Here is a 72089-nt window from a genome sequence, read left to right as displayed (position 1 = left end):
CATGGGAATGGAGTTTGTGGAGCAAATTTGAGAAACAAGTGCACTAGTTCCCAGTCTAGCTTCCATTTTTCAGCACATAGTTTGGCGATGAGCCATTTCTAAAGGAAAGATTAAATAAAGCTCCAAAATAACTTTATGTCATAACTTAAAAAAAAAAAAAACAAACAAAATCAATCAAAACAGATAGGTCTACCTGAGAGGTCGAGGTCAAAGCTATCAAGTGATTCTTGCTTAACCAAGTTTAATTCATAGTAGATCAGATTGCCAATTGAGAAGATTGAGTCTCAAAAGGTGGTAGTTGCACTGGTCAAGGCAGAGAAAAAAAAATTGTCAGAATGAGTTATAAAAGTTGGTCCCAATTGAGTGAATATGTAAGAAACCTACTAAAAGTCTTGAACTCGGTTGGGACCAAGAAAGTGAGACCTCGATAGTCTGATGTGAGCCAGTCACCACTGACAAAAAACCATTATTTTTTCCACCCTTTTGTAGAAATGGGCATATAACGATGGAATTTCCTTTACAAGTACTAATATAATAAGAATTAGATGAATATTTTATTATTATTATTATTTAGAGTATGGAGGGGCATGAATTCCTCCATTGTAATGGGATTGGGTTCCTAACTAGAATTTTGCATGGTTTGCCCATGTAAAGACCCATTTTATTATGTTGGGAGAGAATTTTGGTATGGCTTAAACATGCCTGAACCATGCGTGAGTGATACATTTATGTTAAAAAGTGCATTTCAAAATAATTATTTTGATGATTAATAAGATGCCCATTTCCGTTTTATGTAACTAAACTATTAACTAAGAAATTATTATATTAAGTGGATATAATTATATTGTAAATAGTAGTTAGTAAATCGAACATCAGAGATCTACTCAAGAGTCAGGCATATTGAAGGCTGAAATGTGTAACCACTCAAGCAATGATGGTTTAGATGGATAACGGCAGAAGAAAAGTTCAGAAGTGGCTTGGAAGAGTAAAGGTTGTGCCCCTAAAAGATCGACCTATATAATCTCTGAACTATGATTGAAGAAATATATGTTTTAAACTCAGACTTGTTTTTCTACTAATTGAGCCATTTTCAAATCTATTTCTAACTTGAGTGTCGGAGTGGATTTGGCTCAACACCACATTGGTGTTTAGCTTTGTTCATTTTGAAGGATATCGAGCAACCCTCTCTCTCTCTTTGTATAGGAAACTTGGAATTTTTGTAAAAATATATTTTGATTTAATAAAAATAAAAAAGCTGCTTAATCGTGGACGAGGTCCCATGAGTTCCACCTGGTCCATGACTAGTGTTTTGGTAGATGACATGAATGATGACATGGAGGAAGAGTTTGACCAAATTTAAATTGTGGAAAATTGTGGACCGAGTCCATGTTTTTGTAAGGAAATCGTGGACATTTTTGTCAATACTTCCCAGCTGACCCTAAATGAGACATTTGTTTCTATTATCATATTATTTTTAGAAAAAGTTTTTACACGACCCTATTTTTGTCCTTTTAAAAAAAACTATATTATTTGTGAAATTAACCCCCTTTAAAACAAAAACTTGAAAAAAAAAATCAATTTTATACACCATCCAACCTAAATTTGAATCCTAAACTAGGATAGCTCAATAAAGTGGGTAGGGTTCGAATCTCTCCACCATGATATAATATCGTCAAAAAAAAAAAAAAAACATAAAAGAAGAAGAAATAAACCAATTCTAAATTTGAAATTAATTTCTAAGTAAATTCATATAAATCATACAAATTAAATTTAATAAACAATGATATCAAAGAAATGTTGATCTCTAACTAATTACCAAATTCCTCTAATCTAGCCAAAAAATTGAACAAATTAAAAGCATCCAAACACTACTAGTAGAAGATAGGAAAAAGAATAGTCTTGTCTAACAATAAATATGGTTAAGTCACAAAACTTTAGAAAAATATTAGCTTAACTAATTAATGGTGTTTCTTGAGCACTTATTACATGACGGTTTAAGTTACAACACTTATTTAACTCCAAAGTTTAAATGATTGAAATTAAAAGTTTAGGTCCCGTTGGATAACTATTTTATTTTTATTTTTTGCTTTTAAAAATTAAGTTTATAAACAATACTTTCACCTCCAAATTTCGTCTTTTGTTATATACTCTTCACCAATAATTCAAAACACAGCCAAATTTTGAGAACTAAAAACAGTTTTTAAAAAATTATTTTTGTTTTTGAAATTTGGTTAATAATTCAACCATTATACTTAAGAAAGATGCAAATTATTGTAAGAAATGTGGATGAAATAGGCTTAATTTTTTTTAAAAATAAAAATAAAAAATCAAATAGTTACCAAAATGGGCTCTACTTCTACCTCTAAAGTTCTTCCCTTGTTATCTATTCTTTCACATTGGTTTAAAAAACTAAGCCAAATTTTAAGAACTAAAAAAAGTAACTTTCAAAAAGTTGTATTATTAGTAACTTTTTATATATCTAATCCTTCTTTTCATTAAGATTAGGAGATTCAGCTAAAACGAGCATAGTTTAACTATCATACAAATGTGTTAATGAACCAAAAGATTGAAATCCCTTTTATCCCCATTGTACTTAACAAACAGAGGTTGAAATATTCATTCCGAAATTTGTTGTCTTAAATATGAATCCATTTTAATAGATTAAAAGTTAAAAATCTTCATTACACACCTTGTAATATATGTTAAAAACAAATAAAATATTTATCATCTTCTTCTTTTTCCTTTTAAGAAAAATTATACGCTATTGAAGGTGAATGAAGAAACATATATACAACCGAAAGAAGAATGATCAATTGCAATAATAATATTTGAAAGGATCGGATCTCATAATGGAAGCATATAAACGCTTTTGTTTGGATTTTGGGAAGATAAAATTACAGGAAATTAAAAACTAAAACATACATCAACATGCTATGATTAATTTAAAATTAAGCATACAATTGAGTTGAAGAATATATTACCTTGGAAGTACCATTCTTCATTGATGCCTCCACAGGGTCTTCCCCGTTATATCCTTGGCAAGGAGCCGATTTGTGGCAACTCGTTTTGAAAATGAAGGGAATTTTTAGTTTTCGAGAACTTGTTAACAAAAAAAACACATTTTCTATGAGGATCTTGAGAGAGAGATAGATTGGGAGTAAGGTGGGAGAATCAAAACACATCTATGCAATAATCAACTCTTAAAAAAAGACTTCTCACTCGCTTAATACGTAAAGTGGAAGAATAACTTCCCCTTCTTTTATTTAATTAAATTAAAATGACATTAATTTAATTCAATTGATAATTAATTAAAATGAAATAATATTAGTTTAATTAAATTAAACAATTAATTAATCAAATTAATTAATTGATCTTTTTTAATTAAATATCTCATATTTAATTATATGTACATTTAAATCGTATTCATATGTACATATCTCTCGTAATCTGTAATTTTAATATGAATCTTATTCATATTAATTTAATATTTGAATCATATACAAATATGTTAAATCTTCTTTTATTATATAGTTTAGGTTTGAATCTTATTCAACTTAACTTTATATTATATGTATCTAAATACATTATTTTAATTGTATCATATACAATTAACGTTATTCCCTTAAATAATTTGAACCATTCAAATTCTTTCAAAACTATTGGTCCTTCTTTACCCATTGTGAGCTAGCAGGGGACCTAATGGACCTACAAATTAGAAGTTCTAATGATTTGACATTAACTAATTAAACTCTTTAATTATATTAATGAACATTCATTAAGTGTAGATCACTCCACTAAAGATCCACAGTTGCACTCTTTGCACTGTAAGATATTTCTGTATGTATGAATTTAACCAATATAGTAAGTCGATCATTCACGAGAAGTTCATAATTACAGTTGGGTCAAATTACCATCTTATCCCTGTAATTACCTCTTACTCCTTAAATACTACTAATCCCTCTAATAAACAATATGTTTATAGTCTTACCATAAGCCAAGTTGCTCTCAGGTCAGTGTGAGAGCGGATACCCTTTATTCACGACCCAGAATTAGAACTTAAGGAACTACTCCTCTATATACCCTAAAGGTGGGGAAGGAGTGAATTCCATCTAGTGTAGTTATGTTCCCAACTCCTTAATTGGAAAAATCCCCATAATGTTAGGCTTATTGAGTTGGCGACTCAGGCCACTCTCACCCATACAAATTGAAGGACTGCCCTTATAGACAGGAGTCCATAACTCACTCACGATTGAGAATGAGTTACATGGTTATCCTATGAAATATTAATCTCTCCAATTAATGACATTAGAATAAGAGATTAAATATTCTGTGGTCTGGTCTTATATAAACTCATTGTATAGGATACCTCTACTTGCATATCTTTGCATGAACGATTAGAATCAAATCGTTTATAACCTTTAAAATATTTGGTCAGTTGCAAATATAGACATTAGACCCAAAGTATTACCAAATATAACATAATGTAAAAAAAAATTGTAAATATGACTAAATTTAAATAGTTTATCAGTGATAGATCATATTATTGGTAGGAGTTTATCATTGATAGATCATATCATTGGGAAGAGTCTATCAACGATAGAAATCTAGCAGATAGATTTGTCTATATTTGCAATTTTTTTAAATGATGTTATACACTTTGTTATTATTCCTAAAAATGCTATCAATTGGTAGATCGTTTAGGTTATAATTACTTGAAACATGATATACATGTATGTCCACTACATACTGTTTAAGTCTCATTAAACAATCTTGGATTTTTTCCTTATTAGATCACAAATTATTGCATGTTTAAAATAATCAATTATTATATGAAATGACTAATTCACTCCAAGGCTTTAGGATATAAATCTCAATATTATTATCATAAAAACTGAGGTTGAATATTAATTAAAACTGTAAGGGAAAAATATTAATTTTTACTCATCATACATTTTCGTTGAAAATTTATTAAAAAAATTTCATATTTTTTTTTATTGAATTATAAAATTTATATTGTATGGTACAAAATTGAGGAAAATGACACTAGAGCTAAATTTTTGTTTAAATTTGTGAATTTTGACACAAATGTTTATTAATTTGTGCAACACATAATTTATTGAATTAATGAGTTTACTGGGATTTTTTATGTTGCTTTTTAATTAAAATTAAAAGGTAAACTAACCTAACTTTGATTTGAACTCACATAATAAATTTTACCTTGTATCAAATTTAAAATGAAAAATAAATATAAATAAATAAATAAAAACTCAACTTTCTACATATAATGCTTCAAATTCCTCCGATAGAAGTAAAAGTAGTACAATAAATATGAAACCAGAAATCTCTTGTTCACTAATACATGGTCAAACCTCCTCCCAGACTACCCTCTTAACTTAGAAAGAGGTGTGAAGACTAGTTGTCAACCCTCTTATGACACCTACTGCCTATCCTCGGTGCTAGGGTCAGCTCCATCCTGAGGGGTACTAGACTCTAAAGCAAATCAAACATGAAGATTTCTATGAGCATCGAATTGATCGTTCCAAATTTCATTCCATTTTGAACATACATAATTACAGTGAAGAAACAAAAACGTATAGGTCATGCACAATACGAAATTACAACATGCTTAACAATGAGATCAAGGGAAAAATTAAACATACCTTTGAAGACTAATGCTTCAAACTCCCTCGATCATGAATGCTCGATCAGTCTCTAAGATAGCAACACACGAACGCTCAAACACAACGACCGCAACACAGCACGATCAACTCCAACATCACGAACCCAGCGAAGGGCCTCCATCACTTCGAACTCAGTCGAGTTGTGTGAGGACACTACCACAATGGTTACCTTCGTATTCTCGGTGTGACAATCTAGAAGTGTAGGTTCTGTGTAGACTTGGTTAGAGGAAGAAACCAGAGGAATAACAATCGTGTATACGATTGAACAAGCTGGAGATGACAGTAGTCTATCGTATAGACGAATGCTCGATTGTTTAGAAGAAGGCAATCTATCGTATAGAAAAAGCTCTATGATCGTTTAGCTATGACCAGCTGAGTGAACTATCAGATAGTAACACTCCATGATCGTTTTGTCTCTCCTTCAACTACCATTTAGTGAATCCAACTCACTTGACAGGTAACCGGGAGTTCCTTTCTAAGAATGGCAACACTACTAAATTTAGGAAAACATTTTTTCTTTTTATCTGACGGTTACAATAAAACGACCGATAACCTCCCACTCAATTGGTTATTAGAGAAAAAAAGATAATTATCCAATAATAATATATTATAAATATATATGATAACGAACTTACCATATTATATTTATAAACTATAGTTTTAATATTTTATCTCATGAAACATATAAACCATAGCTTTTTTCTATTTTATGGTACTTAATGTAAATCTCATTTACATTAAACCTCCACTTGATGTATTTCATACATCACACCATTCATATCATATATAATTGAATTTTTCATTGTCAATTTGAACATTTCAAATCAACACACCAAAAACTAATTCTCAACTTGAATCCATTGAGCTACCAAAGGGACCTTATAGACCTGTAGTTTGAAGATCCAACGGTACGTGAATAACTGACTAAACTCTTTAGTCATAGGATCTACCATCCATTAACTGCCGGGCACTCTACTAAAGACCGATAGTTGTACTCTTCTTACTACAGGTATATTTTGTGTTCATACCAACCAATCAATAGTCTGATAACTCTTCACAGATCGCTCGTAAATATAGTTGGGATAATAACCATTATGCCCCTGTAGTTACATTTAACTCCTTAAGTACCACTGATCTCTTTAATGAACATAAGCCATAGTCCTACTATGACTGAGTCCTCTATTCCAAAGAAAAGTTGTGGCCACTATGTTCAAGACTCGGAATCAGCCCTTAAGGGAGCAGTCTATCTACTTACCCCTACTTTAGGGAAGGAGTGAATTCTATCTTGTGTAACTGAGTTCCCAGCTTCTAGATCAGACAAATCCCCAAAAAGGTAGGTATGTTGAGTTGGTAATCTGGCCACTCTCACCCATACTAATCAAAAGACTGCCCTCAAATGCAGGAGTTCACAAAACACTCAAGATTGAGCTCATGTCACCTATGGTCGTTTAGGTGAAATGTAAGTCTCAAGTTTCAACGGCGTTATATAAAGAGACTAGTCATCTCGTGGTCTGGTCTTATACAAACTCTTTGTATAGGACACCCCTGTTTGCATGTCTCTACATGAATGGCCAGGATCTACCATCTGTAGTAGTTCATAACATTTGCAAACCTCTACAAAGCAGGTCGTATCCATAGAGTCACCAAGATTAGGTATCCTTTCTTAATCCTTATGCTAGAGACCTATTTAGGTTATCACTTAAGGCATGATCTATTTGTATATCTCATACACATGCTTAAGTTTACATACAATAACCATGGAGCTTTGTTTATTGGTTATGAGTAAATACCAAATAAAATAACTCTTATTTTATTCATAACATTGTATACAGTTTATAAACTACGAAACTCCAGGAGAATTAGGACACAAATCCCAATAGACTCTCACTTAGACGTTGCTTCCCATGCTACCAGTTCTTTAATAGGGTCACGATCCCCGTCTATCGTCTGCTTACTCAATTTGCAACTTCATCAAGGGATGGCTTCTATAATATTTCACAATCATTAGAGTACATCACGATATTTACATGCCCCTAATCTAATGCATGATCCTAATTTCCCTCAAAATCTTATGCTCTTATACCAACTTATCACAGCCCCTCCCAGACTACTCTCTTAACCTAGAAAGAGGTGTGAAAATAGTAGTTGTCAACCTTCTTATGATACCTACTGCCCATCTTATTCCCTGAAACCTGTTTCCTTTGCACCTGTTATACCTAACAGATAGATAACAAATAACCTTTGTTCCACATATTCTCATCCAAGACTTATAGGCATATAAACTTACTATCAATAGAACATCCACAACTTATATACAGATCCAAAACAGACATCACATGAGTTTATATTACAATAGTTCTACTTAATATTCTACCCTTCCCATTATTCTATACATGAGGGTCCTAAGATTTAAGAAAAATATGATGAACCATCTAAACTTCAAGTTCTCTGATATCTTTGAGATTGTGGCATACTGTTATTACAGCGCAAAATTATAAAAAAATGCAGAGTTGCGATGATAAAAATATACAATTTACGTCCAAAAGCATTAAGTTTAGAACACTGCGATCGCATGCATCCATCGCATTAAAACAGCTAACTTATGTATTTTTGTGCAGAAAATGCATTGATGCAAGATGAAAATGTGATCCAAAGAAATTAACGTCCGAGCGCATTATGAGATTGCATTAACGCAAGGCTATGCGATCATTTGCACTCGCAAATATCTGCTCAAGAAGGTTGCAGCATAGAGCCAGCGCATCATGGTGGGCACATTTGGGTGAAAAGCGCAATAAATCACGATGGGACAGAAAACTGATGACAGTCGATTCTGAATTAAGTTGACAAGCCGTTAACAACCTACTGTAGCAAGTACACTCAACTTTTTGGTGACAAATATTCGGCACATCAGACAGAGAATTAATGACATCTCATCAGTGCAATCATAAGAGAGAAGAAGCCTTTCACCCCGAAGCTCTATAAATAGCGAAAGCCACCTTCAATGAAGGAGTTTAGCTAATTCGACCAGTTAGTTAGTTTTTAGTGAGTTAGTCTTGTTCTTAGTTTTCTTATACTTAGAAGGCAGAAGCGAGAGAAAGGAAAAGACGTTGGAAAATCGTCCTGGTCAGCTCGAGAAAGAACCCAGGGGCGTGGAGAAACAAAGAGAGGGCCGACTCTTGCGAGAGCAAGAATATCTTTTGAGCAGAGTAGAGAAGAATAGTGTAAAAGCCTTGGGAAGAAAGAAATTGCTACCAGGCTCTGTATTCTTATTCCGCATTGTCATTCTGTACTTTGATTATTTATCTATAGAATGGAACTTGCTTATCTACATTTGTTCACTCTCTGTAAAAATATTCATGAGTAGCTAAATTTGTCGAATGGTTTGAGAAGTACTTAGCTAACATAACCTAGAATTTTCATCGCATGCGGTCATCTTGTCTTATGTTGCGTCCATCACCCCTTTAGAGCTACTCGAGAGAGAGTCTAAAGAAAGAACCTATGACTTGAGAGAGCTAGGTTAGAATTTAGACTCGAGAGAGCAAGATTAGATCTGCATAAGCAAGAGATAGAGACTTAGAGATAAACTTTGTTTGTCAATATGCATCGCATGCGGCCTAGAGATAGGTTATGGTATTATGCGGTCGTCTTTTATGTGTGTATGTCCATTGTCATCGCATAGACAAGAATAGAGGCTTATGTGTATGTCCTATAGACATCATCGTATATATCACATGCGTTCTAAAACTAGAAGCCGTAGCATTTGCGTTGAGAGATGATTTGCTATTGTATGTGTGTAGCATGATTGCATAACAAGAACGCAATCCTAGGAAGTGTTAGCTGAACCCCTTCTCAACCTGTTCCCTTGCATATTCATTGCATTTTCCGTATTATTAACTCTTTTCTTAACTCCGCCGCGTACATTTTATACTCTACACAACAAACCAACCAACTCTTTGATTTATTATTACCACAAAGTGATCTATAAATTACCACCACATATTGTTTTCCTTAGTCCCTAAGTTCGACCTTGGGCTTACCAGGAAATTCAATAGGATTTATACTTGGGTCTTCCTGAGAAAACTTGTTTGCATAACGCATTTTCCATCACCGCAACCCCTACCATTATTTCATCGCATAAAATAACGCATCATTGAGTATTGAGGGTTTTTTTTTTATTAACATTCAAAAGATGCTTTTAGCTAAAATCCGGGTATTTAAAATTCCACGCATTCCATTGAACAGATAACATAGAAATAACATAATCATGAAAAATTGTTAAACATTAAGGAATGCCACATCAATGCACAGTGTCCATGCTTTGAAATAGATAAACATGCTTAGAAAATATTGGCACAAAGTTTACTTAAAAATTCATGTGTTGCTTCACATAAAACTTAAGTCTTTGAAAAGAAAAGGACCTTGTAATCGACAATCATATTTTTCTATGTTAAAGCATGCGTTAGAAATCACTTATATAAACATGTAATAAAACATAAAAACATGCTACACTTTGACTAATCATGCATTAAAAACCATCATTGGAAACATACTTATAAGCATATGTTATGGAAAGTATGTTAAGGAAAATCCTTATAAAAACTTAGTCACTCACTGTCTTGTTTTATCCCTGAGGGTTATAGGCTTCTCCTACTTCCGTTTGGCCTGTGTCATAGGTGAATACCCTTGGTTACCTTACGAGCTTATCTCTAGCAATAAGACTTAACAATTCTTTTAGAATCCTTAGTATAAGCTTACCAATGCCTGGGTTTCCTACCAATGCATAACCCAACACTTAGCCTCTTAGGGTGCACGCACACAACACTTAGGTGTTAGGTGCTATATCATGCGTCCAACCAGGCAATGGAACCCTTCTTCCACACAGCCTTAATGCGTTTCTCCGCGTGCAGCCTTGTAATGTTCGCTTGGAACCTCACGCATTCCCCTGCCTTGTCAAGTTGCTTGCTTGTTCACCAGTTGCAGCTGCCTGCTTGTCCATCCATATTATTTTCTAGATTTAATTTTCCAGTCTTATAACTCATCATTCAGACATTAACTTACAGAACTTCCTTTTAAGAACTTATTTTTAATCCTCTTAACTTTCTTACCTTTGAGCTTTCAATTCCACTCAGTGAGCTCAAAATCCTACAAACTCTTCAGCTTGCTAGGGTGAACTATAAACTTAGAACACTCTTCAAATTCTTCAATATTTCAGCATAAATTTGTGGGAAATTCTTCTTCACAGCCTCAGATCTCATTTTTCACCGATGGAACTTCACTTTGGCTACTGATATAGCCTTGGCACGAGAGAATTTGACAAAATTGATTCCTTCTTCTTCAGCTCATATTTATACTAAGCTCTGCATGACTAAGAGGCTTAATCTGGTGACACCTAGTCCACTAACAGTTGTTTAAGGCTTCTAATGACGACACTTCGCCCACTAACCAAGTGATTAATCTAACTCCTCTTCTTTACTTCAACACATATTGCTTGCGTTCCATACCAACCCTTACTCGGCGCATGCATGCTCAACAAACCTCTCTCAATGCCTTGTCTTAGGTGCTCAATAACACGTCTGTCTGCCTAACTTAGCTCTAAATAACCTCTATAAACCAATGCACCTTTGATGGTAAGCTGCTCGCCAAGGCCAACGCCTGCAAGAAGCCCCACACCTAACCACCATCCTCTAATCCTTGTGGCCAATGCGCACCTCGCAGCTCCACGCCTAGTGCCTTGCCTTACCGCTCCATCAACACCTACTCTTACACGCTTAGTCGCACGCATGCTACCTCCTTTATGATGGTGTTGACATTCAACATGCGGAAGCAATTAGGATTTTAAACACTCTAATTCCATCAATTTTAGCAATCTAGCAAGCATGGGCATAATAAAGAAAATAGGGTTTCAATAATTATACCTTTAAAGAACTATTCTTTCCTTCAATCCTAGCTTGAATATCCTCTCCAACAAGATATAGACTACTAATTGATCTTTCCAACTATTTTCTAGACCCTTAGATTAGAAGGTGGAATCCAAAATGAGCTTCAATTTAAGGGAAATTGGAGGATTTTTTTGGTTTTTAGGCAATTGTTAGATAAAACCACTTTTCTCTTCGATTTTTCATATGCCTGAAAATCATTTTAGTCTAGAAAGAATTTGATTTTGATCAAATTCGGCATGCCATCCACTTGCCTCATGGCTTGACACCTAAAATCATTATAAGATAGTGGAATTGTGAGTGATCAAGGTGGGAAAAACCCACTTTGTATAATAAATTGATTGAAAATCAATTTTCAAATTTGAAATCCAAATTTCAAATTAATTGATTTTTCAATTCAATTATTTCAATTTAATTTTCAAAAATTAAATTAAAAAAAATAATTTATTATTTGAATTTACATAAAATTCAAATTTTCAATCTTAAATAAAATTAATTCAAACAGTTAATTTTAAATAAAATTTCTTTAAACAATTAATTAAAATTTTTAATTAATTTAATATCAAATATTAAATTAATTAAACATTAATTCCTCAATCACGAATCTCTATTCATGTAATTAATATTTAAATAAAATTTATATATTATCCAATTCTCCAATATCATATATAATTACTGATTTCCTTAACTCGAATTTGAACGTTTCAAATTCTCTCATCATGCTATTCTAAGGTTTAGTTCGTTTGTGAGCTAGTAGGGGGACTTAATAGACCTATAGATCATGGGCTCCAACGATCCAAGATTAATTGGCTAAACCCTTTAAACCAAATCAATCCACATTCGTTAACTACCGTGTCACTCCACTAAAGACCAGTAATTGCACTCCCCTCACTATAGATATATTTATATCCACTTGATTTAACCATAATCAATAAGTCGATCCTTCATAGGTTGTTCGTCATAACAATTGGCTCAAAAGTTATTTTACCCATGAGATTACATCTTGCTCCTTAAATCCCACTGATCCTCTAATCAATAATTTGCTTATGATCCAATCACCAAACCAAGTCCTTCTGGGGCCAATGAGAGGGTGGGGTCCCTTGTTCAAGACCCGAAATCAGTACTTAAAGAAATAACCTCTCTACTATCCCTAGAAGTGGGTAGGAGTGAATTTCATATTGCACTCTATATGCCCAGCTATCTACCCGGTCTTACCCCTGAAATGGAATTCTTATTGAACCGACGTAGTTGGGCCATCCTGCACCCATGCAAATTCAAGGATAATTCCGAATAAACAAAAGTTCATAGAGCTTAGGATTAAGGTTAAGTTACTTAGATCATCACTTTGAAATAGTAAGTTTTAAAAAGTAAATAGAGTTATAAAGTCATAGTGATTTATTTCTCGATCTGGTCCTATACAAACTCTTTATATAGGATGTCTCCACTTGCATGTCTCCACATGAATGATTCAAGATCACATCGTTTGTACTAAGTACAAAGTGGTTCGTATCTGATAGTGTTTCTAGAATGAGGTACACAACCTTATCCGTATACTATAGACCATTTTGGCTATCTAAACGAACTTGATCCATTCTTATGTCTCCACATAATGTCCAAGTACTCATGTAATAACGCTGAGAATGTCTTTGTAAAGAATCAACCAAATTGTCTTCTGAGGCTATCTGCAAGGCGATTATGTCTCCTCGGTGTACTATCTCTCTGATGAGATGGTACTTGCACTCGATATGCTTTCCGCACTTATGGCTTATTGGTTCTTTGGAATTTACAACTACTCCATTGTTATCGCAATAGAGGGTGACGAATAATGCATATTTGGAACCACTTCCAAGTCAATTAAGAACTTTTGAAGCCATACAGCCTTCTTTGTTGCTTCACATGCAGCTACATACTCTGCATTCATGGTGGAGTCAAAAATACAACTTTGCTTTACACTTCTCCATACTATAGCTCCTCTATTCAGAGTGAATATTGATCCCAAAATTGATTTCTTAGAATCTACATCGGTCTAAAAATTAGAATCATTGTATCCAGAAAGTATCAGATCCTTAGTACCATACACGAGCATATAGTCCCTCGTTCTCCGAAGATACTTGAGGATTTTCTTAACCACAGTCAACGATCATTTCCAGGATTAGAATAATATATGATGATTATTCCAACTACATAGCATATGTCAGGGTGTATACACAACATGACATACATCAAACTTCCAACTGTTGATGCATAGGGAATTCATTTCATAACCCAACTTCTTGAGGTGTCTTAGGACATTGTTCCTTAGACAAACAAATTCCATGCCTGAAAGGTAACATACCACTCTTGGAATTTTGCATTTTATACCTAGACAACATTTTGTCTATATAAGATGCTTGAGATAATGCTAGCGTTTTGTTCATGCGATTTCAAACTATTTGGATCCTAAGAACAGACTTGAATTGCAATGCCAGTCATCTCTTAACGCCAGCTAGGAATTCTACTTCATTTCCAATGAGTAGAATATCATCAACATATAAAACTAGAAAAGCTACAGTCTTGTTGACAATCTTCTTGTAAACACAAAGTTCGTCAACATTCTGATCAAAGTTATAAAATTTGATCGCAGTGTCAAATCTCATATTCCAGGATCAAGATGCTTATTTCAACCTTTAAATGGATCTTTTAAGCTTGCAAACTTTTTGCCCTTAACCCTGCTCTATAAACCCCATTGGTTGAGACATATACATACTCTCTTCAAGATAGCCATTCAAAAAGGTTGTCTTGACATCCATTTTTCATATTTCATAATCATAAAAAGCAACAATGGATAAGAGTATTCTAATAGACTTGATAATGGAAACTAGAGAGAGGGTTTCTTCATAGCCTACCCCCTCTCTTTGAGTAAACCCTTTTGCCACGAGTCTAGTTTTATAGGTTTGTAACTTACCAGCTTGGTCTCGTTTTCTCTTGTAGATCCATTTGCAACCAATAGGTTTACCCTTGTGGTTGATCTATAAGTTCTCAAACTGAATTGAAGTACATAGACTCCACTTCGAGGTCCATGGCTTTTATCCATTGGTCTCTATCCACATCTTCCATTACATGTTTAAATGTTAATGGAACTACTAAGCCATCATCAGGTATGACGATCTAAGTTTCTATCAAATCCATGTAACGGTTAGGTTGTTGAACAACCCTCCCACTAAATTGAGGCATTCTCAATATTTGAAAGACAAACTTGGTCAACAACCTTTGTTGACTTGTCTGTAGCTGCTGTTGACATTTCATTTAATACTAGCTTACTGAGGTTGATGATTCTTTATGGATCTTCCTCTAAGAATGTTGCATTTGTCGATACAAATAATTTATCTTCATAAGGATCATAGAATAAACCACCTTTGTCTCTTAGGCGTATCCTATAAATAGGCATACTTTTGAACGGCGTTCCAGTTTCTTTGGGTTTTGTACCAACACATGTTGAACACCCCTAAATCTTGAAATGACGTAAACTACCGTTACGCCCTCTCTATAACTCGTAAGGTGTTTCTGAAATATTTTTTTAGGGAACCATGTTCAAAATATACACAACAGTTTCTACTGCATGTCCCAAAAAGGAATTAGGTAACTGAGCATAACTCATCATCAAACGAACCATGTCTAATAGGGTTTTATTTCTCATTTCCACTACCTCATTCTTTTGAGGTGTACCGGGTGCTGTGAGTTTCGACTGAATACCATGTTCTATTAAATAGGCCTGGAATTTTAAGTCCATATACTCACTACCTCGATCTGATTGAAGTGATTTAATTTTTTTACCTAATTGGTTTTCAACCTCTGCCTAATATTCCTTGAACTTTTCAAGTATTTGGAACTTGTGAAACATTAGGTAAATGTAGCCATATCTAGAATAATCATTGATAAAGTTAATGAGATATTCATAATCTCCTCGAGCTTTAACATTCATTGGACCACAGAGGTCATTTTACCCTCAAGACAGGACTCACATGGTGGAAGAGTGTTGTCTTCTAACTGATTTTGGCGTTCACTCTTACGTGCCAAAGATAGACATTAGAAGAAATTTTTCGTTTCTTATTTTGACTTTCAGCTAGTTTAAACATCTCTATATTTAGAATAGATTTTACCTTTAGTGAGGCCAATGCCCTTAAACATCTCACCAAGTCCCTTGTCTTAGACTCCTCAATGCATGACATGGCTTGTCTACTCCATGAGCCTTCCAAAATTCTACTAAGTCTTAAAACTTCTCAAATCTATCTAAGAGCCTCAGGTTTCAATACTTAGAAAATTCTTCTACTTCTAAGCATAACTCCTTCATTATTGGAACCCCAACATTTAGAAAAATCTTTGTCTTAGCCTACTCCACGCCTAGTTGCCCTTTACATACATTATCCCAATTTTTTCTCTAAGTATTGGATTCTATCAAGAACTATCCGAGAGCCTCCATACTCAATACTTAGAATATTTCTCTCTCTTATACTTCCACACACACTAGCAATATTCATACGAATAAAGCTACCATGTTAACAACCTAATATATTAAACATCAAATAAATCTCAAGCATAAGTACTTAGGGGAACAACTGGAGGTATATAAAGTGTGAGAGACTATCAAAGAAAGAGAGAGTGGTAAATGTGGGTAGTGTTCCATGTTTATAATAATTCCCACATATGGGAGTTATTCTTAATTTTATTATTATTTAATTTAACAAATTAAATTAAATAAATAATAATTAATAATTGATTAAATCCAATTTAATTAATAATTTCATTTAAATCATATTTAAATGAATATCTCTCACATAACGTATAGTTTTAATTCAATTAATTAATTAATTAATTAATTCTCCAATAATTAATTATCAAATTAAATATCACATATTTAATTTAACCTACATTTGAATCATATTCAATTGTATTTCTCTCATAACCTATAGTTTTAATATGCATCTAATATGCATTAAATTTTAACCTATAGTTTTAACATGAATCCAATTCATATTAAATTAATATTTAGACTCCTTCAAATATTTAATTCTCTTACAAATTAGTTTTGAATCATATCCAAAATTATATTTATATTATAAAATTTAATTAAAAAATAAACTTTATATTATAATGTATCACTATACCTTATATTATTTCCCTAACTGAATTTGAGCATTTCAAATTTCATTCAAGACATAATTACCTCAATATCCTTTACGAGCTAGGAAAAGGACCTAATGGACCCACAGATCAGAAGCTCCAATGATATAAGATAAATTGGCTAAACTCATTAACCACATTAATCAATATTCGTTAACTCTGACTACACTCCACTAAAGACTCGTAGTTGCACTCTTCTCATTGTAGATATATTTATGTGTCAACGGATATAAACCAATAACAGCAAGCTAGTCCTAACACCAACTGGGTTAAATTACTGTTTTACCCTAGGATACCTCTATATCCTTAAATACCAGTAATCCTTTAATTAACAACCTGTTTATTGTCAAACCACTAAATAGAAACCCTCTTAGGCCAGTGAGAGGGTAGAGCCCTTTGTTCAAGTCCCAGATATGCCATTTAAGGGAACACTCATCTACCTACCCTAAAGTCGGGAAGGAATGAAATCCGTCTTGTGTTATTATGTTCACAACTCCTCGCTTAATCTTGTCCCCAAAATGGTAGGCTTATTGAGTCGGTGAACTGATCACTCTCACTCATACAAATCAAAAGAAAATCCCTCGTGAACATGAGTCCATAATATACTCAAGATTACAGTTTGATGCTACGTCATAATATAGCTCCCCCGTTCAGGGTGAACACTGATCCTGTAAACCCTAAACCCTATTTTTCTATGTATGTATGTTTAAGTTAATGTATTAATGTTTGGTCAATTATATTGTATGTATGTTGTTTGTAAAATGGGGAAGGAGTCTTGAAGGAAAAATTATTCTAAGTGTAGGAAGGAATTATGAGGCGTGGAGATGGTCTTGACATGCCATGCGTTCAAGGCTACAAAGGGAAAAAATGGCTAAGTGTGAAGCTTGTGTTGAGGAATATGAAGAGCTTAATGAAGGTTAAGGCATGCAGGAATTCGAGCAGCCAAACTTCTGAGGAAGCTGAAGAGGGTCGCTAAGGCAAGAGTTAGGCGGGCTACAAGGTGTTACTTATGCATTGGCTTAAGGGGCGCTGAAAGAGTGTCATAGAGGCTTTAGGAGATGATGGTATGTAGTGAGTGTCAACGCAAGTGCTTAAGTTGTAAGGGCAGAAGGCAAAGGCTAGAGATGCGTTGGCCGAGGGAGAGATCTATGCGATGAAAGCCAAGCCTATGAAATGGTTTTTAAACCTATGCATCGATGTGACATACAAGAGTTCATCTTAATTACCAAGCTTAGTGGGCCAGGTGTCATGTTTAGATTCCTCAAGTATGATTAGCAGTTGAGTTGTCACCGTATTAAGCCATCTTCCTATGCTTGCTTTAGTATAAAAGGGGAAGTCAAGTATGAGAGCTTGGTCTGACATTTTCACTCGTGCTAAGGGAGGAAAGTTGCTACCAATATGAAGGTGATCAGTGCTGAGGATGAATTGAGGCTGCTAAGAGGAAGTTCTCACAAATTTGAGCTGAAAGTTTGAAGATTTCTGTAAGTGTTCCAAGCTTTCGGATTTCTTGGGTAGGCGAAGAAGTTTGATAAATTTTGGGCATGTCGAGAGGAATCGGAAGCTCAAATTTTAAGGTAAGGAAGTTAAGATGTTTATGAACAAGTTCTTAGAAGAAAAATCTATGAAATAACATCTAAAATTTAAGTTATTAAAGCCAGGAGTTGAATCTAGAAATTTGATATTTGAATAAGCAGGTAGTTGCATCTGAGGGATAAGCACGTGACTGACAAGTGAGGCTGTGCACGATTGAGCGCAAGCATTGGCTGAAGAGTGTTCGTGCAAGTTGAAAGCAAGGTTGTGAGGGAAGGAAGATACTGGTCGGGCGCGCTAAGAAGAGTGTTAACTAGCGCTTAACACATAGGCATCGTGGGCATGTACTAGAGCCTAAGTAAGCATTGTGAGTGTATTGCCACTCACAAGATGAGCACATGATAATTGTCTTTATATTTTGTTCCGATGAAGTATTCTATGTCATAAAATATTCTATGCGATGAAGTTTTGTATGCGATGGAATTCGTGAGGGTTGTCTAAGGGTGATGTTAAACTTAAGAATGTAAGTTAAACTCAAGAGGGAACTAATAGTTTTAACAAAGGATATTTACTGATGTTACAGAGCAAATGCTAATAGGAGAAGACTATCACCCTTTGACGAAGTAGGCTAACACAGTGAGTGACAAATTTTATGAATGTTTTCTCTTTTGTGCTTTCAACGCATGATCCACTATTGAGCGAGTTTTCAAGATGTTTTCTTAACGATATACCACGCATGAGCTTTTAGCTTTGCGATGAGTTTTCTAAGTAAAGGATGAATTTTTTTAAGTATTATTTCAACACATGCCCTAGTACGAAGGTCAATGAGTAGACGCGTAGTTCAAATTTGACTTGAACATTTAAGTTTATAAAGCATGCATTGATTAGCATTCCTAAACGTATGACAGCCTTTCATGATGAATGCATTTAAGACTTGTTTTATGAGAATGCTTGTTGTTTCAAAGATTGAGTTTTCTTTTTAAAAGACGAGTTATGATGTTATAATGAGAAAACCCGATACTGAAGGTATGAAGGTATCTAGGACCCCTGATACCAAAGGTATGATGACATTTAAGATATTACCATGTGCATGTAGGTACATTGAAGGAACTCGTTTGCAAAGAGATCCATGAGCAGAAGCGGATCACCTAAATACTATTTAGATTGAAAACAAACATTTACAGCAAACATGTAGATTATGCATCTTCATAAAAATTACAACATGTTTTAAATTAGAAAAAGAGTTCAGAGATTATACCTTTGAAGAACACTTCTTCACATAAATCCCTCGAACTTTCACGAACTCCTCGAACAACAATAAAAACAAACCAAAAGTGAAATACACTACCACTTGGTATCCTCGATATTCTCAAGGTGAGAACCCAGAAGTGGTGGGCTCTGACTATTTTGGTTAAGAAGGAGTTTGAGAGTTTGGGGGAAGAAGATGATTGAAGAAGAAGACTATCGTATAGCAAAGTTCTTCAATCATGTAGATTTAAAGCTGTATCGTATAGGCTCTTGAAATCATGTAGATCTTAAGTTGTGTTAAAGGAAAAATTGAACTAATTTCTTCTTATTCCTTTTTCCATAAAAATCCACTTAACCACCCATTAAGAAGGTTAGAGAGAAAAAGAGATTAATTATCCAAAATAATTAATAATATAAATAAATATGATACCCAACTATCATATTATATTTATAACATATAGTTTTAATATTGCATCATATACAATATAAACTATAGTTCTTTTTCTCTATTTTCATGGAATTTAATAGAAATCATATTTTTATTAACAACTATGAATCTCATTCATAGAAAATATATTTGAATCACATTCAAATATTTATTCCTCCAATTAAACTATAATGTATCAAATACGTTATGTCAATTATATCATATATAATTGAATCAATTTAATTATATCAATTAATCATATATCCTCTTATTAATTTGAACAATTCAAATTAACCCAAAAACTGATTCTCAATTAAATCCTTTTGAGCTACTAAGGGGACCTTATGGACCTGTAGCTTGAAGCTCCAACGGTACGTGAATAATTAATTAAACTCTTTAATTACATTATCCACCATCCGTTAAATGTCAGGCACTCCACCGAAGACTGATAGCTGCACTCTTCGCACTACAGATATATTTCTGTGTCCATTGGATATAACCAATCAATAGTACGATGACCCTTCATAAACTGTTTGTAAGTACAACTAGTCCAAATTATCGTTTTGTCCCTATAGTTACCTCTAACTCCCAGCTCCCCAATCAGACGAATCCCTAAAATGGTAAGCTTATTGAGTCGACGATCTGGCCACTCTCACCCCTATAAATTAAAGGACCGCCCTCATAGGCAGGAGAGTTCACAACTCACTCAGAATTAAGGTTATGTTACCTATGGTCATCTTAGTGAAATGAAAGTCTCTATTATGAATGGTGTTATATAATGAGATTAAACATTTCGTGGTCCGGTCTTATACAAACTCTTTTGTATAGAATATCCCCACTCACATGTCTAATACATGAATGATCAGGATCAGATCATTTGTAGCACTTTACAACAATTTTAACACTTACAAAGCGAGTCATACTCGTAGTGTCGCCAGGATAAGGTACCCATCCTTATCCATATACTAGATATCATTTAGGTTATCATTTAATAATATATGATATTTTATTCACTTCTATTTATGAAATATATGATATTTTAGTTGCATTAACAACAAACCAATAAACTAAGATCCATGGTTATCATTGTAACTTAAACATGTATGTGGAGACATACAAGTGGATCGTGTTTAAGTGATAACCTAAATGGTCTGTAATATATGGAGAAGGCTAGATACCTTATCCTGGTGACACTACAAGTATGGCCCACTTTATAAGTGTTAAAAATGTTGTAAAGTGCTATAAATGATCTGATCCTGATCATTCATGTATTATACATGCAAGTGGGGATATTCTATATAAAGAAGTTTGTATACTACTGGACCACGAAATATTTAGTCTTGTTATATAATGTTGTTCATAATTGAGACTTTCATTTCACTAGGATGACCATAGGTAACAAGACCTTAATCCTGAACGAGTTATGAAAACTTTCCTATGAGGGCGGTCCTTTGACTTGCATGGGTTAGAGTGGCCAGATCGTCGACTTAACAAGCTTATCATTTTGGGGATTCGTCTAATTGGGGAGCTGGAAACTTAACTACACAAGATGGAATTCACTCCTTCCGCGAAGCAGGGATTAGTAGATAAATTGCTCCTTTAAGAGCTAATTCCGAGACTTGAACAATGTGGCACAACACCTTCTCTTGACCCGAGAGGGGTTAAGTCATAGTGGGACTATGATATATTATTCATTAAAGGGATCAATGGTACAAAATGTTGTAATTATACACATTGTTTGATCCATAAAATAAATATTATTCCATTCAGGCATTTACTCGTATCCAATAAACAAAGCTCCATGGTTATCTTATGTGAACTTAAGCATGTATATCTGATATACAAGTAGATCATGCCTTAAGTGATAACCTAAATAGGCATGTAGTATAAGGATTAAGGTGGGATACTTGATCCTTGTGACACTATGGATACGTTTCGCTTTATAGAGGTTTGCAAGTGTTGTAAACTACTATAGATGGTAGATCCTGACCATTAATGTGGAAACGTGTGAATGAGGGTGTCCTATACAAAGAGTTTGTGTAAGACCAGACCACGAGATACTAGACTCTATATATAACGTCATTAATACTAGAGACTTACATCTCACCTAAACATCCATAGGTGACACGACCTCAATCCTGAGTGTTTTGAGAACTCCTGCATTTGAGGGTGGTTCTTTGATTAGTATGGGCGAAAGTGGCCAGATTGCCAACTCAACATGCCTAACTTTTTAGGAACATGTCTCATCTGGGAGCTGGGAACTCATTACACGAGATGAAATTCACTTCTTTTCAGATGAAGGGATAAATAGAGAGATTGTTCCCTTAAGGGCTGATTCTAGGGCTTGAACATAGTGGCCACAGCTTCTCTTTGAAAGAGAGAACTCAATCATAGTAGGACTATAACTATGTTCATTAAAGGGATCAGTGGTACTTAAGAAATTAGATGTATCTACAGGGGCATAATGGTTATTGGACGAGCTGTGCTTACAAGCGATTTGTGAAGGGTTATCGCACTACTGATTGGTTAAGATGGACAAATAATATATCTGTGGTAAGGAGAGTTCAGCTGTTAGTCTTTAGTGGAGTACCTGGTAGTTAACAGATGGTGGATCTCGTGACTAAAGAGTTTAGTCAGCTATTCACGTACCGTTGGAGCTTCAAGCTACAGGTTCATAAGGTCCCCTTGGTAGCTCAATGGATTCAGTTGAGGATCAATTCTTGGTATTGATTTGAAATGTTCAAATTGACAAGAGGTAATTTGATATATATGACATAATCGATTTGATGTATTAGATATATCTAGTGGAGGATTAATGTAAATGAGATTTACATTAATTATCATGGAAAAGAAAAAGAGCTATGGTTTATATGTTTCATGAGATGAAATATTAAAACTATAGGTTATAAATATAGTATGATAAATTGGTTATCATTTATATTTATAATAATATTAATTATTGGATATTTAAATCTTTTTCTCTAATAACCAATTGAGTGGGAGGTTATTGGTGGTTTCATGATAACCGTGAGATAAAAGGAAAATTGTTTTCCTAATTTTAGTAAGGTTAAAGTTTGCAAAATTGAATTTGAGATTTTCTCTCTCGGAAAGTCATCTCATGGAAGTTGTCAAGTAAATAGGATTTACTAAGAAATAACTTGGAGCGAGCTAAACGATCGTGTAGTGTTTGTAGGCTCAGACACGGAGCTAAGCGATGAGCTAAATGAACGTTTAGCTTTCGCTAAACGATCGCTTAGTTTTTGCTAAACAATTGGGTATCGACCTATACGATAGGTTCAGTCTTCTTCCACTTGCTCAATCATTTGCAGATTGTTGTTTACTCCATATTCTGCCTAAAACCAAGTCCACACAGAGCCCACCCTTTGGATTCTCCCACCGGGAATACCAAGGTAGTCTTCTTGGTGGTGTCATACTCAATTCGACACCGTCGAGGTTCTGTGGAGTTGTTCATGTTGTTGGGTTGTTCGTTACCGAGGCAATCACTGAGTTCAGTGTGTGGTATTCGTGCTGTGTAGCGATCATGTTAGACGAGCATTCAAGGTTGCTGTGTTCAAATGTTCATGATCAAGGAGCTTGGCGATGAATCTACAAATGTGTGTAGAGTTTCTTCTTAATCATTTGTATTATCATGCTATAATTTATGTAATGAATTCATAACTCTTTGTTTGTGTTTATGACTGTAATGTGTAAAGTTCATATATGATTGTAATTTGGAATGATCTTTTTGCTGCTCATGGAAATCCTCGTGCACAATTATCTTCAATTGGTATCAGAGCCAGGTTGTTCTAATATTCCAAATTACAAGTTTGTTTTGAACTTCATTTTACAGTTTCGGTGGATTTCTGCATTTGTGGTTAATTATTAAGTGCATTTTTGGATGGAATTGATGAATGTTTCGGGTTTAATTGCCTTTAGTTAAAGCTTTCTTCAATTACAAAGTGTTAATTTGTAAGAACCCCTTTGTTTTTGGGCATAATTAACTTGCAATCGAGTCTGTAATTCAAAGAGTTTGAGTTAGTCGAGTCATTCGTGATGAAGTTTCGAATTCCATCCAGAAATGAGATGCGGTTCATAGAGATGTGGTTCTCAACAAAGAAGAAGACCAAGCATTGGTCGTATTGTGTAGCCTAAGGTAAACGATCGTTTGGATTTATCTAAGTGATTGTGTTGATTTTTCTATACAATTGTGTAGTATTTACTAAACGATTGTTTAGCTAATACCAAGCGATGGGGTAAATCATTTACTCTATCACGTAGCGTTGGTTGCTCGATCGCATAGGCGTTGGAGGTAGACGATCATAGTGGGAGCATGTGATGCTCATCGTTTAGTAAAAGGCACGCACTAGATGATCGTGCAGTTAGCAAGCCTCATCGCTTAGTTACTACATACACGATCGCGCGTATACGATACAGAGGCACTAGCTAAGTGATCGTTTAAGCGATGGTGCTTTGTCGAATCATAGTTGTTTAGATGATCGCGGAAGGCATGCGTTGTGTGGAGCGCACTAAGTGATCTCATACCTCGGGCTTCATTGCTTAGTAAAAGGTACACGATCGTGTAGTATTTGCTAAACGATCGTTTAGCTATGGGAGCGTTGGTAAGCGATAGAATGAAGAGTTTGCTTTATCGTGTAGACGATCACGGGGAGTTTAGTACACGATGGTTGGAGACGCGTTGCTTCGCCCCAACGGTTCAAGATGTCGTTCGCCTGTTTGAACTGGAGACTCCTTTTCTTTGTAATAGTTAGCTTCAATTTTGCGATTTTTAAGGAAATTTTACCCGGTTCATCAACATTTATTTTTTATACATGTGATGTATAGTGCTTATATGGCAAAGTATTTGACATATAGTTTAAAACCCACCTTAGGTTGTGCAATTATTCATGCATCATGTAATATATATGTTATAATCGAGCATGAAGAAATTACTTGAAAGCATGTGCATGCATCATGAAATATAAGAGTTATATTTTGCATACAGCGAGCATTATTATGCATCATCCTTTTATTACATATGTTATAGTCTAAGGGTGAATGGAAGCATGTTTTGCTTGTTTCATTGCTGTTTTGTATAAGTGTGATATAAAAGAAGTAGCAATGAATGGACAATACATTAAGCATGACACTTAGGTTGTTTATAATCGTTATGAATGCCTTGCATGTGTTAGCTTAGCATTGTGGTTATGGTTTCCGTTTATAAGTGTTATAAAGGAAATTAGACCTAAAATCAATAAGAAAGAGTTGCATGTGAACTTAGGGTGAACTCAAGATTTTTAAAAGAGTTTTAAAATTGGATTTAGATAGACCTAAGTTCAAGTGGTTCTAAAGAGTTTAGTAACCTAGATTAATCTTTTCAAATCGGTTTAATAGGATTAAATTGGTTGGCATGAAATATTAAATTTGTTTTAAATCTATCTATAAGAGACCTTCTGTCTAAGGCGGGTTCTGGCTAGTCTAGGATTCTTAAGTTGACGGAAACGTAAGATCCCTACCTGAGAACCTACCTAGAAAGGTGAATTAGATAGATTTTCAACAAGCATGCGACAATTTGATCAAAGACTCCGTTAAAGAGTTTAATGGATGATGATAAAAACTTGTTTAACTATCAAAGGTAAAAGTTACTATTGGGAAAACCTAAAAGTCACTTAGTTAAAATCCTTAGCCGTGTTTTTTCTAAGTAAGCTAAACCCTAGGTTATAAAATACTCAGTGGGAGGAAGAGATGTATCTAATATATCTGTGATTCCACTCACGTTTCTCCCTGTATGTTCACACCGTGAGATTCATGCTTGGCCTCGTGGTGCCCTGGGAGCATCCCCTTCGGATGGTGTTTGCATGAGTTAATATCAAGGTGAATGGAGAGAGTGTTTATAGTAAATAGGTGAAGGGTGTGTGTCAACACATCCTATGGTCTCTATCATTGGTTCACACCATGAGATCATTTTGTACTCTCTCGTGGCACCCTAGGGGCGTCCCCTATCGGATGGGTTTTGTGCAGTTGGTCAAGATCAAAGTGAACTCCAGAAATGGAAAGGGTCATTTTAGGTTTTGCCCTAATCGAATTTTTTCCCTTCGGATTGGCTTTTTGGGGCAGATCTCTAGGACCTAAAATGGCGGGTCACACTTGCGGGAGATTTTCAAATAAGTTAATGATCTCTTGGTCAAATCAATGATGGCTAGTCATTATAAGAGCAGGGGTTGTTCTGGTATTAATGGCTGGTTGAGAACTTCTCAATTCAGAGGAGGGATATTTGACCTCCCTTCGGCGACTTTTGTCCTAAACCTTTGATGCGTCATTGCGAAACTAGATGTTACATGGGGTTCATATAAGTTTTGCTAAAATCTTGGTAGATGTTATTTTCTTTTACAACGGGTATTTGCTTAAAACCTAACGTAGGTCAATGTGTTTTTCTTTTCAACAACTCGTTAGTATTTCCGTTTAGTGCTTTTAATATGACTGACTACATACAATGGAAAGAATCGTGTGAAACGTATTTCGTGGCAAACGACCTCGTATTTGTCATGGTTTAGGATGTCCTTAAGTCCTGACCCTTGATGCACCACGAAGTGTTTGCAGTGCATATGAGGTGTGGATGAAGGCTAATTCGTTGTCTCAACTTCACATTTATCTGAAATACCTGAGGTTTTGGCCAAAAGGGTTGAGATGACGAAACTAGTAGTGTCAGCTATTCTGACACTGATCCCACTACTCTTTCAAAGAGGAGGAAAGGCAGTGAATCTGATATATTGGTCTTGGAGACGTGTTTAGTAGAGAATGATGATTCTGCTTGGATCCTTGATTCGAGTGCTACCAATCATGTCAGTTCCTCTTACCAAGGATTCAGTTCGTGTCAAACATTACCACAGGGAGAGATGACTCTACGAGTCGGTACTGGTGAGGTTGTTTCCACTGTTGCTGTAGACAGGCTGAAGTTATTTGTTGACAAGAAACATTATCTATTACTGGATAATGTTTTTGTAGTTCCTCATATTAAGAGGAACTTAATCTCGGTTTCTTGTCTCATTGAACAAGGGTATATCGTCTCCTTTTCTGAGAATAAAGTGTTTATTTTCAAGAATGGAATGGAGATTGGTTATGGTTCAATGGAAAATAAATTATATGTACTAAGGTCGTTAGTCATAAAAGCCTTGTTTAACACTGAAATGTTTAGTATAGCAACAACAACTAAAAGAACAAAGGTTTCTCCTAAGGAAAACGCCCATCTTTGGCATCTAAGGTTAGGTCACATCAACCTTAATAGGAATGAGAAGTTGTTGAAAAGTGAACTTCTAAAGAGTTTAGAAGAAAACTCCTTGCCGATATGTGAATCATGCCTCGAAGGCAAGATGACCAAATGACCTTTTACTGGAAAAGGTTACAGAGCCAAGGAAGCCTTGGAGCTTGTACATTCAGACCTCTGTGGTCCGATGAATGTAGAGCTCGGGGTGGGTATAAATATTTCATCTCTTTAATAGATGATTATTCAAGGTACGGGTATCTCTACCTAATGCAACATAAGTCTGTAGCCGTTGACAAGTTCAAGGTGTATAATGTTGAAGTTGAAAACTTGTTAGGTAAGAAGATAAAAACACTACGATCAGATCGTGATGGAGAGTATACGAACCTCCAGTTCTAGAACTATATGATAGAACATGGGATTGCATCCCAACTCTCGGCCCCTGGTACACCTCAGTAGAATGGTGTATCAGAAAGGAGAAACAGAACCTTATTGGACATGGTTCGATCTATGATGAGTTATATTCATCTTCCATACTCATTTTGGGGTTTTACAGTGGAGACTGCATGTTATATCTTAAAAAAAGTTCCCTCAAAAAGTTTTTCTGAAACACCTTTTGAATTGTGGAGAGGCCATAAACGTAGTTTCACCACTTCAGGATTTGGAGCTATCTGGCTCATGTGCTAGTGACTAACCTAAAGAAGTTGGAACCACATTCAAAGGTTTGCCTCTTTCTAGGCTACCCCAAGGAAACGAGAGGTAGATACTTCTATGATCCGAGTGAGAATAAAGTGTTTGTTTCTAAAAATGCTATCTTCTTGGAAGAAGACCACATGAGGGATCATAAGCCACGAAATAAGCTCGTTTTGTGTGAGATCTCTAGTGAGACTGAGACTGCTAAGGGTTCATCAAGATTTGTTGAACAGGCCAACAGATCAACAAGAGTTGTTGAGGTCGGAACATCTAGTCAACCAGCTCAAGAGTTGAGACTGCCTCGACGTAGTGGGAGGGTGATGAACCCACCGGATTGCTACATAGGTTTAACTAAAGCCCAAAGCATCATTTCAAATGATGGGGTCGAGGATCCGTTGTCTTTTAAGATAGTAATGGAGGATGTTGACAAAGATGAATGGGTTAAATCCATAAACTAAGAAATGGAGTCTATGTACTTCAATCACGTCTGGGAGCTTGTTGATCCACCTGATGGGGTAAGACCTATTGGGTGTAAGTGGATCTATAAGCGAAAGAGAGGTGTAGATGGAAAGGTGAAAACCTTTAAGACTAGACTCGTGGCAAAGGGTTATACCCAGGTTGAGGGAGTTGACTATGAGGAAACTTTCTCACCTGTTGTCATGCTCAAGTCTATCTGGATTCTCCTGTCAATAGCCACATTTTATGATTATGAAATATGACAAATGGACATCAAGACTGTCTTTCTTAATGGTAACCTTGAGGAGACCATCTATATCACTCAACCAGAGGGGTTCATAGTTCCAGATCAAGAGCATACAGTTTGCAAGCTTAATAGGTCCATTTATGGGCTGAAACAAGCATCTAGATCTTGGAACATCAGATTTGACACTACTGTCAAGTCGTTTGGTTTTGATCAGAATGTTGATGAGCCTTGTGTATACAAGAAGATCATCAACAGCTCAGTAGCTTTCCTGGTACTATATATGGATGATATCCTACTCATTGGGCATGATGTAGCGTATCTGACTGCATTAAGAAATGGCTAGCTGACCAGTTCCAAATGAAAGATTTGGGTGAGGCACAGTATGTTCTAGGGATCCAGATCATTCGGGATCATAAGAACAAACAGTTAACCCTATCTCAGGCATCGTACATCGATCAAATGTTGATCAGGTACAAGATGCCAGATTCCAAAAGGAGTTTATTACCCTTCAGGCATGGAATCGTTTTGTTTAAGAATCAATGTCCTAAGACACCTCAAGAAGTTTAGAAGATGAGACATATTCCCTAAGCTTTAGCTGTAGGAAGCTTAATGTATGCAATGTTGTGCACCAAACCCGACATTTGCTATGTAGTAGGGGTTGTCAGTCGGTATAATTTCAATCAATGATTTGATCACTGGACGGCGGCCAAGACGATCATCAAGTGTCTTTGGAGAACAAGGGACTACATGCTTATGCATGGAGATAAGGATCATCAAATGTAGTCTAGCGAAGCATCAAACAATGATGCATCATGGACTCCACTATGGAAGCTGAATATGTAGCCGCTTGTGAAGCAGCTAAGAAGGATGTTTGGCTGAGGAAATTCCTTTCAGATTTAGAAGTCGTTCCAATTACGGATTTGTCTATCACTCTTTATTGTGATAACAGCGGGGCTATGGCAAATTCGAAGAAGCCACGGAGTACTCGTCAGGGTAAGCACATCGAATGAAAATACCACTTGATCAAGGAGATCGTGCATCGAGGTGATGTGCTAGTCACAAAGATCACATCAGAGCACAACGCTGCTGATCCCTCTACAAAGGCCCTTATGGCTAAAATGTTTGAGGGTCACCTAGAGAGTCTGGGTTTGAGGGACATGCAGCATCTTGTTAAGGGTAAATGATAGATGATACTGGGGTATAGCCTAGTTTAATGTATATTGTACATGTTTTTTATTGTATTGTACATTAGTCTCTCGAGTCATTAAGACAAGTGGGAGATTGGTTAGATTGGTGCCCTAATTCTCTCGGAGTCTCGTTGTGTGTAATGATACACATTTTTTGATGAATAAAATAAATGTTATTTCATTTTAGCATTTACTCATATCCAATTAACGAAGTTTCATGGTTATCTTATGTGAACTTAAGCATGTATATGTGATATACAAGTGAATCATGCCTTAAGCGATAAACTAAATAGGTCAATAATATAAGGATTAAGGCGGGATACCTAATCCTGGTGACACTACGGATACAGCTCACTTTGTAGAGGTTTACAAGTGTTTTAAACTATTACAAATGGTAGATCCTGACCATTCATGTCGAGACATGCGAGTGGGGGTGTCCTATACAAAGAGTTTATATAAGACCAGACCACAAGATGACTAGACTCTTTATATAACGCCGTTGATACTAGAGACTTACATATCACCTAAATGACCATAGGTGACACGACCTCAATCCTGAGTGTTTTGGGAATTCCTGCCTTTGAGGGTGGTCCTTTGATTAGTATGTGTGAGAGTGGCTAGCTTGCCAACTCAACATGCCTACCTTTTTGGGGACTTGTCTGATCTGGGAGCAGGGAACTCATTACACAATATGGAATTCACTTCTTTCCCAAAGAATGGATAAGTAGAGAGATTGCTCCCTTAAGGGCTAATTCTGGGGCTTGAACATAGTGGCCACAACTTTCCTTTGGAAGAGAGGACTCAGTCATAGTAGGACTATGACTTATGTTTATTAGAGGGATCAGTGGTACTTAAGGAGTTAGATGTAACTATAGGGGCATAACATTTATTGGCCGAGCTGTACTTACGAGCGATTTTTGAAGGGTTGTCGCACTACTGATTGGTTAAGATGGACACATAATATATCTGTGGTAAGGATAGTTCAGCTACCGGTCTTTAGTGGAGTGTCTGGTAGTTAACGGATGGTGGATCCCGTGACTAAAGAGTTTAGTCAATTATTCACGTATTATTGGAGCTTCGAGCTACAGGTCTATAAGGTCCCTTGGTAGCTCAATGGATTCAGTTGAAGATCAGTTTTTGGTGTTGATTTGAAATGTTCAAATTGAAAAGAAGTAATTCGATTATATATGATATAATCCATTTCATGTATGAGATACATCTAGTGGAGGATTAATATAAATGAGATTTATATTAAGTACCATGGAATAGAAAAAGAGTTATGGTTTATATGTTTCATGAGATGAAATATTAAAACTATAGGTTATAAATATAGTATGATAAGTTGGTTATCATTTATGTTTATAATAATATTAATTATTGGATAATTAAATCTTTTTCTCTAATAACCAATTGAGTCGGAGGTTATTGGTGGTTTCATGGTAACTGTGAGATAAAAGGAAAATTATTTTCCTAATTTTAGTAAGGTTAAGGTTTGCAAAATTGAATTTTAGATTTTCTCTCTCGGAATATAGTCTCACGAAAGTTGTTAAGTAAATAGGATCTACTAAGCGACAAGTTGGAGCGAGCTAATCAATTGTGTAGTGTTTGTAGTCGACAAACACGCAGCTATGCGATAAGCTAAATAATCGCTTAGCTTTTGCTAGATGATCGCTTAGTTTTTGCTAAACGATTGGGCATCGACCTATACAATAGGTTCAGTCTTCTACCACTTACTCAATCGTTTACACGATATTTGTTTCCACCTTCTTTTGCCTCAAACCAAGTCCACACAGAGCCAACCCTCTGAATTCTCACACCGAGAATACCAAGGTAGCCTTCTTGTTGGTGTCATACTTAACTCGACACCATCGAGGTTCTATGGAGGTTGTTCGTGCTATTGGGGTATTCGTGACCGAGGCGATCATTGAGTTCGAGTGCGCGGTGTTCGTGCTGTGTAGTGGTCGTGTTGGACAAGCATTCGAGGTTACTGTGTTCGAGCGTTCGTGATTAAGGAGCTTGACGATGAGTCTACAAATGTGTGTAGAGTTTCTTCTTGATCATTTGTATTATCATGCTGTAATTTCTATAATGAATGCATAACTGTATGTTTGTGTTTATGGCTATAATATGTAAAGTTCCTATATGATTGTAATTTAGAATGATCTTTCCGCTGCTCAAGGAAATCCTCGTGAACGATTTCCTTCACTTAAGAAGTAGATGTAACTATAGCGGCAAAATGGTAATCTGGCCCAGCTGTACTTACGAGCAATTTGTGAAGGGTCATTGTGCTGTTGATTGGTTATATCCAATGCCTACTGAAATATATCTGTAGTGCGAAGAGTGCAGTTGTCAGTCTTTAGTGGAGTATCTGACAGTTAATAGATGGTGGATAATGTGATTAAGAGTTTAATCAGTTATTCACATACCGTTGGAGCTTCAAGCTACAGGTCCATAAGGTCCCTTTGGTAGCTCAATGAATTTAAGTTGAGAATTAGTTTTTTGGTTAAATTGAAATATTTAAATTAATAAGAGGGAATTTGATGATATATGATATAATTAAATTAATTCAATTATATATGATATAATTGATATAATGTATTTGATACATTATTGCTTAATTGGAGGAACAAATACTTGAATATGATTCAAATATATTTTTTATGAATAAGTTTCATAGTTATTAAATTTAATATAAATATGATTTATATTAAATGCCATAAAATAGAGAAAAAGAACCATGACTTATATATTGTATATGATGCAATATTAAAACTATAGGTTATAAATATAATATGATAAGTTAGTTATCATATTTATTTATAATTATTAATTATTTGATAATTAAATTCTTTTTTCTCCATAACCACCCTTAGTGGGGAGTTATTCGGTTATGTGGCAAAAGTGGGATAAATCAAATTGGTTTTAATTATTCTAGAAAACTAGTGAAATTCATTATCGAGTAACTACACAATTGGAGTTGAGAGACTATGCGATAGTCTCATTTTCTCTAAACGACAGAGTGTCTTTTCTATACGATAGTTTTGTGCCTACTCGATCGTTTTCCTCCTCAAACTCTAAACTTCCCCTCTAACCAAAATTAGCCAGAGTTCACCACTTCTGAATTCTCACACGGAGAATACCAAGGTCACCATGTGGTAGTGTCTTGTTTGGTTCGAGGATCGAGTTGCTGCTTACTTCTTGTTCGAGGAGTGTTCGAGTTATTCGATGCACTCGTGAACGCGTAAGATCGAAGGATTACTTAAAGAAGGGTTCTTCAAAGGTATAGTCTCTTGATCCTTTGTTTTTATTTCAAAGCATGCTGTAATTAAAGATTTATGCATAATCTATTTTGTATGACTGTAAATGTATTCATTCAATCACAATGGGATTTGGATGATCTGCTTCTGTTCATACAAGGTTTGCAATGAGATTTATATTGAGATTACAATCACAATGAGATTTAGGGCACCAACCCCAATACATTACTGTCGGCACTGATTATATTGAGATTACTCTATATCAGCTAAGGATTGACATTGAGGGATCATAAATTAATTAATAAATAAAACTTAATTTATTTAATATCAAATATTAAATTAATTTTAACACATATTCATCTTTATTTACTTAAATCATATTTAAATATATAAATTCTCCAATACCATTTAATTCTAAAATTAAACATAATTTTATCTCATATAATTACTAATTCCCTTAATTCTAATTTGAATTTTTAAAATTAACTTATCACGCTATTCTAGAGCTAGTCCGTTACGAGCTAGTACGGGAACTTCGCGTACCTACAGATCATGGGCTTTAATGATCCGAGATTAATTGGCTAAACTCATTAGACCAGATTAATCTCCATTCGTTAACTAATGGGCCATTCTACTAAAGTCCATAGTTGCACTCCCTTCCCTATAGATATATTATGTCCACATGATTTAACCATAATCAGCAAGTCGACCCTTCACAGGTTGTTCGTAATAACGGCTGGGTCAAATATCTGTTATACCCACGACATTACGTCTTATTCCTCAAGTCCCTACTGATTCTCTAATGAACAACTGGTTTGTAATCCAATCACCAAACCAAACTCTCTCAGCCCAGTGAAAGGGTGGGGCCCCTTGTTCAAGACTTGGATTCAGTACTTAAGAGAACAACCTTTCTCCTATCCCTAAATCGGGTAGGTGTGAACTCCATATTGCACCCTATGTCTCCAGCTATCTATCCGGTCTTACCCCTAAAATGGGAATCTTATTGAGTTGGCGTTGTTGAGCTAACCCTTAACTATGCAAATCTAAGGGTAATCCTGAATAAACAGAAGTTCGTAGTTAGCTCAAGATTAAGATCGAGTTACCTAGGTCATCTAGGTGAAATAGTCAGTCTTAAACAGTAAACAACGTTATAAAGTAGGAGTGACTTATTTCTTGGTCCGGATCTTATGCGAACTCATTGCATAGGACGCCCCCACTTCTCATGTCATAACATGTACGAATTAGGATCACATCGTATGTAGCACTTCACAACTTTTTGTAACAACTACAGAGTAGACCGCATCTAATGGTGTTACCAAAATAAGGTACTCAACCTCATTCATGTACCATAGATCATTTTGATTATTTACTCAAACTAGATCCACTCTTATGTCTTCACATAAAGTTCAAATACTCATACAATAGTCATGGGTCTTAGTTTATTGGATTTAGACTTTCATACAATTTCTTTGATCAATAACAAGTATATTGATAATAGAAAATGTTTATAATTTTACAAACTGCGAGTTTTTAGGACATAAAACCCAACAGTTTTAATGATGCTCAATAAGTATGTTTTTAAGTAGTCACTTACTGAGCTAGTAGCTTACTCTTTCCAATGCTTTCTTTTTCCCAGGTAGCAGTCAACATCCCAGAGGATAGTTGTTCTCTGAGTCTACCACTCAATATTCAAGGGTTGAAGTGAAGTTAACTTAGGTTGTTAAAGTTTGTCCTTGAGTACATACTAAGGACCTAAACTAGTTTTGAGATGGGATAAGATAATCTGTAGTTGAACATGTTAATGGTAGTATGTATAAGTTTGGCATCTGTTAAATATGCTTTGGCTAATCTATTATGAGGAATTAAATTTTATAATTGTTTATAAGCTATCTTTACAACTTCTCCTAGGATGGGAAGGGTTTCTAGGAGGCGGTGTGACTGAAGGGATCGAATCCCGCAGCGGAAGCATTTTTGTGAGAACGCCTTGCTTCTCGCAATTCGATTTTACATTAAACAAAATCATTATAGAAAACAAAATATAAGTTAGCATGCATTACGGAAAAGATTAGAACGATTCTTATCTATGTAGATTCCCAAGTCCCGGGAACAATCCATTCTTAGTTCCAATGAATGGATCTCCAATGATCTTGATAACGAACAATTTCTTGAACAATCTCGAATACTACCACTAGAGTAACCTCGTTATTCTCTAGGATTCCAATAGAAGGATAGGTGATATTCAATTATTAAGAGAGGGAGAGGAGAAAAGGGGTTTTGGAGAGTAGAGAGGATTTTATTTATGGTTTAAAGAAAATTCTGCACGATAACACTATGGTATTGTGTATTATGTTATATGTGTTTCAATGTTTTCCAAAGGGCCATAAGGAGGTCTTTATATAGAGAAGGGTCAAGCCATTTTCCTAATATTTTCATTTTTATAATTAATTAAATAAAATTTATTTAATTAATTAGTCCATTTAATTAAATAACACTTATTTAATTAATTAGCCCATTTGATTAAATGACACTTATTTAATCAGAAAGCCCAATTAAATAACACCTATTTAATTTTAATTTGCACAATAATTAAATAACTATTTATACATTAAACCAAATTTAATGTATATATTTAATTATCATATACATCCCATGTATATGTTCAAAACCTCTCTATTAATTAATTCTTTGTGAATCTAATTCAGTTGAATTAATTAATTTGAATCTTATTCAAATATTACTTTCCAATTTAATTATAAATCATATCCATAATTAATTATATATTCACCACATTAATATATAATTTCCTTAAATTAATTTGAACAAATCAAATTATCCCTCTTAAGTATCCTCAAATGAGCTAAACGAGGGGATCTGGTGGACCTATAGATCAAAAGCTCCAACGATATGACATTAATTAGCTAGACTCTTTAACCAAATTAACCAATATTCATTAACTGTAGGTACACTCCACTAAAGACCCACAGTTGCATTCTTCTCACCACAGATATATTTTTGTGTCCATGGTTATAGACCTATACCAACAAGTTAGTCTTTCACGAGTGTACATAACTCCAATTGGGAAACACTACCGTTTTACCCTTGTATTAACTCTGAATCCTTTAGTACAAATGCTCTTTTAATGAACAACCTGTTTATGGTCCAACCAATAAATAGAAACCTCTATTCAGTTAATGAAAGGGTTTGACCCTTTGTTCAAGTCCCAGAGACACCACTTAAGGGAACACTCATCTACTTACCCTTAAGGTGGGAAGAAGAAAATTCCATCTTGTATTATTTTGTTCCCAGCTCCCCACTCAGTCTTGTCTCCAAAATGGTAGGCATATTGGGTCGACGAACTATCCACCCTCACCCATGAAAATCAAAGGACAATCCCTTGTGAACAGGAGTTCATAACATACTCAGAATTAAGACTAAGTCGCATAGGTCATTCTATTGAAATAGGAACCTAACTAGTCAACGGTGTTACATTTAGTGGTTACTATTTCGCGGTCCAACCTTATGCAAACTCATTGCATTAAATACCCCCACTCATATGTCACATACACAAATGCTTTGGATCATTACATTTGTATCAAATACAAAATGGGTCGTATTCACAGTGTTACCAAGATAAGGTACCCAGCCTTATCCCTATACTATAGACCTTTTAGGCTGTATTTGAACATTGATCCCTATATGTCTCCACATAAAGTTCAAGACTCATAAGACAATCTTGGATGTTAGTTTATTAAATTTAGGGTTATGAAGACAAAATAGATAACAATAGAAGTAATAACATTTATTGAATTAACATCCATAACTCTTTATTGGTGACAGTCAATTAATAGCATTTAATATCTACGAGTTTTAAGGCATAAAACCTGATAAACTCCCACTTGAACTAAAACTCTAGTCAGTGGGTTGTACACAATATAAAAGGTGGATAATGCTAAATACAATAAACTAAGGCATCCATATACCCATTACACATCTCCCACTTGCCCTAGATTATACAATGTACATGTCTCGTATACCTAGACTCTTTAGATGACCCTCAAACACTTTAGCGAGAGAGCTTTCGTAAATATATCAGCAATTACTACTGCCCCACTATTGTCACAGTATAATTTGATGGGCAAGTCCATATTTGGAACCAATTCCAAATCGTTTAAGAACTTGTTTAGCCAAACTACTTCCTTTTTTGCTTCACAAGCAGCTACATACTTAGCTTCCACAATGGAATCTGCAATACATCCTTGCTTAATGCTACTATAGATCCTCGTTTCAAGGTGAAAACTAATCCTGACGTGGATTTTCTAGAATCTTGGAAATCAGAGTCGATGTATCCTGTAAGGATCAAATCTTTAGCTCCATACACCATCTTGTAGTCCTTCATTCTCTTAAGATACTTAAGGATGTTCTTAACCGCTATCCAATGGTCTAACTCAAGATTGGACTGGTACCTACAAAATTCCCACTACATAATAAATGTCTGGCCTAATGTAGAGCATAGGATACATTAAGCTGCCCATAGTTAAGGCATAGAGAATACGTCTCATATTCTCAACTTCTTAAGGTATCTTAGGACACTGTTCATTAGACAAGTGAACCCCGTGCCTGAAAGCTGATAAACCATTCTTAGAGTTCTGCATCAAATATCAAGTCAACATTTTGTCGATATAAGTTGCTTGAGACAGAGCTAGCATTCTATTCTTGTGATCCCTCATGATTTACATCCCAAGTACATATTGTGCCACTCCTAAATCTTTAATTTAGAATTAGGTTGTCAGCCATTTCTTAATGTTAGTAAGGTATCCTACATCATTTCAAATGAGTAGAATATCAGCCACATAAAGTATTAAAAAAACTACTTTATCGTCGATGACTTTCTTAATAAAAACCAAAAGATTTAATCGTTTTATCAAATCAAATGTTGCAAGATCTTGATATTTGTTTCAACCTATAAATGGATCGATTCAGCTTGCAATCTTTTTGCTCCTATCCTTCGGCTATTCTCAAATCAAATGTTCTAAGATCTATATGAAGATATGAAGAGGGTTTGGAGGGTTTCGAATTTTGTAGAATTCATGAAGAAGTTCTGAATGCTCAATATCATTATTCAGCCCAGCACTTTAATTTATAAAGCTTTTATCATGCAAATTCAAATCTTGCATGAAGGCCAACTTCTTCTTCCTGGATTAAGTGGTATTGGATGAGAAAGGTGCTTTGCACCATAGTGGATGTTTCCAACTTTTGGAAAAATCCACTTTGAATTTTCAAGTTTGTTTTTGTTTTCAAAATGATTTCTAAATCCAATTTCCAAATAAACCAATATATTTGTTTTTATTAGTTCTATTAAAAAAAATTAATTCAATTAATTACTTTTTAAATAAAACTAATTAATTGAACCTTTTAATTAATTATTTTAATTTAATATCTAATATTAAATTAATAAAATACCAATTTCGCTATAATGAATTTAGTTTCATATTATTAATATTTAAATAATAATTTAAACATTAATTGATTCTCCAATTTCGTTTAATTTCAATAAAATTAAACATTTCAATTGTATCGAATACAATTAATAGAAACTCAAATTGAATTTGAACATTTCAAAATTAAAGCCCTAATTTCAAATCTCATCAAGATTACTCAATTTACTAACCCAAAATACAAGCTAGTAGAGGGACCTTATGGACCTACAGATCATGAGCTCCAACGATTTGTAATTAATTGGTTAAACTCTCTAAACCCAATTAATCACTATTCGTTAACTACCAAGAAATTCTACTATAGTTCGATAGTTGCACTCTCCTCATTGTAGATATATTTGTGTACATTTTAATTGTAATCGGTAAGTCAATCCTTCACAGGTCATACGTATTTACAGTTGGGTCAAAGATTACCGTTTTACCCCTATAAGTACATCTTTTTATTTAAGTTCTCACTAATCCTCCATTGAACAATTAATTTATAGTCCAACTTATAAATCATAACCCTCTCAATTATGACAGGGCGGGGCCCTGTTGTTCAAGACAAGGCATCAGCGCTTAAGAAAACAACCCATCTACTAACCCTAAATTGGGCAGAAGTGAATTCCATATTGCAAAGCTATGTCCCCAACTATCTATCTGGTCTTATCCCCAAAATGGGCGGCTTATTGAGTAATGTTGTTGGACTACTCTCACCAATTCAGATCAAAGAATAATCCTGAATAAACAGGAGTTCATAGCCGGCTCAAGATTAAGATCGAGTTACCCTAGGTCATTGAGTTTGAGATAGTCAGTTTTAACAGTAAACGGTTGTTATAATTAAAAGTGACTATTTTGAGGTCCGGTATTATACAAACTCATTGTACAGGATGCCTCCACTCACATGTCTCCACATGAATGATTTTTGCATCACATCATTTGTATCAGTATACAAAATGGGCCACATCCAATAGTGTCACCAGGATGAGGTGCCCAATCTTATATTATGATGCATGAGCATGCTAATTAAGTCATGCATCTATAAAATATAATCCTTTATATTTAATTATGATGCATTTACATGTTTATCCTAAAGTGAATATTTTTTAATCTATATGGCATACAATATGTAATATGAATTCAAAACATTAATTTAAAACATCCATTTTAAACAACAGAAATTGGAACGATTTTGGCAGCCTAACGCAAAATTAATTAATTAAATTAATACAACTATTATATTATTTAATTAATTAATAAATAAAATTACAATAGGAAAATTAGGGTAAAGCAACAGCCAAAGACATCCCACATGCACCGCCTATGCCTCGTCCAAACTCGGAGTGTGGCAACGCTACGACTGCTGCGCTTCACCACTATCTTTCAGTGTCGCAACGCTGCGATAGCAGCGTTGTGATGCTGATCGGCAAAACACTCCTATTCTACATGTTTTTCAGCTCCAAACTTACCTTGAACACCTTCATTTCTTCATCTCTTCAGCAATCATTGCTCCATTGATCGACACAAATTTACAGACTCGAAGCAAGAATTAAATTTCCCAAAGAATACAATAGACTCTTATAATTTAATCAAATTAAAATGTAAACTTGCCAAAATCGAAAACGTTCAATTTTTCAAAACAACATTAAAACATTCATAATGCAGTATATGAAAACCCACCTCTAAAGATTTGGTTTTGGAAAATACAAAGAACAAAGATGTATGGAATTGGCTCGGATACCAATTGAAGGGATCGAATCTCGCAACAGAAGCATTTTGTGAGAATGCTATGCTTCCTACAATTTGATTTTACATTAAACAAAACCAAATATATAAACATGTAAATTAGCATGAATTAGGGAAAATATTAGAACGATTCTTACCTTTGTAGATTCCCAAGTGCCACGAACAATCCTCTCCTAGATCTAATGAACGGATCTCCAACAATCTTGATCACGAACAATCTCAAACACTACCATGAGAGTTACCTCGTTGTTCTCTGGGATTCCAATGGAGGGATAGGTGGTATCCAATTATTGGGGAGGGAATGAGAAAAGGGGTTTTGGAGAGTAGAGAGGATCTTCTTTATGACTTAGAGAAAATTCTGCACAATAACACTATGTGTTGTGTATTGTGTTCTATGTGTTTCAGTGTATTCCCAAAGGACCACAAGGAGATCTTTATATAGAGATGGGTCAAGCCATTTTTCTAATATTTTCTTTTTTATAATTTATTAAATAACACTTATTTAATTAATTAACACATTTAATTATATAACATTAATTTAATTAATTAGCCCAATTAAATAACACTTATTTAATTTTAATTTGCACAATAATTAAATAACTACTTATACATTAAATCCAATTTAATGTATATATTTAATTATCATATACATCCTATATATATGTACACCTCTCTATTAATTAATACTTTATGAATTTAATTCACTTGAATTAATTAATTTGAATCTTATTCAAATATTACTTTCCAATTTAATTATAGATCATATCCATAATTAATTATACATTAACCACATTAATATATAGTTTCCTCAAATTAATTTGAACAATTTAAATTATCCCTCTTAAGTATCCTCTAGTGAGCTAACGATGGGATCTGGTGGACCTATAGATCAGAAGTTCTAATGATATGAGATTAATTGGCTAAACTATTTAACCAAATTAACCAATATTCGTTAATTGTAGATACACTTCACTAAAGACCCACAACTGCACTCTTCTCACTACAGATATATTTTTGTGTCCATGAATATGGACCTATACCAGCTAGTTAGTCCTTCACGACCGTTCATAACTCCAATTGGGTAAAATTACTGTTTTACCCTTGGGTTTCCTCTGACTCCTTCAATACCAGTGCTCTTCCAATGAACAACCTGTTTATGGTTCAACCAATAAATAGAAACCTCTATCGAGGAATTAAAAGGTAGGGCTCTTTGTTCAAGTCCCAGAGACACCACATAAGGGAACACTCATCTACTTACCCTTAAGGCGGGAATGAGCAAATTCGATCTTGTATTATTTTGTTCCCAACTCCCCACTTAGTCTTGTCCCCAAAATGGTAGGCATATTGGATTGGCAAACCGACCAACCTTACCCATGCAAATCAAAGGACAATCCCTTGTGAACAGAAGTTCATAATATATTTAGGATTAAGACTAAGTCGCCTAGGTCATCCTATTGAAATAAGAACCTAACTAGTAAATGGTGTTACATTTAGTGGTTACTATTTTGCGGTCCAGTCTTATGCAAACTCATTGCATAGAATACCGGACTCACGTGTCACATACACTAATGCTTTGTATCATTACGTTTGTATCAAATACAAAGTGGGTCGTATTCACAGTGTTACCAAGATAAGGTACCCAGCCTTTTCCCTATACTGTAGCCCATTTAGGTTGTATCATGAACATTGATACTAGGATAATATGACGTTTGATAGTGCTATAGACCTAGCAAATTTTGAGGTTTGGCTTAGTTTGATGGAGAAATTTTTTAATACGATGAAATGTTCTGATGATCGAATGGTCGATTTAGTTGTGCTTTTGCTTCAGAAAGGAATTGAGAAATGGAGGAAAGTCCTAGATTTCAGGCGAAGTAAATCTCAAGCTATTACCCTTGAGGAGTTTAGGAAAGTTTTTGAGGAAAAGTATTACCCTAGTTCATTCAGAGTGGCGAAGAAAGATGAGTTCTTGAAGTTGGTTCAAGGATTGATGATTGCCACTGAGTATAAGTAGAGATTTACTGAGTTATTTTGGTATGCCCTTACAATTAGTTCTAAAGAAAAGGATTGATATAGGAGATTTTAGAATGGTTTGAGGAAAGAAATTCGTGGGCCCATGACTTCCATGGCTAACTGGATAGACTTCTCTGTTGGGATTGGTGTTCTAATTCTTCCGGAGTCTCGTTGTTTTGTAAAGATGCACATTGTTTAATGAATAAAATAAGTGTTATTTAATTCTAGCATTTACTCATATCCAATAAACAAAGCTCCTTGGTTATATTATGTGAATTTAAGCATGTATATGTGATATACAAGTGGATCATGCTTTAAGTGATAACCTAAATAGGTCTATAGTATAAGGATTAAGGTGGGATACCCGATCCTGGTGACACTACGGATACGACCCACTTTATAGACGTTTGCAAGTATTGTAAACTACTACAGATGGTCGATCCTGACCATTCATGTCGAGACGTGCGAGCAGGGGTGTCCTATACAAAGAATTTATATACGACTTGGACCACGAGATGACCAGACTCTGTATATAACGCTGTTGATACTAAAGACTTGCATCTCACCTAAACAACCAAAAGTGACAAAACCTCAATCCTAAGTGTTTTGGGAACTCTTGCTTTTGAGGTCGGTCCTTTTTTTAGTATGAGTGAAAGTGGCCAGATTGCCAACTCAACATGCCTACCTTTTTGAGGGCTTATCTGATCTGGGAGCAGCGAACTCATTACACAATATGGAATTCACTCCTTTCCCAAAGAATGGATAAGTCAAGAGATTGCTCCCTTAAGGGCTAATTCCAGAGCTTGAACATAGTGGCCACAACTTCTCTTTGGAAGAGAAGACTTAGTCATAGTAAGACTATAACTCATGTTCATTAGAGGGATCAGTGGTACTTAAGGAGACAAATGTAACTATAGAGGCATAACGGTTATTGGCCCAACTGTACTTATGAACGATCTGTGAAGGGTTGTCGCACTGCTGATTAGTTAAGATGGGCATATAATATATCTGTGGTAAGAAGAGTTCAGCTGTCGGCCTTTAGTGGAGTGCCTGACAGTTAACGGATGGTGGATTCCATGACTAAAGAATTTAGTCAGTTACTCACGTACTGTTGGAGCTTCGAGCTACAGGTCCATAAGGTCCCTTTGGTAGCTCAATCGATTCAGTTGAGGATCAGTTTTTGGTGTTGATTTGAAATGTTCAAATTGACAAGAGGTTTTTTTTATTATATATGATATAATCGGTATGATGTATGAGCATCTAGTGGAGAATTGATGTAAATGGGATTTACATTAAGTACCATGGCTCAGAAACTATAGGTTATAAAACTATAGTTTATATGTTTCATAAGATGAAATATTAAAACTATAGGTTATAAATATAGTATGATAAGTTTGTAACCATTTATATTTATAATAATATTAATTATTGGATAATTAATTCTTTTTCTTTAATAACCAATTGAGTGGGTGGTTATTGGTGATTCATGGTAACCGTGACTTAAAAGGAAAATTGTTTTCCTAATTTTAGTAAGTTTTGAAAAATTTTACAAACGTTGAAAATTTGTTTTGAGTTTTCTCTCAGCAAAAAGAAACTCACGACGCTTATCAAGTAAATATGGATTTACTAAACAATAGCGTGTTTTAGTAAATGATTCTGCAGTGTTTGTAGGCGACAGACACAGAGCTAAACGATGAACTAAACGATCGCATAGCTTTTGCTAGACGGTTTCTTAGCTTTAGCTAGACAATTGGGCATCGACCTATACGATAGGTCTTCGCCATCTCCCACTTGCCCAATTGTATATACGGTCGGTGTTTCCTCCTTCATCTGCCTCATTCTAAGTCCTAACAGAGCCCACCCTCTGGATTCTCACACCGACAATACCAAGGTAGCCTTCTTGGTGGTATCATACTCAACTCGACACCGTCGAGGTTTTGTGGAGGCCGTTCGTGTTCTTGAGGAGTTCGTGACCAAGGCAATCATTGAGGACAAACACAATCATAGAGGTTGCTGTGTTCGAGCGTTCGTGAGCAAGAAGCATGGAGACGAGTCTATAAATGTTCACAGAGTTTTCTCTTTGTTCACTTGTAGTTGTTCATGCTGTAATTTCTATATTGATTGTATAACCGCATATTTCAGTATGATTGTAATTTGTAATGTTCATTCATGATTGTAATTTGGAATGATCTATTTTTCGTTGCTCATGGAAATCTCGAGTTCGATTTCCTTCAATTGGTATCAGAGTTGAGAGAAGTTTGGTCAATGAGGAGCAGTTATAGAGAGGAAAAGAGAAGCAACATTTTGGTGGGCAATCGACCACAAGAGATCAGAGAGTTGGGAGTCAACAAAGGTCGAGCAGGAAGAGATCAAGGCAGCTAGTTGTTCCAATTGAAGGATCTAGGTCAGGTCGTGCTAGTGAGTCTGTGGCCAATATGGTCAAGAAACCCACATGTTGGAGTTATAGTAAGAATCACCTGGGGTTGTGTTACAATGGAAGGAACGTCTATTACCAATGTGGTTAGACAGGTCATTTCAAGAGGGAATGTCCTCAGTTAGTACAGAAGACCCAGGCTGAGTAGAAAAAGACTCATAAGGTAGATCAACCTAGAGTAGTTGGGGCTAGAGGTGAGGGTTCTAGTAGAGCAAAACAAAATGGTGTAGCAGGGCAACCTTTACAGCAAGGTAGAGTTTATGCTATAAACCATCAAGAGGCCGAGTAGTCACCAGATGTTGTGATCGGTATGGTAACTCTTAATCGTCAATCTGGTTATATATTCATAGATCTTGGTACTACCCAATCATTTATATCTACTATGTCTACATTGCATATCGATAGGATGCTAGAGCACATGCCTGTTGAGTTGTTTATTTCTACTCCTGTTGGAGACATATTGGTAATGAAATTTTTTTATAGGGAATGTGAAGTAGTAATTAGGGGACAGAGCATGTTGATTGATCTGATTCCTCTAGAGTTGCTTGAGTTTGATGCTATATTAGGCATTGATTTCCTGCGTAAATATTATGACTCTATTGATTGCTATAAGAATGAGGTATTATTTAGAAGACCTAGGGAGATGCAGATAGTTTTCACTGGAAACAGGAGTGTTCTAATGGCTTGATTTCAGCAGTCAAGGCTAGGAAGCTTATGAGTAAAGGTTGTACAACCTATTTGGCTCATATTACTGTTTCACAGGACAAGAGGCTAAGACTTGAAGACATTCCAGTGGTTCAAGAGTTTACTGATGTATTTCCTAATGAGCTGGTAGGTCAGCCACTTGATAGAGAGGTTGAGTTTATGATTGATTTGATACCAAGTATAGCTCGTATTTCTCTAGAGCCATACAGGATGGCACCGACTGAGTTAAAAGAGTTGAAGGTGAAGTTACAAGAATTAATAAACAAGGGTTATGTTAGGCTCAGCGTGTCCTTGAGGAGTGCCAATTTTATTTGTAAAGAAGAAGGATGATACTCTCAGGTTATGCATCGACTATAAGCAGTTGAATAAGGTAACAATACGAAATAAGTATTCATCACCACATGTTGATGACCTTTTGATCAACTGAAGGAAGCAACGATGTTCTCTAAGATAGACTTGAGATCAGGTTATCACCAGTTGAAGATTAGAGAAGCGAATGTTCGTAAAACTACCTTCAGAACCAAATATGGGCACTATGAGTTCTTGGTCATGTCGTTTGGCCTGACGATTGCTCCTACAGTGTTTATGGATCTCATGAATAGGATATTTCATCCTTACTTGGATCAATTTATGATCGTTTTTATTGATAAGGAAAAGCATGAAAAGCACTTGAGGATTGTGCTACAGATACTATGCCAAAAAAAAGTTATATGCCAAGTTTAGAAAATGTGATTTCTAGATGGATCAGGTGGTGTTCTTAGGCCACATAGTATCTGCTGCAGGGATCAGTGTGGATCGTCAGAAAATAAAAGCAATAGTAGGATGGCAGCAACCTACCACAACGCAAGGTAATTGTCTTTTTTATTTATAAGAATTTACCTTAAATAATTTATTAATTACCAAATTAAATAACACATATTTAATTTAACCTAAATTTGAAACATATTCGATTGTATTTCTCTCATAACCTATAGTTTTAATGTGCATCTTGTTGGGTTTTATGTCCTAAAATTCGTGGTATGTAAATAAAGGAACTTATTCTGAAAGTTCAATAAGGTGTTATTGAATAGACGTTTTGCTTAATAGAAATCCAATAAACCTGAAAGTCCCTTGACTATTGGATTAGTACTTGAACTTTATGTGGGGACATAAAGGTGGATCAGGTTCGAGTAAATAGTCAAAATGATCTATAGTAAATGAATAAGGTTGGGTACCTTATTCTGGTAACACTATTGGATGCAGCATGCTTTGTAGTTGTTACAAGGAGTTGTAAAGTGCGATAAATGAAGTGATCCTAATTCGTTCATGTTAGGATATGAGGAGTGGGGGTGCCCTTGTGCAAAAAGGTTTGTAGAAGATCAGACCACGAAATTAGTCACTCTTACTTTCTAACGTTGTTTACTGTTTAAGGCTGACTATTTCAAATTGATGACCTAGGTAACTTGACCTTAATCCTGAGCTAACTATGAACTCCTATTTATTTGGAATTACTCTTAGATTTTCATATGTGAGGGTTGGCTCAACAACGTCGGCTCAATAAGGTTCCCATTTCAGGGGTAAGACTGGATAGATAGCTGGGGACATAGGGTGCAAGACGAAATTCAATCCTACCCACTTTTAGGGATAGTAGAGAGGTTGTTCCCTTAAGTGTTGATTTTGAGTCTTGAACAAGAGGCCCCGCCGTCTCATTGGCCTGAGAGGGACTCGGTTTTGTTGATTGGATCACAAAACAATGGTTCATTAGGGGATCAGTGGGGACTTAAGGAACAAGAGGTAATTTAGGGGGTAAAACAGAGATTCGACCCAGCTATTATTACGAACAACCTGGAAGGGTTGACTTACTAATCATGGTTATATCGAGTGGATATAATATATCTACAGTGAAGGGAGTTCAACTATGGGCTTTAGTCGAGTGACCCATTAGTTAACGAATGGGGGTTAGATCGGTCTAATGAGTTTAGCCGATTAATCTCGGATCGTTAGAGACCATGATATGGATTAGCTCTAGAGTAGCGTGATAAGTTAATTTGAAACATTCAAATTAGAATCAAATGAAATTGGAGAATATATATATTTAAATATGATCTAAATATATGAAGATGAATTAGTGTAAAATTAATTTAATATTGGATATTAAATTAATTAAATTGTTTAAATTGTTTAAATAATTATTTATTAATTTTATTACAAATTTAATTTATGAAATTAATTTGTAAATTAATAAATTTTGATATTAGAAATAAAATATCTTTTTAAAATCAATTTTGGATTTTGGATATAGAAAATTACACAAAAAAGGAAAAATGGTTTTTCATCTTCATCATCAACTTGCTCTCAATGAAATCCACTTCTTCAACCTTCAATAACTCCAAGCATGAGCTGCATCCCATGCAGCATCGCTTTGCATGATAGTCTGCAATATATTGAAGAGACTGGAGTGAAATTGAGATGATGCAATCGAAAGAATTTTAGCTAAAAATTCACGAGAAGAAGGTGTTATTCATTTGGGTTGTTATAGTGAGCTTTCTCCAAGTTCCCTTTGATTCTAGCTTATTTTGAGTCCCACAAATCAATCTAGAGCACCAAGAGAATAGTATGGATTCTTGTGATGGTCTGCATAAATATTTGGAGGAATTAGCAGCTAGAAATCAAGATTTCAACGGTTCTCCAAAGGTATATCTTGAAACCCATTAAATTTTATTTAAGCATGTTTTCTTTTCTGTCAAAATTAATGAATTAGAGTGCTTATGGATCCTGTTCGCTTCTGTTGCGTGCTGTTACCAGTCCAACAATTGGTATCAGAACATTATATAAGCATTCAATTCAGTTTAATTTTGGTTTGGAAGGTATTTTATATGAAAATATGAAACTGCTATACTGATTTGGTTTTCTGAGTTTTGGCCATTAATTTCTCTTTGATTTCTCATTTAAATTTATCTGCTATTGTTTGATGAGTTTTTATGTCTTCCTAAGAGTCTATAATTTATTTGGAGTCATTAAAGTTGAAATTAAGTTGTAATTCGAAGAAACAAGCAAAGAGGCCGAGTTGCATATTCAAAAAGTCAACCTCTGTATATATATCGCCGTTGAGCTTCAGTAGCTAAACGATTGTTTAACTTCATGACTATTACATGAGAATTTGAACTTTATGTAGAGACATAAAAGTGGATCACGTTTGAGTAAATAGTCAAAATGATCTATAGTATTTGAATAAGGTTGGCTGCCTTATTCTGGTAACACTATTCTATACGGCCCACTCTGTAGTTGTTACAAGGAGTTGTAAAGTGCGGCGATGTGATCCTAATTCGTATATGTTATGACATTAGGACTGAGGGCCTCCTACGTAATGGGTTTGTACAAGATCATACCACAAAATTAGTCAGTCTTACTTGATAACGTTATTTACTATTTAAGACTGACTATTTCAAAGCGATGACGTAGGTAACTTGATCTTAATCCTGAGCTAACTATTAACTCCTGTTTATTCGGGATTATCCTTATATTTGCATAGGTGAGGGTTGGCTTAATAGCGCCCTCAATAAACCTCTATTTCAAAGGTAAGACCGACTAGATAGCTAGGGACATTAGGTGTAAGATGGAATTCACTCCTACCCATGTTTAGGGATAGTCGAGAGGTTCTTCCCTTAAGTTCTGACTACAGGTCTTGAACAAGCGATCCCACCCTCTCATTGGCCCAAGAGGGACTCAGTTTGTTGATCGGATCACAAACCAATTGTTCATTAGAGAATTAGTGGAACTTAAAGAACAAGAGGTAATCTCGAGAGTAAAACAGGCATTTAAGTCAACCGTTATTACGAACAACCTGTGAAAGATTAACTTACTAATCATGGTTATATCAAGTGGACATAATATATCTATAGTGAGGGGAGTGTAACTATGGGCTTTAGTGGAGTGACCCATTAGTTAACAAATGGGAGTTAATGCGGTGTAAAGAGTTTAACCAATTAATCTCGGATCGTTGAAGCCCATGATCTGTAGGTCCACGAGGTCCCCCTACTAGCTCGTAAATGGTTTAGCCTTAGCGTAGCGTGATAACTTAATTTGAAATGTTCAAATTAGAATTAAGGGAATTAGTAATTATATGTGATATAATTACACGCTTAATTTTGGAACGAAACGAATTTGGAGAATCAATTAATATTTAAATATGATTTAAATATTAAATTCATGAATAGGGATTCATGATGGTGAAATTTGTGTAAAATTTATTTAATGTTCCGTATTAAATTAATTAAGAATTAATTAAAATTTTTAATTAAGTATTTGTTATTTATTTTATTAGAAAATTAATTTATGAAATTAATATTATAAAATTAATAAATTTTTCATATTTTAAAAATAAAATTGATTTTGAAAATCAATTTATAAAAAACAAAATTGAAAAAGATGGAAAACACAAAATGACAGAACTCCACTATCACCTTGAAGTAGCTCACTCAAATTCCACTTGATTCTTGATTCAATCTTCCAAGCATGAGGTGCTCTTCATTGCATGATTGTCCAGCAATAAATAAGAAAGATTAAGCTAAGAATCGAGCATGCAAATTGTATGAACTTGCTGAAGTTTTGTTGAAAACTTGTGAGGATGAAAAAGGTGTTTTTCAAGGTGCAGTGAGCTTCTTCTCCAAATTCCCTTCATTCAAGCTTATTTTGAGTCCCACAACTGCTAAGGCTCCAAGAGAATAGAAGGGAAGACCTTGTTGTGGTACATAAGAAGATTTGAAGAAGATTTGCAGCTAAATTCGAGTTTCAAATGGTTCTACAAAGGTATGTGATAACTGGTAGAAATATAAGTTATTAAAGCTCAAATTGTTAAAACAATGGGAGAAAGCGATGGTAAAATAGGCAATATTATGTTTGAAAGCGCCAAAATAAAAGGAATTGTGATCGCTAATGCTCATCGCATAAAAGCATTTAATTTTCCTATTCTGTGTAAGTACAATGCGATGGCGCATATGAAATTGCAATACAAGGTCATAATGCGACAGCGCGCTTGAGTTTGCGATCGTAAGAAGTTTCTCAAAAGCGATTTCATAAAAATCTCACATAAAGGCAAAAACATAATAAATCATGATAGGACATAAAGCTAATAATGGTCAATTTCGAAATAAAGTTGACAGCTGTTAAAAAAACCATATTGTTGCAAATACATTGAACTTCCGGTGACTTTCAGACGGCGCAACAGAGTATGGAAATTAATGTTTCCCATCTTTGCAATCATTAGTAAGAAGAGCTACTTCACCTTGAAATCTATAAATACCCAATGCTACCAGAGAGAGAGGGGATGACATATAGAAAGCGGGGAGGCAAGGCGAAGCCGAGGGAAGGGAATCCTTGGAAAGAAATCAATTTTCAGAGAGGTCGAGAGACTGTCGAAAAATAATACGAAGGAGAGATGTCCAACCCTTGCGAGAGCAAGAGTCCACAAATTGAAACGGAGTTAAAGTGATAAAGAGCAGTGTAAAAGGCCACGGAAAGCAAGACATTGCTTACCTGACTTGTTATTTCTCAATCCATTTGTTGTTTTCTACTCAACACTTTATTTGCAAAAATGGAAACTTCATTTCGATTTATGTTTAGTCTCTCTATACCATGCATGAGTAACTAAATTTGTGAATGGGTTGAGAAGTACTTAGCTAGCATGACTTAAGCTATGCATTTTATGCGATCATCTTGTCTTATGTGTGTGTCATTCATCATTTGGAAGTACTTGAGAGAATAGTCTAAAGGTAGCATCTAGGCTTGAGAGAGTCGGATTAGATTGCATAAGCAAGAGTAGAGAATTAGAAATAAGTTCTATCTATTGCTTTCCATACACATCACATGCGTCCTAGAAATAGGAAATGTAGCATTACGCATTGAGAAATGTAGTACTAATATTTGTGTATAGCATGATCGCATGACTTGTACACAATCTTGAGAATATATTAGCTAAATCTCTTCTCAACCCCTTCATCACATACTTGTTATAACACTACGCTTTCAACACTCCCGTGTTCAACTCCATTGCATAGGAAAGTCTAAATCAAAACACCCTCTACTTCTTTAACACCACCGCAATAGAATCAGAGAGTCTGTCGTATATCTATTTAGTAGTCTCTGTGTTCGACCCTGGACTTACCAGGAACCTAAGAAGGTTTATACTTCGGCTTTGTTAGGAAAACTTGTATGATCATCACATCCACACATCATCGCATGGTAAACCAACGCATCAAGTTTTTGGCACCGTTGCCAGGGACTACGGTATAGATTGTACTAACATTAAACCTCTTTGATCTTTGTGGCTTTCGACCTTTGTTGCATTTCATTCCATCTATAAAGGTAGAAGCAAGCGTCGCATGAGCGAAGGACACACTTCTGAGCTCAAATACGACCTATAGACCGAAAGAACCTTTCGTAAAAGACAGAAAAATAGACGTAAATGACAAGGAAGAGTTCACAGAATGGTTGAACAACCTGAGGAATGAGTAGCAAATGAAAACAACATAATGGAAAATCCTATCCACTGGCAAATAATCACAATAGACCCATCCAAGACTATGCGTCACCAAATTTGTATGATTTCTCCTCAGGAATCATGAGACCAGCATTGGATGAATCAAGGATCGAGATGAAGCCAGTAATGTTCCAAATGATACAAACAATAGGACAATTTGGAGGACAACGTGGTGATTATCCGCACGCCCATCTACAAAGCTTCATTGGAATTTGTAACACTTCTGTGTTCCTTAATATTTCCCCATAAGAGGTTCGACTCACGTTATTTCCATTTTTACTATGCGATAAAGCAAGAAAATGGGCTTACTCTCTCGAACCAGGAGAGATAACTTCATGAGAGCAAGTTGTGGAAAAGTTTATGAAGAAATATTTCCCTCCCACAGAGAATGTCAGAAGGAGGAAATTGACCAACAATTTTGAACAAGAAGAAGATGAATCGCTCAGTGACGCATGGACAAGATTCAAAATACTAGTACGTGAATGCCCACACAATGGATTGTCGAATTGTCTCCAAATGGAGATTTTCTATCATGGACTCAATTCTGCATCATAGACAGTTGCCAATGCGGTAGCAGCAGAAGGTCTGCTTGACAAAACATATGATGAAGCAAAGAACATTCTTGATCGCATCTCGAAAAACCACAAAGATTGGCAAGAAAGCGATCAAAGAACAAAACCCAGAGAAAGTAATGCAAGTAATGGTGTCATCGCATCATTGCAAAATTAGATGAATGCAATGATAAATTTGTTGCAAGGCATCGTAATAAACAATTCAGGAACTCGAAGTGGGCAAGTCAATGCGATAGAGCAAACAAGCACCAGCTGTGTTGCATGTGAAGAATCGCATTCTGTTGAGGAATGTCCACGAAATCCTCAATCGATCTACTTTGACAAAAACAATACTTTTTCAAATACTTACAACCTGGGGTGGCGAAATCACCCTAATTTTTCTTGGAAAAACAACCAACAATAAGGCAGTCAGCCTATGGCTCAGAGAGAGGGACCACCAGGATTTTTCCAAAGAACTAACGGACAACAGCAACAGCAAGCTAGCAGCTCTCAAACACTACCATCATCATCCTTGGAAAACTTGTTAAAGCAATACATCGAAAAGAATGTAACAGTCCTTCAAAACCAAGCTATATCCATCCGCAATTTGGAAATTCAAATAGGAAAAATTACGGGAGAGCTAAAAACCAGACCCTAAGGGACATTGCCTAGCTATATTGAGCTTCCACACAATCCAAGGAGTACAGGGAAAGAACATTGCCAAGCAGTCACCCTAAGAAGTGGAAAGGTGGCGATAGAAGTTAGGAAGGAGCCTAGCGAGACCGAGTCAAAGAAGCAACCTTCGTTGCCGCAAATTGAGTCAAAGAAGTTCAAGACTACGGAACCTGAAGATGTGATCACCTCTAAGCCTCTAGACCATGGAACAGTGAAAGTACAGCTACCTTCATTTCCTCAAAGACTGAAAAAGAAACAAAACGATGAAGGTCAATATCATTACTTCCTGGAAATATTGAAACAACTACACATCAATATTTCATTTATAGAAGCGATAGGGCAGATGCCGGTATATGCCAAGTTTTTTAAGGACATTGTTTCGAAGAAGAGAAGCATGGGAAAATTCACCACAGTGGAATTAACACAAGAATCAAATACTATAATCCCACCAAAGATGCACAAGCATTTTTACATTACCCTGCTCAATAGGAGGGATCTACATTGGTCAAGCATTATGCGATCTTGGGGCAAGCATAAACTTAATGCCCCTTTCAATCTTCAAACAATTGAATGTAGGATAGCTAACACCCACAACGATGACTCTCTAACTTGTAGATAGATCCCTGGTACACCTTGAAGGAAAATTAAAGGATGTCTTGGGAACAATACACAAATTCATTCTGCATGCAGATTTCATTATCCTAGATTATGAGGCGGACAAAGATGTTCCAATCATATTGGGACGACCATTCTTGTCTACTGGTCGTGCTCAAATAGATGTGCTCAAGGGAGAAATCACAATGAGCATCAATGGAAAGAAGCTCAGGTTTAATATAATCAAGGCAATGAAGTTTCCAAAAGAGGAAGGCTTATCAGATTCCGACGATGAACACACTTGCATTGAAGATTGAGAGTCCGAAGAAGAAAATGAAGAAAAAGAGGATGTGACAGCATCCTTAACCTGCCATGCAATGACAGAGACAGTGAACAATGAAGAAATGTTGAATTTGGATGAAGAAAGAAAAGCACAGAAGCCCTCCCTAGAGAAACCACCTACACTAGAACTAAAAACTCTACCAACCCACTTGAAGTACATTTTCCTTGGCCAGAATGAAATCTTACCAGTCATCATATCCTCTGTGTTACCTAAAGAAAAAGAAACTGCGCTGTCAGTATTCTAAAGAAATATATTAGAGCAATCGGATGGACGCTCGCAGACATTAGAGGTATTAGCCCGACGTATTGCATGCATCAAATTTGGATTGAAGAAAACCAGAAAGGCTCGATAGAACCTCAACGCAGATTGAACCCTGTGATGAAAGAGGTTGATAAAAAAGAAATCATCAAATGGTTAGATGTCGGTATTATATACCCTATCACAGGTTGCATGTGGGTCAGCCCTGTGGAATGTGTTTCCAAGAAGGGTGGGATGACAGTAGTCCCTAACGCAAACAATGAGTTGATCCCCATGAGGACTGTCACAGATTAGCAGTACTGTATGAATTACAAGAAACTCAATGCTGCGACAAAGAAAGATCATTTCCCCTTACCTTTCATTGATCAAATGCTCGACCGACTAGCAGGAAATGACTATTTTTGTTTCTTTGATGGGTACGCAAGCTATAACCAAATTATGATCGCACCAGAGGATCAAGAAAAGACCACGTTCACATGTCCATATGGAACGTTCGCCTTTCATCGCATGCCTTTTGGACTATGCAATGCGCCCACTATGTTTCAAAGGTGTATGATGGCAATCTTCTCCGAGTACCTTGAAGACTCAGTTGAACTCTTTATGGACAATTTTTCAGTCTATGGGCAAACATATGAAATCTATCTGAAGAACTTGGAGAAAATACTGAAAAGATGTGAAGAAACTAATCTGGTGCTGAACTGGGAAAAGTGTCATTTCATGGTTAAAGAAGGAATTGTGCTTGGGCACAAGGTTTCAAAGAATGGGCTAGTGGTGGAAAAAGCAAAAATTGAAGCTATAAAAAAACTTCCACCTCCAGCAAATGTGAAAGCTTTGAGGAGCTTCTTAGGACACACAAGGTTTTACAGAATATTTGTGAAGGACTTCTCCAAAATAGCTCGACCGTTGAATGCATTGTTGGAAGCTGATAGTCCTTTTGACTTTGATCCACACTACCTCATGGCATTCAAAACACTAAAGGACGCCTTGACTACGATGCCAATTCTGATCGCACCCGATTGGGCAAAGCAATCCGATGTGATGTGCGATGCCAGCGGATATGCGATGAGGGCAGTCTTAGGACAAAAAGTAAAGACAATGTTACACCCTATCGCATATGCTAGCAGAACATTGAACTCCACGCAGATGAATTACACAACCACCGAGAAGGAACTTTTAGCGGTAATTTTTGCAATTAAAAATTCACACCTTACTTGTTGGGATCAAAACTTGTAGTCCACACAGATCACTCAGCGATAAGATATTTAAAGACTAAAAACTATGCGAAGCCTAGACTAATCCGATGGGTTCTTTTACTCCAAGAATTTAATATGGAAACAATCGACCGAAAGGGAACAGAGAACTAGGTCGCTGACCATTTGTCGAGGTTAGAGAATCCTGAAGTGGATCGAATCCAGTCGGAGGTGAATGCCCTATTTTCTAATGAGCAGTTGCTTAAAATTGAAGAACTACTCTGGTATCAGATATTGTCAACTTCTTGGTCTGCAAACAATTTCCTGAAAACTACACATCCCATCAAAAGAAGCGGCTCATTCATGAATGCAAATTTTACTATTGGGACGGGCCAAATCTCTACAAAAAGGGACCAGACCAGATATTGAGACTCTGTGTTCCAGAGACAACTTTCCAGTGCATACTTTTTCAATGTCATGAATCACCCTATGGAGGGCATTTTGGGGGACAACACATAGTGGCAAAAGTTTTGCAATGTGGGTATTATTGGCTCACTCTATTTAAGGACGCACAAGAATATTCCGTGAAATGCGATAAGTGCCAATGCACTAAAAGCATTTCAGAAGAAAAAAAAAATGTGATGCCAATGAACATCATATTAGATGTGGAACTATTCGACATCTGGGATCTAGATTTCATGGGACCATTTCCATCATCAAATGGTCATAAAAACATTCTATTAGCCATTAACTATGTTTCCAAATGGATTGAAGTTGTTTTATGCGCTTAAATGATGCGGCAACAATCTCTAAGTTCTTACAGAGAAACATCTTCACTCGTTTTGGCACTCCATGTGCCATGATAAGTGATGAAGGGACCCATTTTGTGAATCACGTTGTTAGCAAACTATTGATCAAATATAATGTCCACCATAAGAGTGCCACCACATATCACCCCCAAACAAATGGACAAGCAGAGGTTTCTAACAGGGAAATCAAGTCAATCATAGAGAAGGTGGTGAATCCATCGCAGAAGGATCGGGCCATGAAACTTGACGATGCCTTGTAGGCATATAGAACTACATATAAGACACCCATAGGTATGTGATTGTATGCGTTGGTGTTTGGAAAGGCTTTTCATCTGTCATTGGAACTAGAGTATAAGGCGATGTGGGCAGTTAAGAAGCTTAACTTTGATCATAAGGCTGTAGGGGAAGAAAGAAAACTTCAGCTACTAGAGTTGGACGAATAGAGATTACAGGCATATGAGAATTCCAAAATTTACAAAGAACGCACGAAGTGATGGCACGATAAGCGTCTTTGTGAGAAAAATCCCCAGGTAGGTCAGAAAATATTACTGCTCAATTCTAGGCTGCGACTTTTTCCTGGAAAATTGAAATCGCGTTGGTCCAGGCCATTCATAATTAAGGAAGTATTCCCGCATGGAGCGGTAGAATTGACAGACGAAGATGGGTCCAACAGATTTAAGGTAAATGGACAAAGTGTAAAGATGATCATGGAGGAGATTCCCAACGTGAGAAAACGTCCATTGACTTGAGTAAACCAGAATAAAGAAGAAACACTCAGTTCCTGCGATTATAAGCGACACACATTCATCAGTGACGAAGTATATCCTTTTTTAGTATCCTTTTTGTTTTTCTTTCAAGAATCTATGTTAATTTTTGCATGGTTACTACTCTTTATGATTGCCAACTCTTTCTTTCATACTTTTAATCTTCTTGATATTCATCACACTAATCATAGTAAACAATTGAGATGGAGCAATGCAATGACCTCAAAATACGTGAACGGTTCAATCAGCCTATCACAATCAAAGAATCAGCCCATCATAGGAAAGGACGCGATCAAAATGATGTGCGCGAAAAATTAAATTTGGTGTTTGTGCCCTTGCCTTATCTTATTTCAATTTTTGCACTTCTCATTTTCAAATTAATATTGCTGAATTCTACTATCGCATCCTCTTTCGTTTGACTCAATCCTGAATTTCTTATTGCTTTATTTGGTCATCGCATTCACCCCTTGCCCATTATGACTTCAATGATGAAATTTATGCTTCTTTTCTTACCGCATGCACTAAAGTCAAACTAATTTCCGGACAATCAATTCACGAAACATTTCTAAAATTTAGTGGTCTACCAGCTTTCCTTCAAAACTATTTTTACGAAATTTTCTGAGTCCATCGCATGAATTATTTCGTCCTTCAGCAATGTCTTTCAGTAATGTTATTTTCAACCTTGTTATTTTTAAAACTTCATTTCGATTTTTAAAAAAATATATTTAAAAATATATATTTAAAAAAAATTAAAAAAACGTTGAGATCGGATCCTGCTCGTAGTTGGATGTCCTCATGACACCTGTGGGGGCAAGCGAAGGTAGGAATCGTGATCAACACAAAAGCCAAGTGATCGCAACTTCGCTGCCAAATAAAGAGATGGGCATGAGTTTTGACTAAAAAAGGCATCTTGCTCGTAGTTGGATGTCCGCATAACACCCGTGGAGGCAAGTAGAAACAAAGGTTGGGCACTCAGATTAGCGCAAGATCACAAAACGAATATCTAAATCAAGCGAGGGTCAAATCACTTGAACACCTCGGTTTGATATAGTTTGAAATAAATCATGCGATGTCCTGGAAATGGGTAAATATTCTTTTGAAGATTAAGCTCGCGGTCCCTAAAGATTGGAAATATTTTTAGGAAGAGATTAGGATAGAAATTAAGAAGGCATTGGTTCAGCAATTTGAATAGAGCACCTTGAAAAGCCTAGGCAAGGTGAAGGCGATTGAAAACTTTAAGAAATCTTTAGTTTATGCTTGAGGTCAAGCATTGTTTTAAATTTGAAGGTGTGATAACTAGTAGAAATACAAGTTATTAAAGCTCAAATTATTAAAAATGGGAGAAAGCGATGGTAAAATAGGAAATATTATGTTTGAAAGCGCCAAACTAAAAGAAATTGCGATCGCTAATGCTCATCGCATAAAAGTAGTTAATTTTCCTATTCTGTGCAGGTATAATGCGATGGCGCATAAGAAATTTCGATCCAAGGGCACAATGCGACAGCGCGCTTGAGTTTGCGATCGTAAGAAGTTTCTCAAAAGCGATCGCATAAAGACCTCACATAAAGGCGACAACATAATAAATCATGATGGGACGTAAAGTTGATAACGATCAATTTCGAAAAAAAGTTGACAGTCGTTAAAAAAAAACCATACTGTTGCAAGTACATTGAACTTCCGGTGACTTTTAGATGACACAACAGAGTAGGGAAATTAATGCTACCCATCTTTGCAAATATTAGTAAGAAGAGCTGCTTCAACTTGAAATCTATAAATACCCAATGCTACCAGAGAGAGAAGGGATTACATAGAGAAAGCGAAAAGGTGAGGCGAAGCTGAAGGAAGGGAATCCTTGGAAAGAAATCGATTTTCGGAAAGGTGGAGAGACTGTCGGAAAACAATACGAAGGAGAGACGTCCAACCCTTGCTCGAGCAAGAGTCCAGAAATCGGAACAGAGTTGAAGTGATAAAAAACAGTGTAAAAGGCCATGGAAAGCAAGACATCACTTACCTGGCTTGTTATTTCTCAATCCATTTGTTGTTTTGTACTCACCACTTTATTTGCAAAAATGGAAACTTCATTTCGATTTATGTTCAGTCTCTCTATACCATGCATGAGTAACTAAATTTGTGAATGGGTTGAGAAATACTTAGCTAGCATGACTTAAGCTATGAATTTTATGCGATCATCTTGTCTTATATGTGCGTCATTCATCATTTGGAAGTACTTGAAAGAGTAGTCTAAAGGTAGCATCTAGGCTTGAGAGAGTCAGATTAGATCGCATAAGCAAGAGTGGAGACTTAGAAATAAGTTCTATCTGCTGCTTTCCATACACATCGCATGCGTCCTATAAATAGGAAATGTGGCATTATGCATTGAGAAATGTAGTACTAATATTTGAATATAGCATGATCGCATGACTTGTACACAATCTTGAGAAATGTTAGATAAATCTCTTCTCAACCCTTCATCGCATACTTGTTATAACACTATGCTTTCATCACTCCGTGTTCAACTCCATCGCATAGGAAAGTCTAAATCAAAACACATCTACTTCTCTATCACCACCGTAATAGAATCAGAGAGTCCGTCGCACATCTATTTAATAGTCCCTGTGTTTGACCCTGGACTTACTAAGAACCTAAGAAGGCTTATACTTAGGCTTTGTTAGGAAACTTGTATGATCATCGCATGATAAACCAATGCATCAAAATGACTTAAAACTCTTTTATTATTGTATGAGAATTCTTTATTTATAGCCAAAATTAATAAATTAGAATGCTTATTGAACCTTGTTTCTTCCACTGTATGCTGATATAATCCTACAAAAATGAAGATGACAGGGATGCTTGTTTACAAACCAAATGTATGTAGATGCATTAGGTTTCTGTTTTTCTGATCTTATTATTCAACATTTCTCAATGCGAATGTCACATATGCTTCTATTTCTAGGGTGCATGTGTTGGTTACAAAAATAAGTGAAACACAAGTATTTTTATCTCTAAATCTATTATGCATCCTGACCCAATGCGTTTCTAGTTATCCTATTCTCTCAAATAGTTTTAGCTGAGTTGTAACTTCAACTAGTTTATCAAAATTATTAAAGCTTCATAAATTAAGCACGCAACAAGTCATAAACACGTCTATCACACAATAGAATGTAAGCAAAGGCAAAAGTGATGGATCGAATTCACGATTTAATAAATAACGAAACTGTCTTTACAATGAGTTGTCTGCCATTGGCTAGTTCAGTCATCTGCTAGTCTAGCTGCTTTTCAGATGCCGACAGTCAGATACCCATACTTGCAAGTGGTGATTTGACGGGAAAAGAACAAACCAATGTATCTTATCTGCATTGGCCAACTTTGGACGCATGTCTTTGCGTTAGCTTAGCCTGCGACACTTAGCAAATTTTCTTGAAATCCTGCAATAAGATGTGTTAGTGAAGCAGTTTTATCAAAAAGTATGCTTTTGTAATGGCTAGTGGTGTTTGAGAAATTCCATATGTTTTCCTTTAAGACAAATGTGCTTTCATCATTAAGAATCTTAATTGTTCTAACTTTTGAGAGACAATAACTTGTATTTCTACAAGTTATCACACCCCCAAATTTTGAACAATGCTCGTCCTCGAGTATTCCTAAAATAATTCCTTATCATATTTCCATCATCTTAATGTGTTGGCTTCATCTCGCATCATGCTAACTTATAAGTATTCTAAGGTTGGCATTTGAAAAATTATAGGTTGGTTTCTTTTCTAAAAAAAAAATATATATCTTATCTCGAATGCAACAAGCATTTTGTTAGAAACTTCTTTTGTTTCCCAAAACATTCTCATCTTTTAAACTAGTAATGCATTAGATGCTACTCTTGTAAAGGAAAATATTTGTTTAGGACCACTCATGCGTTGATTCAGGTGACCCACCTTCGTTTTGGCTTGCCCTACACGGGTGTCATGCGAGCATCCAACTACAAGTGAGTGCCCTTCCAACTGAACTCATATCTAAGCATTTATGCGTTCAAAGATGATTGTGTTTTTCTGAAGCTTAGATAATGGAGTTGGGATGCGTTGGTCTTGGATACTTAACTTCATTATGGCTTGCCCTCACGAGTGCACGTGTATTATGTCATGTAGGGACTAGTTGAGTGCGTTTGGCTTACTGCTTATGTAAAGTTTATAGGTTGTATTAATGAAGAGTAATGTAGAACTTTGTTAATGATTGTCATTTGTCCTATGTTGATGGTTGAGTATATATATGCATTTCAAGGTTCTAAGTCAGGTTAAGCAGGTTAGTAGGGAGTAAGTACCAGCAAGAGGGATGGTAACTGTTGCGGTCACATCTCCTTGCAGGTTTGATGAGTAATTTAGGAAGGGGTGTCATAGAACTAATGTACTTATTGAAGATACTTTTGCATATAATGTTGCTCTTAATATTATATCTATCACACCCCCTCCGAGAATACCCTCTTAATTTAGAAGAGAATGTGACGGCAGTAATTACCAACCCTTTTCTTGCACCCACTACCAGACAAGCCTCCTTAACCTGTTAGTCTTACTCTCCGGCACTAAAAGTTGCTCCCAAGCCAATAAGGGGTCTTTCGAGGTGACAACGAAAATATGAGATGGATAATCCATTTCTAAGACTTTAAGGGACTTGTAAAACATAAAAAGTTTCAACCTAGGTTTATTTTACATAGTTCTCATTAGAAAAAATTATAAAAGGCTCAAAAATGTGAAAATCACTCATTTTTAGTATTTGCTACAAGATCGCACACCAGTTTGCTACACGATCACTGCAGAGAGTTCATTGAAGGGTGGTTAGAGTTTTCTCTTATAAAGTGCTGACAGAGGAGTTTGCTTATTATGTCCAATAATAACTTCTTTATTTATTTATTTTTTATGGGAACGCATCAACTCGGACCTCTCCTACCCCCAAATTTTGGAGATTAGCAAGGTCCCCATTGCTAAAAGAGAATTATAAAAATGCTTTCAGATTTTCAAGAGAAGGTTTGAGTTGAGGCTTCAATGCGTTGAAGATAGAACATATGCTTGATTTTTTTTTAAAAAAAAAAAGTTTCAGACTTGATTTTTCTAACGCCTAACTCTAGACATGTAGATTTTACATTAATAATATCATCGAGGTATCAATTTAGAGCATAAGATAAGAAGACAATCAAAGAATCAAGAAAGAAAAACACAGGACAAATGCAAGGATGAAGATGAAAATGTTTCATTCAATACTTAAAGGAAAAGGCATAGAATCACACATATAAAACTAACTCTTACAAAAGATTAATTAAATTCATAAGACACAACCAACACCCCCAAATTCCTATTGAGTTAGTGCATTATCCCTATGTTCAGGTGCAGGGTTTTCATCCATGAAACGTAAGGGATTAACCAGGTGGGCAGGCAGAGGGGGTAAGGCGAACATCCCCATTAGGACTTGGTTTAAAGTTGAACTGGTCCTGAATTCTCTGCATTTGTTGGTGTATATAATCTCTTAATACAACATTCTGGCGCTACAAAGTTTTCATCTGCATTTGGAGTGCCTCTATGGACACGGCCAGTGGTCTGATTTTGTTGGGGTTGATGCCCTAAATCTCGTAGGGTCCTATAGTTTGTAAACACATGTATGAACAAACATTTATGATGTAATAATATGAGATATTTTCTTCACTATTGTCTATGAAATATGAGATATTTCAGTTGCATTAACCACAAACCAATTAACTAAGATCCCTGGTTATCGTTGTAACTTAAGCATGTATGTGGAGATATACAAGTGGTTCCTACCTTAAGTGATTACCTAAATGGTATGTAGTATATGGATAAAAAAGAGAAACCCTATCTTGGTGACACAACGAATAGGAACCATTTTGTAGATGTTATAAGTGTTGTAAAGTACTAAAGATGGTCTGATTCTAATCATTCATGTGAAGACATGCGAGCGGGGGTATCCTATACAAATAAGTTTGTATAAGATCGGACCATGAAATGTTTAGTCTCGTTATGTAATGTTGTTCATGACAGAGACTTTCATTTCACTAGGATGACCGTAGGTAACATGACCTTAATCCTGAGTGAGTTGGGAACTTTTACCTATGAGGGCGGTCCTTTGATTTGCACGGGTGTGAGTGGCTAGATCGTCGATTCAAACCTACCACTTTGGGGATTCGTCTGATTGAAGAGCTGGGAACTCAACTACACAAAACGGAATTCACAACTTCCTCGAAGCAAGGGTAAGTAAATATATTGCTCTCTTAAGGGCTAACTCCGGGGCTTGAACAATGTGGTGTCACACTTTCTCATGGCCCAAGAAGTGTTCACTCATAGTAGGACTATGATGTATTGTTCATTAGAGGATTCAATGGTACTTAAGGAGTTAGATGTAACTATAGGGGCAAAATGGTAAATTGGCCTAGCTATACTTACGAGCGATCCGTGAAAGGTTATCATACGGTTAATTGGTTATATTCAATAGACACAGAAATATATTTGTAGTGCGAAAAGTGTAGCTATCGGTCTTTAGTGGAGTGTCTGGCAGTCAACGGATAGTGAATATCGTGATTAAAGAGTTTAGTCAGTTATTCACATACTATTGGAGCTTCAAGCTATAGGTCCACAAGGTCCCCTTGGTAGCTTAATGGATTTAAGTTGAGAATCTGTTTTTGGGTTAATTTGAAGTGTTCAGATTAACAAGAGGAAATTTGATTATATATGATATAATTAAATTGGTTCAATTATATATGATATAATTGATTTGATGTATTAGATACATTAATTGGAGGAATTAATATAAATATGATTTATATTAAATAAACGAGAAAATAACTATAGTTTAAATATTACATATGATGTGATATTAAAACTATAGGTTATAAATATAATATGATAAATTAGTTATTATATTTATTTATAATAAAAAAATAATTATATGATAATTGTGATTGGTTTCTCCTTTAACCGTGCGTGAAGTGGTAGGTTATTTTCAGTTTTAATAACTAAAGAATAAAAAGTGAAAATTATTTTCATTTTTTAATGATTTGCAAAACGCACATCACAATCGATCGAGTCAAAATAGAGAGCTATACGATAGCAATTTTGAGAGAGTAAATGACGAACGAGTTTACTAGACGATTGCTTCTCATTACTAAATGATCGAGTACACAGTGTCTATACAATAGACTAAACCTTTCTACCATTTATTCGATCGTACACTTCCTTCTTCCCTCTACCAAATCCACACAGAGCATATACCTCTTGGATTCTCACGCCAAGAATACCATGGTAATCGAGTGGTAGTGTCGAATGGTGCTATTCGAGGGTCGAGGATCAACTCGATTGGGTTCGAGGACCTGACAGTTTGAGAATTCATTGGTTGTTCATTGCATTTATGCTCGTGATCAAGTTTGCAGGGATGCCTGATTAGTGTAGATCGAGGGAATACGATAAGAACAGTTCTTCAAAAGTATGTCACTCGATCCTAGTTATTTTTAAAAATGAAAAGCATGGTGTAATTTACTCGATAATGCATAACTGTTCTTGTATGTTTGTAAATGTTTTATTCTTTCACAATGGGTTTGGAACGATCTTGTTTCCACTCAATGATTCTCTTGAATAAGAGTTCCTTCAGATTTGATCTTGAATGAACTCTTTTAGCTCATCCATGTTGGTATGTGCTCAAAGTGAGGCATGGGTCTTATGCGTTTCCCAAATATGATCTTTTGAATGCTTTGCATTGTTTGTTCCTAACCCAGTTGGTTCATAAATAGTGGATGGAGGAATGAAGGAGGGCAAAGTTAGGGATCCTAAGGGAGAAGGGCAGGGGTTATAGGTCTCACCAACTTGATCTTCATTCATATCAGTTTGATTTATTGGATCAAGTAGTTCATTGACTTGTGAGGGCAAAGTCGTGGCATGGATAGGAAGATTCAAGTTGAGGTAAGCTTCTTCATGTTCCAATGTCAGCTTCGGTTAGGATTCTTACTCAATCATGGAAGCATCATCGCTATGTTCAACTTCTTGGACACCTCTTCTTTTTATAGCGTGTTTAGAGGATCGAGGTCCTTCTGTCATAGTTTTAGGAGGTAAAGCAGGTTGGTTAGGTGAGCCACGGAGAAAATGCCTAATCAACTTAATGTCCATGTCACCATCGACCTTTTCGTAGTCATCCTCCATAGGGATGCCTATATGTTCACTAAGCGCGCAAATAAGCCACGGGAAGTATAGGTGGACGCGTGGCTTCCCCTTGACAGCCTTGATTGGTTCCACTATTATTTTCCATTATCAAGGGGAATGCGCTGCATGATACAATTGCTGGCCAAGACGCGTTCTCTGAAAACCATCTCATCATGCATTGTAGGCATGATACGGTTCTTTATCAGATATAACAATAGGTTCGCGTCTAGTATAAGATTTCTGGGAGCTAGCATCATAACACCCATTCTTGAGATTTTCCATGTGCTTCTAGGCTTGGCCACTGTTCTTAACACATCCTCTAAGTCATCTGTAGTTGGCTGTTCCAGGATGTGTTTGCCTTCTTCGTCCAGATTATTAGTTGCATTGAGCACCTCATTTACCTTGCTAGAAGAGAAGCACACTAAGGTGTTGTCTACAAGAGCTGCATCCCTCTTTTCATCAAACTCACTTCCATAGAAGCGACAGACAAGGTTAGGTTAGATTCTTGTAGGGCCAACACAGAGCTGACATCAGCCCATTGCATCGACTGTATCGATTATATATGTGGGCAATGGACAATGCTCTGGGAAGAATCCCTTCTCCGTCAATATGTCGTTGAATTGGCATTTCCTTCCCTTAACTTACCTTGGTGACTCACTATCACCTTGCCTTTTCCAACTTAATAACGTTTTGCCTCACGTGCTAGTTCCCGGACTTCTTCTTCCAATTCTCTCTGCAAGGTTGTTTACTTCTTCCCTTGACGTACAAGTCTATACTTTTTTAGACTGAATTCCCTCGTGCTTGAGTCGGAGTCATGTTATCAATTGCACCTATAGGGCCAGGTGTAATATGCTCTTCATCTTCATCATCCTCATCATCTTCATCCACTATTAACCTTCTTTTTCTTCTTGATGGCCCATCATTCGCATCAAACTGTTGTGGATGGGATGCGTCAGGGCTTACTTCTCTCATTCTTTCCTCATTTTCTTCTTCCTCCAACTTTTCTTCATGAAGGAACTCTTAAACAAGAGAACTGTTAAGTGGAAGCAGATTGTTCCAAACCCATTGTGAAAGAACAAAGCGTTCACAAACAAACAAACAACAATTATGCATCATCTAGAAAATTACAGTGTGCTTTCAAGTTAAAAATAAAGGGAATCGAGTGACATGCCTTTGAAGAACTCTTCTTCAAGTATTCTCTCAATCAACGCTAGTCACGTGTCCTAGAAAACTCGATCAAATACAGAACGCAATGAAAAACCAGTAAAAATCACGAACTGTCAGATACTTGAACACAATCAAGTAATACACTACTCTTGACCCTTGAACGGCAACTCGACACTAGTAAGAGGCTACCTTGGTATTCTCGGTATGAGAATCTAGAAGGTGTGGGCTCTGTGTGGATTTGGTAGAGGGAATGAGGTACTAAACAATCGAGTAAAACGATTGAGAAGTGGAAGAAAGAGAAACTTTTATCATATAGAGTTGGATACTTGATCGTATAGCAAATGAAGAGCTACTGTCTAGTAACAAGTAACAAAGAGCTTGATTGTTTACTCTCTCAAAGGCTATCATATAGCTTTTCCTTTTACCTGATCAATGTGATGCAATTCTGAAAAAAAAAATGAAAACTATTTTCACTTTTATCCTTCAGTTATTAAAACTGATGAAAACTTACCACTAGCAACGGTTAAAGGAGAAAAAAAAAACCACCAAACAATTATCTTATAATTGTTTTATTATAAATAAATATAATAACTAATTTATAATATTATATTTATAACCTATAGTTTTAATATCACATCATATGTAATATTTAAACCATAATTCTTTTTCTCTTTTATTGCATTTAATATAAATCATATTTATATTAATTCCTCTAACAAATGTATCTAATATATCAAATTAATTATATCACATATAATTGAATTAATTTAATTATATCATGGACCTGTAGCTTGAAGCTCCAACGGTACGTGAATAACTGACTAAACTCTTTAATCACGATATCCACCATCCGTTAACTGCCAGGCATTCTACTAAAGACCGACAGTTGCACTCTTCGCACTACAGATATATTTCTGTGTCCATCGAATATAACCAATCAATAATACAATGACCCTTCACAAATCGTTCGTAGGTACAGCTAGGCCAATTGTCCGTTTTGCCCATGTAGTTACATCTAACTTCTTAAGTACCATTGATTCCTCTAATGAACAATATATCATAGTCCTACTATGAGTGAAAACTTCTCAAGCCATGAGAAGGTGTGGCACCACATTGTTCAAGCCTCGGAATTAGCCCTTAAGGGAGCAATATATCTACTTGCCTCTACTTCGGGGAAGGAGTGAATTTCATCTTATGTAGCTGAGTTCCCAGCTCCCTAATCAGATGAATCCCCAAAGTGATAGGTTTGAATCGACGATCTAACCACTTGCACCCATGCAAATCAAAGGACCACCCTCATAGGTAGGAGTTCCCAACTCACTCAGGATTAAGGTCATGTTACCTATGGTCATCCTAGTGAAATGAAAGTCTCTATCATGAACGGCGTTATATAACAAAACTAAACATTTCATGGTCTGGTCTTATACAAACTCTTTTGTGTAAGATACCCCTGCTCGCATAACTCGACATGAATGACCAGGATCATATCATTTGTAGCACTTTACAACACTTGTAGCATCTAAAAAGCAGGTTGAATCTGTAGTGTCATCAGGATAAGGTTTCCTTCCTTTATCCATAAACTACAGATCATTTAGGTTATCACTTAAGGCACGATCCACTTGTATGTCTCCACATACATGCTTAAGTTACAACAATAACCAGGGATCTTAGTTTATAGGTTTGTGGTTAATGCAACTAAAATATCTCATATTTCATAGACTGATGTGAATAAAATATCTCATATTATCAATCACAAAGTGTTTTTTCATACAAATGTTTACAAACTACAAGACCCGACGAGATTTAGGACATCAACCCCAACAATTCAAGCATAATTGCATAATGATCAGCCTCATCTATCACCTTGGCTGATGCTTTGCCTTGGTCCGGACACATCATTTGGTCTATTTCGTCCATTTGCCTCTGGTCTAAACTGGCTAAGATAGATCTGAATACCTTCTGCTCATCTTGACGAGCCAGTTCTTTGGGGTCGGTTGGGTTTTGCTCTAACGTAAGACATTTAGAGCTTGATGGGTTGCTAGTAGGTTTGAATGGTGTGGTAGGTGGGGTGGCAGTAGAGGTATATGGCGAACAAGGTAAGGATACAATGATAGGCAATGATGGTTGGATGGTTTGGTTGGTTTGGTCCCCTTCAAAGGGAAAAATCGTGGCTAAGGGTTCAATTGAGAGGGGAGCCAATGGACGCATGGCTGGCGATGGAGCAGTGCAGAGGTCCTCTGGGCTTTGGTCATGCGTTAAGATTAGAGGGGGTGATGGTTGAAATAGTTGGTGGTGGGGCAGGTTTTCTATAGGGTCATGCAAAAGATGTTGAGGCAGGCCATTTAGACGCATACTGACGCGTCGACTTAACTGTGGTAGAGGGTTCTGCTCGAGTAGATGGTACGAAAGTTTGGGGTTTTGAAAGGGTTTTGGGAGATGATAAAACCCGAGTTTCGGTTGTTATCAGAGCAGATTTTAGGTAGATTTAGGTTGAGACTGTCTCAGAAGCGGAAGACAAACCACCTTGCTTCTTAGCTGGGACAGAAAGCTTTGACACAGGAGAGGGAAAAGGTAGGCGACAAAGAGACAGACAAAGAAAAGAATGAGCTTACCAATGAGTCTTCGGCAAAGCTAAAGCGTTTGACATTGTGATTGCATGAATGGGAGAGGTAAACGAAGCTTGATCGAGTGGAGTGGCTACTTGGTCGGACGGCGAGGGCTGAAAGGCTTCTTTAAAACTAAAGGCTTGGGGAAGAAGAAGAAGAAGAGGGGAAAAGGAGTTTTTGAACCCTTTTAAAGCCCAACATAAGAGAGGGATGAGGGGACATGCGCTGACGTGTGTCAGATGAATCGGCTGTTTGGGCTTTTCATTAAATGTAGATGCGAAGAGATGCGTCTTGGGCTTCAAAACACTTGAGTGGTTCATCCCTCTCGAATAGCGTCTTTTCGTCTTCTAACGCATGATGATGCATTGACCTAATTCTAACGCGTCTACTTTACAATTTTTCAAGTTGGTTCAATAGACATTTAAAAACATGTAAGATAATCGAATTTGTAGAGAGAAATACAAGCAAGAATCAAAACAAAGATAAATATAAACAATAATCAAAGCAAAGATAAAATCGACCGCATAGTATACATAAAGCAAAATAATAGTGATGAAGAGGAAGCATCCCTGGAGTGTGTGTCTGGTCAAACACGGGGATGCTTCAACACAAGCTTCAGATAGCTTCGTGCAGCTCGATGGATGATTTTTGGCATTCTAGATTTCATTCAAAGTAGGCCTTTACCCGCTACCCATTTACTTTGAATGCGTTTATATCATCCCCTTGCGTGAGCTCCACGGCTCCACGAGGAAAGAATGTTTTAATGATGAATCTACCTGAACATCTGGATTTCAATTTTCTTTGGAACAATCACAAATACGAGTTAAACAATAAGACCTTTTGACCAATAAAAAATTCTTTCTTATTGATGTGTTGGTCATGCTAGCGCTTGGTTTTCTCTTTGTAGATCTTTGTGTTTTCATATGTGTTAAGCCACCACTCATTAAGTTCATTGAGTTGCAGCTTACGATGCTCACTCACGACTTCCAAATTCAAATTCAGCTTCTTTATTGCCCCGAATGCCTTGTGCTCCAGGTCTAAAGGTAAGTGACATGCTTTTCCAAATACCAAAGAATAAGGAGAAATACGTATAGTCATCTTGTAGGTAGTTCTGTATGCCATAGAGAATCATCCAGCTTTTCTGCCCAATCTTTCCTAGATGCGTTGACCACTTTTTCCAATATAGATTTTATTTCTCTGTTGGATACTCCAACTTGACCGTTGTTTGGATGGATGTGGTAGCTATTTTGTGTCTCACATTACATTTAGCAAGTAACTTATAAATGATAGGGTTAAGGAAATGCGTATCTTCATCACTTATCAGTGCCCTGGGATTTCCAAAGTGCGTGAAAATGTTTCTAGTTAGAAATTTTGAAATGGTTGCAACATCATTTTTGGCATAAGCTACAGCCTTGACCCATTTTGATACATAATCAACTGCTAACAAGATGTACTGTTGTCCGCAAGACAGAAGGAAACGTCCGATAAAATCAATGTCCTATACATCAAATAAATCAACTTCCAATATGCTGTTCAGTGGCATTGCATCCCTCGAAGTGATATTTCTAGTGCATTGGCAAGGATCGCATTTCAGACCATACTCTCTTGCATCTTTGAAGAGGGTGGGCCAAAAATACCCACATTGAAGGACTTTGGCAGCAGTTCTTTATCCTTCAGAATGACCCGCGTAAGAAGAATCATGACATTCAGCTAGGATGTGTTGTGTTTCAACTTCAAGAACACATCGACACATAACAAAGTCAGGACCTTGCTTGTAAAGAAACACTTCGTCCCAAAACTAGAATTTGTTATCATGTAAAATTCATTTCTTCTGTTATGTGTTCAAGTGCTCATGAAACTATTTTATGGTTAAGTAATTAACCATGTCTGCATACCAGGGTTCCTTGTCTTCAACTTTCAATAGTCGTTCATTAGGGAACACATCTCCGATTTCAACTTGTCCAAGCTGTATCTCTCTATTTTCAAGTCTTGAATGGTGGTCAACCACCTGATTCTCAATCCCCTTTCTGTCTTTGATTTCCACATCAAACTCTTGTAGTAGAAGTACCTCGCGAATCAGCCTGGGTTTTCTGTCCTTTTTGTCCATCAGAAACTTAATAGCAGAGTGGTCTATGTAGATTTTTATTGCCCAACCAGATACGCTCTAAACTTTTCAACACCAAACTCTACCACCAACATTTCTTTCTTAGTAGTGGTATAGTGTTCCTAGGACTCATTCAATGTTTTTAACGTGTAAGAAATGGGACTTATCAAATTTCCTTTTTTCTAACGTAACATGGCTTCGACTGCCACATCACATGCATCACACATTCAAATAAAGGGTTACGTCCAGTCTGGGCAATTAGTATCAGGGCTTTTGTTAACGCATATTTCAATGTCTTAAATGCATTGAGGCTGTCTTAATTAAATATATAGGGCCTGTTTAATTCTAACAATGCACTCAGAGGTCGCGCAATTTAAGAAAATCCTTTCACAAACCTTCTATAGAAGCCTGTGTGGCCTAAAAAACTTCACAAAGCTTTAACATTCGCAGGTGGGAGTAGTTTGGCTATGATGACATTTTTTGCTTCATCCACTTCCAAACCGGCTTTGGACACCGTGTTCCCAAAACAATGTCTTCAGTCACCATAAAGTGACATTTCTCCCAATTCAGTGCTAGATTCATTTCCTCGTATCGTATGAGAATAGCCTCTAAGTTATCTAAGTAGGATCGAAAGAAGTCTTCAAAAACTGAGAAATCATCCATAAAAATATCAATGGTTTATTCTAGAAAGTCAAAAAAAATCGCCATCATGCATCTCTGGAAAGTCTATGGTGTGTTGCATAGCCCAAAGGGCATGTGTCTGAATGTGAATGTTCCAATAAGGCATGTGAACGTTGTTTTCTCTTGGTCTTTAGGGGCAATGAGGATTTGGTTATAACCTGAGTATACATTTAAGAAATAATAAAATTCTTTGCCAACTAG

The 72089-nt window shown here is 36.0% G+C and overlaps 1 protein-coding gene across 1 annotated transcript; it reads left to right on the top strand.

Annotated features, from left to right (window-relative positions):
* The first annotated feature begins 45126 nt into the window (after positions 1–45126).
* On the top strand, positions 45127–45779 carry LOC150038473 (uncharacterized). Its single transcript, XM_090313317.1, has 2 exons — positions 45127–45363; positions 45507–45779. The coding sequence occupies exons 1-2, from the start codon at positions 45127–45129 to the stop codon at positions 45777–45779; spliced, it is 510 nt and encodes a 169-aa protein (XP_090169443.1).
* The last annotated feature ends 26310 nt before the right edge of the window (positions 45780–72089 follow it).

This window comes from Benincasa hispida, chromosome 1 (assembly GCF_027475165.1).
Source record: "Benincasa hispida cultivar pf3 chromosome 1, pf3_genome.v1.1, whole genome shotgun sequence".
NCBI classification, from domain to species: Eukaryota; Viridiplantae; Streptophyta; class Magnoliopsida; order Cucurbitales; family Cucurbitaceae; genus Benincasa; species Benincasa hispida.
This window is presented reverse-complemented; position numbering and strand designations above follow the sequence as displayed.

What these genes read in the sequence shown, in the direction of transcription:
- LOC150038473 (XM_090313317.1), top strand. Translation starts at nt 45,127, where the DNA reads ATGTCTACATTGCATATCGATAGGATGCTAGAGCACATGCCTGTTGAG. An exon ending in TTGATTGCTATAAGAATGAG is followed by an intron (nt 45,364 to 45,506) that starts GTATTATTTAGA and finishes ACTGTTTCACAG; the next exon opens with GACAAGAGGCTAAGACTTGA.